Genomic DNA, 71,415 nt, shown 5'->3' on the forward strand with positions numbered 1-71,415 from the left:
CCTTATCCCTTTACACATTTTTTTCTCTCCTGGTGATTTTTTTTTTCACTAATTAACCACTACTGTTCTACCATAACGCAGTAACGAGCATAGCAAAAAGTTGTGCCAAGGACAGTCCTGTACACAACTTCACAGATCCTCACCCAGAACATCGTCACTGCTGCAGCTGAACACTTTAATGTTAGTAAACTGTCAAAGAGATATCTGTAAGTTGGGGAGGGCAGCATCTCTAGAAAACAGTATTAAATTTCATACCATCATTCTGTCACTTTCAGGAATCCTTTTTCATTAGACAAAATACTAACATCTCCCCTGGTCCTCTGGGGAAGGCAGCTGACTCTTCGCTACCAGCTCATTGGGGGGAGCCTCAAACAAAGTGAAGCATAGGAAGTTCTGTCTGAACATGAGGAAGAACTTCTTCCCTCTGAGGGTGACAGAGCACTGGAACAGGCTGCCCAGGGAGGCTGTGGAGTCTCCTTCTCTGGAGATATTCAAGACCCGCCTGGACAAGGTCCTGTGCAATCTGCTGTAGGAGACCCTGCTTCAGCAGGGGGGTTGGACTAGATGACCCACAGAGGGCCCTTCCAACCCCAAACATTCTGCGATGCTGTTAAAGTGCGAGACAGGATCTCACTTTTAAGCATTTGTCCCTTACCACAGACCCTTAAAAATAAGAGGGTGGACGTGTGCACTAAAAGGGTGTGTGTAAAGCCCCAGCAACCAGCAGCTCTGCCTACCGCAGCCTGCCTCAGGCTTTGAGCTGAGCGCCTCCGGCCTGGCACCTGGCACCAGGCCTGCCCGAACGCCTCAGCCCCAAGCTGAGCCCTCCACAGCGGGACAAGTGACCTCACCCCGCCAGCCGGGGGAAAACACAGCCCCTGGGGCACGGCACAGAGAGCAGGCGGCACCCCGGGAGCGGCAGGGCAGGGACGCGACGAGGGATAAGGGCTGAAAGGAGCACGGCGGAAGCCGGCGGCAAGGCGGGAACGCTCGCCCCGCCCCCTCCCCAGCCCCGCCCCCTTCGGCCGTTCCCTTAGCAACGCCTAGGGCGGTGCCCGCCCCCGCCCCGTTTCGCTGCGCGGGCTGGGACGGGGGGGAAGGGGCGGGACTTCCGGGCCGGCTCTCCCTGCCTCGGAAATGACATCAGAGTGTCAACATGCAAGATGGCGGCGCATCATCGGCAGAACACGGCGGGGCGGCGGAAAGTGCAGGTGAGGGGGAGGCAGGGCCCGGGGGGGCGGCGCGGCGGGTCCCTGGCGCGGCTCGGCCCGGCAGCAGCCGCAGGAGGGGGAGGACGGGTCTCGGCGGCGAGGCGGAGCGCGGCCCGGCAGAGGGGCGGTGGCGGGGGTGGGGTCAGCGGGCGGGGAGCGGCGGGAGGGCGCTGGGCCAGGGACGCTGCCCCCCGGCCCTGAGGGGCTGTGGGAGCGGCTGCTGCCGGCTGGGGGAGGGCCAGGGATGGGGGGTTTCTGTGGCAGCGCAGTCCGGCCCTTCCCTTTCCCAGCATCGCTGAGGTGAAGGGGAGACGCCCCTCGCATCCCCCCCACACCCACCAGCGGCCGTGGAGGGGGCGAGGGGCTGCCCGCCCCTGTTTTCCGAGGGGAAAGAGGTGGTGCTGGAGTCAGGTTCCCCGGCCCGGAGGAGGCCGAGCTGAGCCGCCACGCCCGCCTTCCCCTTTCCAGCTCCGGTCAGTGTTTCCTGACGGAAAACCTTGGCCGGGGCAGTCTGGGGGGGTGTAAAAGTTCTTAGCTCACCCGAGAGGCGATCAGACCTCGTGGTGTGGGTGCCTATGTAGCTGTGAGTACGCTGTTGTAGCCTTGGTGGGGAGCGGAATGACCAAAATGTGCGTAAAAAGTCAAGGTACTTTAACAGTAAAAGTCAGGAAAATGACTTTATTATGGTCCTCAACTTTTTTGTTTTCAGTTATGATACTACCAGCACTTTAAACATTTTTACAGCTTTCACTACAGAAAAGATGTAATGCTTTATCAATGTGCAAAGCTGCCTACCTCTAGTGGCAAGTGTAAGTTTCGGCTGTATCTGTCCACTGTGATCAAAAGAAATATTGATTAAGCCTGAAATAGCATTAGGATCCTTCCAAACAGAGGTGGGTTCTTTTTTTGAACACGTCTTTTGTGTTTTATCATACAGAGGAAATGTGCACTTCTTTACAGCCTTTAGTGGTTTTCGTGGTTAAGGTAAGCACTCAACCAAGATTGTAGAAAGAATTCCCGTGCCCTACCAAAAAACCCCTCTGACATTCTTTAAAACACAAAGAATCCAAAATATAACATCCCTTTACCAACTATGTTGCCTATGCTATAAACAAGTTTTTTCAGATTGCTCTCCTAAAGGAAGGGGATTTTATGATAAATAGGTACTTCTTTGATGTAGTCCTATTTCTTTATGAAGTATTATTTCCCTGACAGCAAAATGCATCAAAGAGTACATTGTTTCATTTTTAGCTGCTACATTCCTTTTCCAAACATTGCTTAGCTCAAAAGCTTGTATTTACAGCTGGGTTTGTGCTGGTTTATGATGTGTTCTTTTCAGCTTTCATTGTGTTATGTGATTTTTTTTTTTTTTCCACTTCATGTACTACTAGAGATCTGTGTCTCAGCCAGTACATTGTAAGTCTAGATGTGCAGAGAATAACTTTGATTATGTTATAAGCATATATAAAGCCTTGAGGAGAAACTAGTGCACCCCACCACCTAACTCCAAGAAACTCAGTATCGGTTTTGTATATTTTGTTTTATTTATCTTAATATTTTAATGTTATTAGTGAGACTTTTTATATTCTATTTGTAAGTCTCTCTCCCTTTTCCTCCTTTTTCCCTTCCTCTGATGGGAGGATGGGGGTTAACAGAGATCATCTGTCGCTCAGTTGTTGCCGGCCTGCTCAAAACTGCAACAGATTTATTTCTTGCACTCTTATTGTTTTACCTGCTTGGTTAGAGTCAGGATTTTGTTCATATAATGGAATTCTAAGTGGCTGTTGTATCGATCAGCCACTGATGGAAAGTTAAAACCACTAATGATCCATTTTGCTTCACAGTGGCTGAGCATTTAGGGCGCTGCTACATCAAGCTTTTGAGAGTGAGAGAGGTGGAGAAATTTCTCCCAAACTTGTGAGTCTAGGGGAAGAAGCTTTTTTAAAAAATGCCTCTTGGGCGTGGAGGAACTTGATTCCTTACATGGCAGGAGAGCTGGTGGGGATTTATGGAAATCGGAACTATTATTATCTTGGATGCACCTGTTTTACTGGTAAGCAGAACCGTCCAAAATAGTCAGTTTGGGGAGCTACTACATATAATTGTGTGTTTATGAGGGTTTGATCAGAATAGATGTTTTAGGCCTCACAATAAATTCCATGTTTAAAAAAAGGTAAGAAGTTTAATTATTTAAATGTGAGTCACGCATTTGAAATACCCAGCAGCACTGGTGTTTCTTAAGCTTAGCTATGCGTGTCTTGAAGGCTGTGGTAGTCAGGGTGTCCCCTGAGATGTGGGAAGGGAATGGGGACGCAGAGGTGTGTCAGACACTGCTGTGTGATGAGAAATGGTTGGCCATGTGCTGTACCTTTCAGATATGTTATCGTGAATTAAGTCAAGATGAAGCCACTTTTCAGCAGGTAGCTTAAAGCAGCTGACTGTGAGGGGCTGCACTGTAACTGCTCTCCCAGACTTGCTGCCTGGCCGGAATAAATTTGCCCCACCCCTCAAAACCTATTGACAGATTGTGTGAATTTTGCTGCAAGTGATTTGGATCAGCATCTTTCTCATAAAATTATCAAAAGGATTTTAAGTCCTTTTTGTCTTTAAGTCTCGTACAGAATAAGAAGATCTGTCTGCACTGACTGTCATATTTATGCACTAATACTGCAGTGTGACACCAAGTAGAAAGCAGTGAAACAAAACCGCTTTACATTTAGAAAATATTTCATCTACTGATTTTGTTAATAGTACCATTTATTAGAAGCCCACTGGATTTTGTATGCTGTAACTTATTAGATTTTATGTTTATATTATTTTTATGTTTTATATATAATACATATATAAATTAAAAATTTTATTCATTTCATATATTTAAGCAAATGAATAGCAAATAAGTTGATTCAGTTGTAAAAGGATTAAATGAACTTCTTAATGCCTTCCATTACTTTTATTCTAGGGCCTGGAGCACCTGATAAAAATTCAACTATCAATATGTTCTTCATTTAAAAAATTATTTTAAGGGATACATCTGCCCTACCAAGATACTAAGGCAATTAATTCCCCCCCCACCGTGGCTGACTGCTGTTTCTCCAATTTTTTGATGCAATTCATGTCAGATCTCATGGAATCAATCCAGTGATTTTGAGAAATACCTTTTTTTTAATTGCTCACAATAGCATTTGTGTCTTTGAAATTTTTCTCTACTTACAAACAAGGAATAAGTGCCATCAGAGCTCGGCTGTTTGCTGTTCCCCCACCATGGTGGTGTGGTGGTATTTTTAAAAGCAGATTCTACGCATCTGTTAAGACAAAGTCTGTTATAAGACATGTAATGTAACAAGGGTGATATGATTTCAGATCAGCTGATACATTCATCCATGAAGGAAACACATCGTAGATCCTGTAAGAAATTCACTTGGCTTTGTGTGCTGAAACAGATCTGTTGACAGTAGCTTTATCTGTGGAGCTCTTAGATAGTCATTAAAATGATTAGTCCTGATCCATTTAGGGTACTGAATCCCACAAATTCTTTGTAATGAAGGTCCATCTCCTTGTAATGCCTGTGCACTGCTGCAGTGAAAGATTGTTATTCGTTGTGGGAGTTTATAAAAGCTACAGCAGTTTAAATGTAAAAGGCTTTGATGGTTATTAAAGTATTTCACATCCCACAAATCTTGCCCCTCCCAGACCACCATGGCAATAAACCAACTATGATCTATATCATAGTCATTATTATCGTAGTGGTTTGCAACCAACTTTGTGAATCAACACAATGAACAAAGTAATAATGCGCGCTGGGTCTGCCCTGTTTGAAGTGAATGCCTGTTGGTGCTTAGAATCGCAACTTCTGGTGACCTTCAAAGTCCTCTCTAGGCAGAATACGATACCTTATCTGGAGCGATAAAGATGTGTGTGCCGCAGGTCAGAGTTGAATTTTATCACAGCAATTTCTTCTCAGCCAAAAGCCGGTTGCTTTTACATTGTTTAGATATGTGTGTGTATGCACATAGTCGAATATATGCTTTATATGTTTGTATTTGTTTGTATAGTTACTGTATTTACTAATAGTTCCTATATTTCTATATGCAGTGACACTCAAATCTAAAGAAGCAACCAAACAAAAAAACGCTCTCTGACTTTTTTCCTAGAAATAAGAATATAATGGAGAACCATATGTGGATTATCATCAGTCTTCCTCTACTCATCTTAGTGAACTTGTGGGTTTAGTGAGTTTGCCTGCTGCCACCACTCTTACACAAGTGTCAGGTCCTCTAAATCAGGTTGCTGTTGCTTTTATTGATTCATTTTAAGGAACAGTAAGAAATAAGATTTTAAGCATTTTTGATTCGGTTGTTACAGCAGAGTTACTTTTTCAAGTTTCTCACAGGAAGGAAGAAGGATGATGTTACATTTAATGCTGAACTGGTACTGAGATCTAGCATTCGCTCTTAGATCTACCACAGACTTATTAAGCCTGAAACAATATAAATCCTCTCTTTGTCTCAGTTCTCTTAAAATATAAACAATGCTTGCTAAGAGATGTTTGACTAAAGTCGTATATGGAAGTTATTAAAAGGAATAAAGGGCAAATTAAATTTGACCTTTATTTGAGTATTTCAGTACTGGTAGTGGGAAATGGTTGTCAGTCTTCCCTGGTGGTGTCTTTGAATGATGGAAGAACAGTGCCCAGCTGAGCCGACAGCCACAGTTTCAGGGTCTGCTAGATGGGAATTGAATAGTTATGCAAATTACATTATAGAAGGAAGTTAAAATTATTTTACTACATCTAATCTCTATGAACTTTTTTCCACTGCTAGTTTCTGTGTTAAGAACAATGTTTAGTTCTTTATTTTAGCAAGAAAATATTTTATCCATTGCATTTTAAGAAATTATGAAATTACTTTAGTTCTGTCCAGATTAAAATAGAAACATGACTTTCCATTTCCACAGTCCCGTGAAAGTATCAATCATATGTGAAAAATACTTTATTTACTACAGTAACCCACCTTTTGCTTTTTTGCATTTTTAAAATAGTTGTTTATGCCTCTTCTTTGCTTGAACTACTAAATTAAAAAAGTAACAGTATGATGAGCAAAGAGCTCATTAAAATGCTTAGGTGACTAAGATAGTTTGACAGTCTTATTTGAGAGGAATGAAGAGATAGCTCTATATTATACTTGAAAATATAACAAATATGTGGGGTGAATGACAGAAGAGGAACAAATTGAAAAATTGAGTATTTGTCAAAAAATGCCCCGCTAACAGTTTGGAGAAGCAAGAGCTGAAGAGCCCCTGCTAATCTTCAGTCTGACGCTATATTTCAGGAAGAGATTGTTCTCCCTAGTAACTAACATCTGAATTGATCTATTGACTGTTAGGTTTTGAATTCTTTTAGTTTGTGTCTTATCTGCTCATATGTGGTGTTTTTAACTGAATATTTTCGTTGGCTTTATTCGAAGAGTTTGAAAGCAGCGTGAATTTGATGGCCATCCCTTTGCCTTGTGTTGTGTATCATGTTAGACCTTGACTTTGTAATACTGTTTTACTCAAGTAGTCTGTGCAGGTTGTCTGGCAATGTAGACATGATATGATCAAGTCCAGGTGAGGAGTTGCTCATGCATCTTGCTCTCTGCATCACAAAAAAAAAATACTTCAAGTATCTGAAGTGTTTTAATGTAACACTATTCTGCATGGTTGGTGGTGGTTTCTCTCAGTAATGTCTCTGAAGCTGTGTTTGCGGAGACTTGAGCATGGGTAGCAAGAATATTGTGGATGAATCTGGAATGGGTGAGAGAAGCTGAGAACCTTGGAAATTAGGACGTAAGCGGAAATTGGGAGGAAGAGCTGTGACTCTACAAGGACTGTGTGTGGCTAACAAAGACTGTGAGCAAGAAGACCTTTAAGAGCTTTGGGACATAACATAAATGTAGTGAAGGGACTTGTGGAATGGTAGTGAAGAGTATTCGGGCAGAAGGATTCAGGAGGCTCTTAACTTTGGTCCTCCAGTGTTGGTCTATAGAGCTGTTCCAGCTGTTTCTGAAACAGAATAGGACTGGATGCATGCTTTCTATAAGCATCAGTTTGCTTACTATGCTGCACTGGGACAGGATAATTCAGTTGAGGTGTTGCCCACATTCGTTAAATGGACCTGTCAGTTCTTGTGGTATAGAATCTGAAATGCTGTAAAACGTTTCTTCAGTGATAAGGACCACTGAACATTTTGTTTAATTTCTTGGTTTTATGTTGTGTAACTGAGATCTGATCTGGAAAACATTTTCTTTATGCTGCTATAATGCAGTTATTGGAGTGAAGAATTGCTTTCAGATCTCTAGCCCAAGACTATGCCTTGAAAGCATTTGTAAAACACTGGTACTTATGTATCCAAATGATTCCTGCTGTGGGCAGATTGGATTATACCAAGCCTAAAATTTTACCTTGTTCTGATTATATTTTACAGGATCGGGGAAGAGGCATAGCTGGCAGCTTCTCCTCCTTTTCCCTATGTATGAGGGCTTTCCTCATAGTAAGGCATAAATTCTGAGTAAACTCTGCAATCGGGAGAGATACAGCACAGTGTGAATGGGGTAGCTCTGAAGAAACTGCAGTGTCTTATAATTGTGTTTACTGAACAGTAATAATGGAGAGTGCTGTAGCCTTCGCAATACGTCTCCTTAAATCTCCCTTTAGTGTTTCTGAACAAAACAATGACATAACCTATACACACAGTACTGTCAAATATAGGAGAGAAACTGAGTAATTTATCTGTCTGAGAGAGCAATAAATGTTTGTCCTTCTTATTATATTAAAAAGTAGGTAGTTTTAAAAGCATTGGTTTCAAAATAATAGCGACAGCTGAAATAGATGTCTAGAATTTGTATCTGCAGTCTTTAACTGCTTTGTAATCCTCAGTGACCCTATCCTCTCCCTTGTGAGTCTGGGAAATACTGTCATCGCAGCTGTAGAAACTAAGAACTGAGACACAAACTCAGCGTGTTGTCTGGGATCACCCAGAATATCTGCGCAGAGTAGGGTACTGAACTAAGGATTCTCTGGGTCTAAGCTTGACTTGTAATGATTAAATAATGCTTTGGGCTCCAGTTCTAGCACTGCTGATATCTTCTCTATGATTCTTCCCCCTTTTTTGGGGGGAAGTGGGGGGAATGACTGAGGTGGTGTTGGTAACTCAAACTGACAGACCTATTTAATGCTTGTAAAGCTCTTAATATTTTTCTATCTCAGAACCTCACAAAGATGAAATTGATGTTAGCATTTTATGGCCAAGTCAGCATCTTAATACCATAACTGAATTTGTGTAAATGTATTTTAGGTTTCCTATGTGATTAGAGATGAAGTGGAGAAGTATAATCGAAATGGGGTAAATGCACTTCAGCTGGATCCAGCATTAAACAGACTCTTCACAGCAGGCCGAGACTCCATTATAAGGATATGGAGTGTCAATCAGCACAAGGTAAGTCAGGAGATGATTCCTCAGTCTAAACCCACTTTTTTCCACGTTGTCATGCTAGTAAGCTGTCTACAGCTATACATCCAATACTGTGTTTTAACAGCTGCCGATTATTATAATAGGAAAATCATTTTGGTATTGTTCATATCGTAACAAAATATTTGGGACTTTACAAACTTACATTTGGGCTTATCCTCCAAAGAACTAGTCACAGCTGAGAGAAAAAAAGTTAAATATTGAGTGATGTCATTTCCAGTGATAAAGGAGACATAACTACAGTTACTAGGACTGTGTATATTCTGTTAGTTATTAGAAGAGTATGTTGTGTTGAAGACAGAGAACTAAATTATTAGTCACAGAATCACAGAATGGTTGAGGTTGGAAGGGACCTCTGGTGCAGCCCCCCTGCTCAAGCAGGGCCACTGAGAGAACCATGTCCAGACAGCTTTTGAATATCTCCGAGGATGGAGACTCCAAAACCTCCCTGGGCAACCTCACCCTCACCGTAAAGTGTTTTCTGATGTTCAGAGGGAACCTCCTGTATTTCGGTTTGTGCCTGTGGCCTCTGGTCCTGCCACTTGCTACCACTAAAAAGAGTCTGGCTCTCCCGTTTTCACACTCTCCTTTCAGCTATTTATGTACATTGGTGAGATCGTCCCTGAGCCTTCTCTTCTCCAGGCTGAACAGTCCCAGATCTCTCAACCTTTCCTTATGGGAGAGGTGTTCCACTCCCTTGATGATCTTTGTGGCCCTTTGCTGGACTCTCTCCAGTATGCCCGTGTCTCTCTTGTACTGGGGAGCCCAGAACTGGACGCAGTGTTCCAGATGTGGCCCCACCAGTGCTGAGCAGAGGGGAAGGATCACTTCTGCTGACCCGCTGGCCATGCTTTGCCTAATGCAGTCCAGGATACCATTTTCCTTCTTTGTGGCAAGGGCGTGTTGCTGGCTCATGTTCATCTTGGTGTCCACCAGAACCCCAGGTCCTTTTCTGCCAAGCTCCTTTCAGCTGGGTGGCCCCAGCTTATACTGGCGTATGGGTTCCACTGAACAAAAGGCCGGTGTTAGGAACTTGAGCAGATGACTGGAAACCAGGACTTCCATGTAAAAGGTGCAGAGTATAAAACTTCGTGAAGTTCATGACTTGGAGAAATCCTGAGAGATCTTTGTATTGTGTTTTGATTGTTCTGTTCCTCTCTGCAGCAGAACAAGTCCAATCCCATAAATGAAAACTTAATATTAGTTTGACGGTCACTGTTGCTTTGGTTAGAAGTATTTCTGTGATACAAAACCAAACACTTTAAGGTGAAATTGTAGAGGGAATGAAATTGTGAGTTTAAAATGTATAGGAATTACACTAAAAACTAATTTGTGCTATCTTACATAGCTGTATAGTTCTTTCACATGATAATTCTGGAATAGTGACTTCAAGCAACTCTACATTAGGCAACGTTTGATGCATTTGAAGGTTGAAAAGATGTCACAACAGGATCTGATAGTCACAATGTTTTCCATTCGTGAAGAGATCTTACAGACTTTTTTCCTTATTTTACAGCAAGACCCTTATATAGCATCTATGGAACATCACACAGATTGGGTAAATGATATTGTGCTCTGCTGCAGTGGTAAAACATGTAAGTACTTAAATGTTTGAAAATGACAATATTCAGAAATTATGTATAAAAGTATATTATCTACTGCTTTAATTATTTTCCGTCTTCTTAGCTCGTAAAATTAATTTGTGTAATGTGTATTTTAAGTTTGGTAAGTAGTGTAAGGAGGTGTTTTACTGACAATTTAAATGTGTTTAGATATGCTTCTTTTAATCTTTTTGAAAAGGAAATTAGAGCAGTACAAATATGCTCTAAAGTAATATGTAAGCCACTAAAGCTTACTCTTTATTCTTTCCAATTTAGTGATATCTGCTTCTTCAGATACTACTGTTAAAGTGTGGAATGCACATAAGGGATTTTGCATGTCAACGCTAAGGACACATAAGGTGAAAAACATTATCTGTAAATACTGTGTGTTTTCATTGACAGTCTTTTAAACATTAACATGTAGACCTCAAATGGATAATATTGTTGATTTGTGTTGTTATATTTACTTTATTGTAGGATTATGTGAAAGCCTTAGCGTATGCAAAAGATAAAGAACTGGTAGCATCTGCTGGACTGGACAGACAGATATTCCTCTGGGATGTGAATACTCTAACAGCACTGACTGCCTCAAATAACACCGTAACAAGTAGGTACCCTAGGGAGGGGAGGCAAATGCAATGCATTTTATTGAGTAGCGTAATCTGTGAGATCAATTTAAGACTGTAGATACCAGTTTCTGTGCGTACATGGAAAATGTGCAAGAAATTTCAAGGTGGTTTTAGTGTGTACTCAGTCCATTTGTTGCATTATATAATAGCTGAAAATCTAGATCAGCCAACAGTTGTGGAATTTAGAATAGGGACAGGTTTCTTTGAACATTTTCTCCTGCAATGTAATGTGCTGGTGTTCTCTGAACAAGTATAGCCTTGTGCTGGCAGGTCTGTGTAGCCTTCAGAAGAGAGATTGCTTCTAGTGAGTTCTGTTGGACTGCAGGATAGTGTTGGGATGGCACGTGACTGCATGTAACCGAGTAGATTTACCTTCTATTTCTCAGACATCTTCTTTCACTGAAAATATAATTATTTTATCACCAAACTTTACTGATAACTGTAAGTTATGCTATCTTCTGGTTGAACAGGGTGTTTTTTGAAGGAAGAATTTATTTGCTGGCTCACAGGAAAATTCAGTTATGGGAGGGGAAAAAAAAAAGGATTTCTTGAACACCATGGAAGTGGTATAGAACCTAAGTGATTCAAGTGAGTCATAATTGGAAGATGGGGAGTAATGAGGAACTGATGCTTGTTTTGAGCTCAAGATCAAACAGAAGCGGAGGCATTACCTCTGAGATGATAGAAATAAATTTGCATTTCTGGAGGTAGAACAGTAATGCTTCATAAGGGGGAGGAAGGGGAAGCGGGGGAGTTGTTTTTCTTTCTTTCTTGTGCTCCCAACTAACAGTGTTTCTGTTGGGAAGAACACGGTATGTGTCCTTAAAGCATCTGGTTTTCCTCAGTCCTTTCTAACAATATTGCTTTTTCAGAGTGCAAATGATTTTTTTTTTTTTTTTTGGTGCATTAATTTCTGATGTGATTACAGGAAGCAATGTACGCAAGCATTAAAAAGGACGTCTGTTTTTAAGGAGTCTCTCAGCCAGCATAGCCATAAGTTAAGTTAGGTAGAAAGATTTTGCTTTTGAGAGGTAGTCCCTTCCAGAAGAGGGTGAAGTTGAGCTTTGCTTTTGTTCTGGCATAAATTTTGCTTCTGTACACTTCAGAGTCTCTCTTCCATTCCTGGCGTCCAGCTTGTGATAGCTGTACCTTATCCTTTCACCAGTTATTATGGTTGTTTGACAGTGTGCTGACCTTGAGGAGTTTTCAGTCCTTTTCACCTTCAAGCATTCTGTGGGGACAGTGGAAGACTATCGCTTTATTTTGTCTACAAATAATAGATTTCATTTGAAAGTTTACATTTGGGTAGCCATGGCTAGTGGTTAGGAGGACCCTGAAGTAAAGCTGCATAATTCTTCCACTGTGACAAAATGCTTATGATACTGGGTTGCAAATGCTGTGTTAGAAACTTATATCCGTATTGTACGTAAATCGTTAGGTAGTTTCCTGTTTTTGCGAGCGAGACAGTTTGTTGCTATTCTCAGCCTTTTTGGTGTACATTAAATGCCTCATGGTGCTCTCTAAATAGACGATTCTCCTTCGCTGTGTCTGTGCTTTTCCCCGTTGAGGGACTGGTACTTTAATCTGTCCAAAAGTAGATCAGGCTAGATGGTGCAGAATTCCTCAACTCTGATGGTAGTTGTGATGCTAAGGAGTTGCCATATGGTCTTCCCAAACACAGAGGTAGCATCCGTTCCCAAGTAACACATTTCAGCACTGCAGTGTAGCTTCAGTAATGCATCTCTGCTGAGTTAAGAGGAAAGCCTTTAATATATAATGTAGAATTTTACTGCTACTTGGCTTGGAAAAAAATCTCTGTAAATCCAAATGCTGCGTATAAGATCACATAGAAGTGTTGTTCGCTAATAAAGTGGTTTTGAAGAGCAAGACCACCTTGATGGTCATGGCTGTGAGTTGTGGTGCCAAAAGAGCACCAGGATTCTGAAGACCTTAAGTTTTATGCAGCAGTAGATTAAGAATTGGGATGGGGTTTTCCTAGCAATATGCTGTCTATAGTCTTTCTTTTTTTTAAAGCAACTCTATATGTGGGGTAGAGTGGTACTACTTTCATGGATCAGAGGGTATTAAAGTATCCAAAAATACCATTTTTGAGTGAATAAGTATGTTTTTCAGATGACAGTGTTAAAATTGAAAATGTAATTCTTGTTTTCAAATAGCTTCTTCCCTGAGTGGGAACAAAGATTCTATCTACAGCCTCGCAATGAATCAAATGGGAACAGTTATTGTATCGGGGTCCACTGAAAAGGTAAGCAAAAATCTGGTAAGGCTTATTTCATGTTTCACTTCAGTTCAAAGTTTAGTGTAAAGAGAGAATTTTGTTAATTTTCAATGTCATGTCTGTAGCAGCTTTTGTGTTTTTAATAGTGAGGGTAGACACTGTTGTGTGTTGTTTTTTTTTTAAGCGGGTGTGTAAGTGTAGAATACAAATACCAGCCTCACTCCGAAGATGTGTATATATCCATATAGCGGTAACAGACAGAAGAGACAAACAGACCATCTTGTGTGACCCTCTCTATATTAGACATCATTACGTTTCACCCCAAGGGCTCTGATTTTGCGGGGCACATTACTCAGATGATTATAAAAGCTGAAGCAGTTGCCACAGACAAGAAAGAAGTGATGCCAGCAATTTGTAAGACCCCTGCAGGAGGTGGGAAATGAAGTGAGCTAATGAAATACAAGTGTTCCCAAGAGATAGTTCATGTTCCTTGTTGTAAAGGAAGCTGAAACACCCAGAAGTCCACTGCAGGTTGTTTTTTCTAACATTGCAAAAATTTTATTTCCAAGTCAATGTAAAAATAAAAATAGGATACACCAGCTAAGCATCTGAGAGGATTCTCAGAATCTTTTTTTTTACCCACATAACTCTATCGTGTTTCCAGCCACTTCTATTCTTTAATTTCTTAAGAAGACAGAAAAAGCCAGAACAAATGCAATTAAAATCAAGCGAGAAAATCACATCTGATTATTAGAGGTGCATAAGATCTAGTTATGTCTATCTTTTTCTAATGAAGTATGTTTTTGGTGATGCATGTATGCATGTTCAGAATACGGGTCAGTTTATTCTGAAAAGCTTATTTTTCTGTAGAGAAAATGCATTGGTGGGAAGGATGGTGTTAATGCCAGTTACCCAATGTCTACTTCCATAGGTTCTAAGGGTGTGGGATCCGAGAACTTGTGCAAAACTAATGAAACTCAAAGGGCACACGGACAATGTAAAAGCTTTGTTGTTGAACAGAGATGGCACCCAGGTATGTGCTTTAACTTGAGACAAAGGCATTTTACAGAACACAGAAATGTCTTTAGTTTTTTTCAATAGGATAACTGTTTTATGTCATAGATTGCAGAAGGTAGCTTAACAAGTATTTGACAGATATTTAGTGGTTAAGGGAAGGATGCTGGTGGGCGAAAGCTCTATTTTATTACAGGTGCACGTAGGTATGGGGGGCTGGTTTACATAAGGTATCTGGAAATTCTGACTGGAGCTGTTAAGTGCCAGTATTCATTTAGCCCCATCTTGATGGAAAAATTTAACCATAAGAATTATGAAAGCTCTTTATGGAAAAAATTATTTTAAAAAATTGAAATACCTGCTTGATTTAAGTATGATGGTTGTTGCTCAGTGTCTTTCAGGCAGCTCTGATGGGACTATCCGCCTGTGGTCCCTTGGGCAGCAGAGATGTATAGCCACATACCGAGTCCATGATGAAGGTGTTTGGGCTCTGCAGGTCAATGAAGCCTTCACTCATGTTTACTCAGGAGGAAGAGACAGGAAGATTTATTGTACAGATTTACGAAATCCTGATATCCGTGTGCTTATCTGTGAAGAAAAGGCACCAGTTCTTAAGGTAATTGATTTTAATTCTGAGAATCACGTAATGGTTGAGGTGAGAAGAGATCTCTGGGGGTCATCTGGTCCAATATCCCTGGTCAAGGGGGTACACCTAGAGCTGATTGCCCAGGACCGTGTCCAGATGGCTTTTGAATATCTCCAAAGATGGCAACTTCACAACCTCTCTGGGCAACCTGTGCCACTGCTCAGTCACCCTCACAGTAAAAATGTAATTGTGTTGCGTGCTGTCTAACGAAATAGTGGCTGGAGGTATAAGTAGGTAAAAGAATGTGTATTGGGTAACAAGTGTTTACTACACCGCATCTTCAGTATATTGGCTTTGTCTTCTAAATTACATCTGAAACTTATTTGTTTGACAAAGATAAATGCCTGGCAGCTTCCTAAAATATGCAAATTGAGATATTACTGAAAATGAATGTGCTTCAAACATGAAAAGTGGTTTTTACCTGACTCTAGTACGGTTTTAGGAAACTAAGCTGGCATTGACAAGGCTTTAGACAAAAATGGATGTTTCTTCACAGCAATACATATGCACAGGACTGTGTTAGAATATGTTGCATACCCGTGGAAACCAGGAGTAAAATTTGTTGTGGATTTTTTTGAACACCTGAACATGATGTTTTCTGAACTGGAGGAAACTGCATGCACAAGTCTGAGTCTTTTGAAGAGACTGCTGTGTGGATTTTTTTTTTTTTTTTGCTGTCTGTAACTTTAGATGCCATGACCTTGAAACATGTGGGGGTGTGAGGAGTGTGCGATTGAAACAGATACCAGTATATAAGCAATCTGGCTTTCATTGTGAGTGAACTCTGTTGGCTTAGTATGTTCAGATAAAATCCTGGATATGTTAATGTAGTTTTGAAAAAGTCAGAATCTGAGAAATTTCGTTCAAAATGGAAAACGAAGGCTATGGTCACCTGTACAAAGAAGGGGTCTCTAGTGTCTTAGCTACAGTGATTCGTTATTTTCCAAGAAACGTAACAGCAGAGCCAAACGTATAAAGTTCTGCTGGTGCAGAACTTCTTACATTCTCTTTTTAACCATGTGAAATATTGGAATGCAAAGTAATTCAGAAAATATTGCACTTGTCAAACTGTCCACTGGACAAGATTGCATCATGCTAGAAACAACTTTAAATACTGGTTGTTTAGACATGTTGCATCTACTGCTGTCCGTGCCCAGAACTTATGTGTTGAATATATGAAACAATTTCTCTGGAGTTTCAAAAAATGCAGCTTAGTTATTTTTCATTTAAACTTTGTATTTCTTTAGTTAACTGCAAGTAATGCTGTTTCTGAGATACACTGAAGTATGGTAGCAGGTCCACACAAAACAAATATTAATTGAACAAAGGAAAATTAAGTTAAGCATGCCTAACAATATCTGTGGTTTCATTATGTAGATGGAACTTGATAGATCAGCTGATCCTCCTCCAGCACTTTGGGTTGCAACAACTAAATCCTCTGTCAATAAATGGGTAAGTGATATATTTTACACTCCCTGAGTTCAGTTAAGTAGTCATGGGATTTGCAGTCTTGGTTTAGGAACTGTTGGACTGTTTCTTGCTATGATCTGTAAGCTTTCTTTAAAAAAAAGATAAAATACTGATATTGAAATAGATCAAAAGAGACTAAGCTTTGAATTACTTCCTTTGCTATCTATTTATGTTGCTTTTAAAAATAAATTATCTTACTCAGAACTGGACGGTTAACGTCTAAATGGCAGCATGAAGTGGCTGTTGTTACTCACAGATAAAAACCAAGCTTATAGGCTGTTGTGAATGTGTCATTATTTTGTTTCTTCAGACTTTGAAGGGAATTCATAATTTTAGAGCATCTGGAGATTATGATAATGATTGTACCAATCCTATACCACCCCTGTGCACACAGCCTGACCAAGTTATAAAAGGTAAACAGCTGTTTTCTAGAGTATGTTATAAAATCTGTTGTCATTAGCAGAAATGGTGGATCTTTAAGACTGGCTCAAGTTTTTAGGTAGTTGATACTATGATTTTAACTGAAACAAGACTGTGGTTATCATCTGCCTAGTATTCAAATAGTGTTTAAACCTTGGTGATATCGAAGCCTTACAGAAAATAGTGAAACCAAAGAATAATCACACATGTCATGTTATACAGTTGAATTTAATGTATTATTAGGAAAAAAAATCACTGTAGTGACTTTAATTCTTGTTTGCTTGCTAGGGGGTGCTAGTATTATTCAGTGCCACATTCTTAATGACAAGAGACACATATTAACCAAAGACACAAATAATAACGTGGCATACTGGGATGTCTTGAAGGTAAGTATATAATTTCAGGTTAAGCATCTACTGTTGGATGATTAATTATTTTGTACCTTTTTTATATATTTTTTTAGCCCATGAGATTCCTGTTATAGAAAGTAAGTCATCTTTCTGTCCCAAGATGTAATGCAAATACTGCTTTTGAAAGGGGAGGGGACATTTCTGAGCTTTTCTGTGTCTTTGCCGGACATGAGGCTGACCTGCTCATTCACCTGGATTCAATGAAGTATTGACATCTTCATTCACCTGAAATTCAGACCCTTGAATTCTCTCCTGAAAATAGTAATGTTTTTTTTGATTGGGTTTTGTTTCACAGAAGGCTCGTAGACGCCCATGGGCATGTCTGCCCAGTGCAGTATGGAATAGCATGAGAAAGCTTAGCCTGCAAAAGGGAAACCTGTGCTTCAGGTCCTGCTACAAACCCACTGATCCCAAGCAAATGTGCTGACTAGTAGTCTGTGGATTATTCTGGCAGTGTGAAATCACCACCTCCTTCCTTAGCTGGCAAGACAGCAGGCAGGAAGGCAGGACTGGAAGGAGAGTTAGCAGAAGGAAGTGTGGCTCCCACCAGGTGTTACTTGCTCCTGTGAGAAGAGACAGACTTGGTGTGGCATTTCTTGACTTGCTTTATCCAGTGATTGGTCAGAGGAGAGGGAAAGGACTGGAATCCCAGATCAGTGAGATGGTCAGCAATTTCTTCTCTTCCAAAATCCTGTTTGAAATTCTAAGTCTTTTTTTTCATCTTGAACTATGTAGCGCTTCAGCCAAGATTCAGTACTGAACTAAAGCATGCTCAGTTAACTCACCGAGTAGCTGACTGAAGTGAGAAAGAAGGGAATTAAGTTGGAGAATGTAGATTTCTACTAAAAATTATCTAGATGACTTTTCTGGAAAATCGAATAGTTTTTTTTTTCTTTCCATTTACAGTTGGTATGCATTTAAGTACAGCATTAGATCTCAGGACCAAAGTCAAATGCTATTGTACTTTCATTCAATTCTCCTTCTCTTTTTTCAGTAAGGGTTTCAGAAGCATCTCTTAGATATGTTTAAATACATACCCGCTTTAGAGACAGGGTTACTTACCAGGCCAAAGTGTCATCTTATGTGTAGGATCACTGCACTCTAAAGCTGAGACTCTTTACTGAGGATGCTGGAAGAGAGGAGGTTTTCTTACCCTAGCTACACCCTTCAATCTTTGCTTCCTGTAACTTTTCCTGGATTTTGAGGAAATAAGTCCTTAGAGTTTGCTTAAAGTACGTTTCGGGACTCTGCAAGTGGATGACAAGAATTTGGCTGTTAACAGACTCACTTGAGGAACTTTAAAAGTATAAAATAAAACAGATAGGTAAACTAATACAGGAAAAAAGAATTTGCACACAAATTCAGTCACTGCTGTTCCCATTGCAGTAGTTCAGCTGAATTTGTTGCTCGATTTGCAACAAATATTTGTGTTTGGTGGAGAGTTGTACTGAAATATTGATAATGATGGGGAAAAGAATAACAGAGGATGCTAGAAGACACCTATCTGCACAGTGATAGGGAAAATTTGTTTTATTAATATGAAGTAATACTTCTATACCGCTCCACAGGCTTGATGCCGCTAACTCGGAAATAAATACTAAATAAAAAATAAAAATTACTTACCACATCAACTATTGTTCAATTTTTTTTTTTTGAAACATTTGAACCTGTAACTTGTGTGTTTCTGGACTATAGTACTCATGAAAAAATCATAAGTCGTAATCATTCAAAGTGTATACAGAAGTCAAGTAAAAGATTTGGGGTGTTGATATAACTGAATTCTTGGAATTTAAAACCTTGTGTATTTCTTTTGGTGTACAGGCATGTAAAGTTGAAGATCTTGGGAAAGTAGATTTTGAAGAAGAAATTAAGAAGAGATTTAAAATGGTGTATGTGCCAAACTGGTTCTCAGTAGACTTGAAAACTGGGGTGAGATACAACTATATCTGTTGTTTTAATCTCATATTTCATGTGTTTTCATATACTGTTTGTTCACAAAGTTTTTAGTGTGTCATAAGTTTAAAGAACGATCATCATTTATCTGATGGGTTAGGTTTATTTTGAAGCAAACCAGCAAATTTTACCTCTGTTCTTAATAATCTGAATAACAGATTTTTTTTTCCTCATGTTATGGTCAGTTTAAATCCACTTGTACCAATTATGAATTAATACAGTATGGTAAACAAAATGTGCTATCATGCATTTAGAAATTCTTTGTTTTGTATTCCCAGCTAAGTATGAATGAATTTATAGACTTGTTTAATACAAAACAGCTATTGCATTCCTCTTCCTGGTGGTCTTTTTCCAACAGATGTTGACAATTACTCTGGATGAAAGTGACTGCTTTGCAGCGTGGGTTTCAGCAAAGGATGCTGGATTTAGCAGTCCAGATGGTTCTGATCCAAAATGTAAGTTTTAACTAATATTGGTGTTTTACTGAAACAAACCAGTATGTATGTTTCAAAGTATTCCAGTGCCACATATATCAGCAATTGATTGGATTTTAAGGCTTGTTTTCTTGAGACTAAATTCTGCAGAGAATTCTCAGGTGATAGTGTTTGCTTTTTTCAGAAACATTTTGGTAATGTTCAGGTTTTCTATTTAACTTGGTTTTAAACCTTCAAGAAGCAAAACAGAAAAAGTAATATTGCTAACCTTGGATCTATTCCCTAATGTAAAGAATGTTACAGCATGTGAGTGATCCAGCAGTAGTGATTCTAAAACCAGCTTTTTCTGAAAGATTGTAACGTGCAGCTCTGTGATAAACAGATTCCTGTGCCTATAAATAGTTTGTTTTGCGAACAGAACTGCTCAAACTTTTGGGAAAGTTTTCAGCTGTGGATCAGATGTTAGAATATTGTGATGCCAAGGGTTTGGCGTAACGGAAGTTCTACCTTGCTATGTCTTGACAGTAAACCTGGGAGGGCTTCTGCTACAAGCACTTCTGGAGTATTGGCCTAGAACACATATCAATCCAATGGATGAAGAAGAAAATGAAATAAATCATGGTTAGTATTTTAATATTTTCCTTTTTTAGGGTTTGTTCATACATTCTGTTTGTTTATATTTTTGTTTCTTTAACAGATACAACTTGATTTGCTGTCTTGTCTCTGTCTCTGTAATGCATTATAGACTAATGTTTTTTAATGCTTTTGAATTTGCTTCACAGTAAAATTTGCTGAGTAGCTTTCTTCTTCTGAAAGTGTCAGCAAATATCTTAAGAACTCTAGTCTGTAAAAAAAGTAGGCGAATAGATTATTCTGAAGTTACAGAAACATGCCTTGATGAAAAACAATTACTGGCAAAACTAAGGCTTGACATGGAAAAGAAACAGCCTAGATAATGACAGCAAAGAGCAATCGTTCAGTTAGGCAACATTAGCCAGTATTCTCTTGATATAATTCCAATTTGCTTCTAGGTATTATGAGCAATATAAAAGAAAGATTTATCAGGAAAAAAATGTTCAATGGATATTAGAATAATACATGAGTAGGTTTATACAAAACCACCTTAGAGTGGTGTTTTAAGGTGATAATGGTAAGTCTAATCAGGCATGAGATAACAAGCGCAGCTATCTAAAATGTGACATAGTGGCTGAATTTCACAGAAGAAGCGACTGTGTAACTCTTTAAGTTTGTGGATTATTTTGAAATTAATTCAACCCAGATCAGAGTTGACTGAAAAGTTTCGTCTTTGGCATTTAAGAAATTGCTTTCTACAGATAATGCAATTAAGAAAACTGGATGTTCATCAAGATATTCCATTTTGTGACAAAGATTGTGCCAAGAGTTAGCTTCTTTCTTCTTTCAAAAATGACCTGCGTAGAGGGTTAAAGCACTTGGCAGGCTTTTCTGGATAAAGTTGCTGATTCCCTTGTGTATTGGCAGTCTACAGCTTGAAAGTCAGACAGTATATGAGAAGTGTAACCAAGGCTTTTGTATTGTTGGAACACGGATGCTGCACTACTTCTTTTGTGAATAGCTGTGGGTTAGTGGAATGTTTAGGATATTCAGAATTGGTCTTCATTTTTCTGTTTGAAAATAACAGTTAAGAAACTGACACTGAACAGCTACTGAAGAAGATAAAGTGCACCTGTTTGACACTGCAATTCAAGCAAGGAGACAAGAACTTAAATGTATATATGTTTATGTGCAGTATTGTTCCTCTCATTAACAGAACTGTTACAAAGAAATCTTTCAAATGTAGGATTTTTCACTTTAATTTCAGTAGCATTCATTCCTTCTATTAGAGAATAGGTTTTCTTTTTTTGGTTTCTTTGCTTGATGTGGTTTTTGACCTTTCTTTCACTACATATGTTGCTGGTCAGAAAGCTGAGGAATTAGTTATCTCATGAGACTATGCCATTTAAATTTCTTGTGTTGCTTGAATTCAACATCGCATTCAAATTCAGTAATTAGATGCTGCAGTGTAATCAAGATGATCTTTCTCAGGTGAAAGAAAGCCAGCTAAGTACTTCTATGCAATGTTTCAAGATAACTGAATGACTAGAAGCTGTGCTCTTCAAGAGGTGCATAAATAGTGTTGATTTTTCGTTAATTGTATCCTGAATATCTGATGTGAAATCAGGTTTTTCAGTGTTTGAAGACCATACTATATATGGTCTTATAACTAGCTAAAAATAAATTGAGTTTAGAATGCAGTAACTTCAAGGCAATGTGAGTCTGAGCTTTACTAGTAAACTGCTTTGACATCTGGCAAATCCAGGTAGAAGAGCAAAGGTAACACCCTGCAGAGTTCTATACTGTCAGTGTAGGGGTGGGGGAATAGTCTCGTCTCAGCAGAATCTCTTTAGTTGGTTTCTAATATTAGTGTTGTGCAGTTTGACAAATCCTCAGAATTCTGTTAAGGAACCAGAGAAAACTAATAATCAGGTTTTGGCTCATGAGCTCTGTTGCTCTTTTCTTAAAGGCTTTTGAAACAGGCCTTCTACAAACCTGTGTTGATCCTGTTACTCTCTAGTGTTCCTTTCGATATACTTGCGATGTGTTGGAAATGGGGATTTTCTTGTTTTTCGTGAAGCTTATGATTTTGTTAATTTATGAAATACGTTAGCTATTAGGTGGAGAAGACGCTTTTTGGTCTATTTATACTCAGTTTTAAGGCCTAGTGCAGTCTCACTGTTGTGTATATTTTTTTCCTACAGTGAATGGTGAACAGGAGAACAGAGTCCAGAAAGGAAATGGATACTTCCAAGTGCCACCACATACACCAGTTATTTTTGGTGAGGCTGGAGGACGCACTTTGTTCAGGTATAAAAACTCAAGAGTGTAAATTCAGTGGCTAAACAATCACTTCCTTTGTGCAAGCAAAAGTGTTCTCAAAATGTAATACTTGCATCCGTTTTGTACTGTACATTCAAGACATGCCCTTAACAGGCAAAGTAGGCAGCTGGCAATGGTAATTTTGCGTTGTCCAACAGAGTATGAGGTTTGAACCTCAACAAAGTGTGGGCTTTTACAATGGTAAGAGTTGGATATTGTTCTTGGTTGTATGTTATAGCTTTGAGATCTCTTTGAGTGCCCTCTTCCTGCAAATTGATTAACTATATTTTGTTTTAGAATGCATTCGTGCTACTTTAGATTCCTGTAGAACTTCTCTTACAGATCTGTTGTGCTGGTCTTTGAGCATTAATGACTCAGACTGGAGATCCTACTCAAGAGTTGGTTTCAGCTCCCAAAATTATAGTTTATGAGCCATTAGAAGGTCCTGAGCTCTGGCAGGCAGGAGCACAGGTTCCGTATTGTAATGTGTATATACTGATTTATTTCTTTTTGTTGTACATTGAAAAGCCTAACTGTGATACATGAAACGTCAAGATACAGTTTAATAGTGCTGCCAAACAAATGCCAACTGTGAAGCGTTTCGTATTTACGGACGTGGTGGATTTTAGGGGTGGTGGATGTTTGATTCATTGTTTTTATTTCCCAGGCTGAATAGACCCAAAAACTATGTAACTTTCAGTCTATGAATTGTTCAGTAAAACAGGGTGACCTTTTTCAGCTTTGAAAAGTGATTTTTTTTTTTTTTCTGCAGTGTCAATGTGTTTACATTGTAGCTGGGGCTTAACATTTGCATCCATTCTCTACTGGTGGATTTTACATCTTATATAGTTTGTTCTGAAGAGAACACTGAAAAGACACCACTGAAGGGAGCAAGCCATGCTTATTGGACCTAAAAGGTGGCTTGCAGGACTCTCTTGACAAAGCACTTAACTGGAATTTATTACATTATGCGTGGCTTTGTTTCACCATTGTATGTGAGCATTTCTTAAAGTTGGTTTTATTCTTTCCATTTGGTGAGGGCTTACCAGACGCTTCACATACAAAGCTCACTTTTCCCAAGCAGAAGAGAATTGCTTTATGCCAGGTGCCTTTCCCCTTCTCCTGACAGCTCCGTATTTCAGCACACGAACATATGCAATCCACGAGCAAAACAGTTTTTTCAATTTCTCTCTGCCGTAGCCTACAATGTCCTGAGATACTTCTCCCTGTTTCTGCTCTAGGGATCCGTCATCTTCCTGCAGCTACATTTTCTGGTCTTTACCAAAAATACATGATCACTTCCCCAATAAGTTTGATAATGTGAAGGGCCGGCTAACCAAGTTCAAGCTCCCTGCCTGTTAAAAGGACAGGTCCTTTCCTGAAAGCTTTTTAATGCATATTACAATAATTGTTTTCATTCACAGAGGTTATTTCTGTATGTCTTAGGTTATTATGTCGGGATTCAGGTGGTGAAACAGAATCTATGCTTCTTAATGAAACTGTGCCACAATGGGTAATTGACATCACTGTGGATGTAAGTAGCACATATATAGACTTTGCTTTTTTTGTTGTATTTTTTTAAGGTGAACTACAGTTTGTTTTTTTAACTGTACAGGATCTGAAATGACATTTTAAATTTTTGCTCTGTTTAAAGTAAGTGGACTTGAGGTCTGTATTCAAGACCCCTTGAGATTCATTATTTTTGATATATCTAGATATGGTATTTTTGCTCACTTTCTTTTGACAGAAAGTCCTAGAAAAAGAACTCAAAGCACTGTGCATAATTGGTATCCTTTTCAAGTGTGGAGCTTAGGAACAGAGAATACTCTTCATATTGCTTGGTCTTTTAGTACTACCTAATTTCCTTTGAAATACATGATAATTTATATTCAAAACGAGATATAATATGTGTATCATCTAAATTGAAGCATCTCAGGAGTATGAGTAATTTGGAAGTTGGCTGTGGTGGTTATGTTGATTAAGAATCTCTTGAGTTTTGGTAATTAGTAGCTGAATATACTTAACATACCAGCTGGTGGAAATAGGAGTTGGTAACAATTCGTCCTAAATTAACACTTTTCAAATTGGTTTCCTTCTAGAAAAATATGCCCAAATTCAATAAGATTCCCTTCTACCTCCAACCTCATTCATCATCAGGGGCAAAAACTCTAAAAAAGTAAGTAATGCATATTTGACTCTGAAAACTGTAGAAACAGAAAGGCAACCTTAAAAAAAAAGGGGGGAGGGGCAAAAAACAGTTTGCCAGAGAATCATATTGTGCTTGATGAATTTGTACGAGTTTCTAGTCACTTAAGCAGCATCACTCTGAAGCACTGAATTATATCAAAATACTTAAAAGAACTGTAGGTTTCTTTTGGGTTCAGTGGGTGGTTGCTTAACTTCACGCTAAGAAACGTCCAAGAACTAACTACTGAAATTAGACTTTCTGCCTTTTGTGGTATTTAATCAGAAAACAGAGGAACATGTAGATTGTTACGCTGTTTGGAACCACAGTTTTACATTATGTTTCCCATTTCTAACAGCGGTGAGTAATCACTTTTTAAAAGGAAAAGATACAGAACCTGACAGTAGGGAGTGCAAGAAAGTCTGCCCATCACGTTAGCTGTAACTGGGAGCTGTACAGGTTAGAAAGCAACGCAGGTCCTCAGATACCAAGTCAATGCCATAGACAATAAGCCTGCCATTTGTATGCGGCAATTTTTGGTGTTTTCCACAAATATCTAGTTCCTCTTGAAGTCTTGTTGAATTCTTCACATCAGAGACAATTTGTGAAAGAGGAGTTTCATAGACTTTTTGTGTACTTTGTGGAAAAACTGCTGCTGCTTATTACTTTAGAATGCCATTTTGTTAATATGTTAGGGTGAACAGCATATTCTGGCTTATCTCTTTCATTTTTCCACATCCTTTGTCCTTCTCTTACTAATCCCTTTTCTATTGAGAGAATGAGACTTGTGTACAATACTTTTCATCTAATGTTTGATTTTAATTTGATCTTTTGAATAACTTACCACTTCTGAGTCTCTTTTGCTATGTGAATCTTTGGATAAATAGCTGTTACTATCATGGTATTCTGGATGATCCTGATAATTTACTGTTAAACTTAGAATGTAAAGAGCTTCTCTGTGTAGTTGTGTAGTTTGCTACAGATTAGGGCATTCTGAAGATAAGCAATACAGTTTCTCAGGTTTTTTTCCTCCCAAACTTTGCTTACCTTATATAGAGACCGACTGTCAGCGAGTGATATGCTTCAGGTGAGGAAAGTGATGGAACATGTGTATGAGAAAATCATAAACTTGGATAATGAGTCTCAGACAACTAGCTCTTCCAATAATGAAAAAGCAGGAGAACAAGAAAAAGAGGAGGACATTGCTGTGCTAGCAGAGGAGAAGATTGAACTTCTGTGCCAGGACCAGGTAAGTTAGTCAGGCTTTTTAGCCTGTGGACAAAACCAATGTCTAACAGTGTATCAGTTGTGAATTTCTGAGCACTGAGCTTGAAATATGCTGTAGATTATCTGTTACCTTTAAAACAAAGTAAGTGTTTTGACGTCACGTTAACTGACTGCTGACACAAGTTCAGACAGTTTCAGACAGCTAGATCAAAGAATATATATAGTACGCCTGTTTTGATTTGGTCTGGTAGTAGCCTTTGTAGGATTACTTACTCATACTCAACAAATGGACTTAAAACACTTCCAGAGAGTTCCATTTCTAGTATTTTTGGAATGGTTTTGATTATACATTTCTATCAGAGTTTAAAATTTGTCCAAAATCATGAATTGTCTAGTAAGTGTAACAAGTGCATGAGGATTAAATATTGAGGAGGTGATTGTAATACAAAGTTATGTGGTACATCGGTAAAATCTTTCAGTGATGCCACAGGTTTACTTGCTAGTTGAAAAATCTGAGCCTTTGCATGGTTCATCTTTGGTGCCAGTTCACCCATAGGATTGTTTTGCCCAACCAGACCATTTTGTCTTTGAATATCTGACAATCTAACAGATTTGTGGCATAAAAGATGAATTTTTACTGTTTAGGTTTTAGATCCGAATATGGACCTTCGAACTGTAAAGCACTTCATTTGGAAGAGTGGTGGTGATCTGACACTTCATTATCGCCAGAAGTCAACGTGAAGGGAGTGGTGGACCCCCATGGTTACTTATTTACTTGACCATACTGTACTGGTTCCAGGAGTAGTACTATAGAAGCCCACTGAACCCCTAAGGTAGATGAGACTTCTAATGACTCAGTATGGACGGAAAGTATACATTTAATTGAAGTGACTAATAGATCTGTAATATAGAGGAAAAAATCTATATGATTTAAACTAAAGTCTGTCCTAGTCTCAGCCAAATGAGATGGGAAGTCCCTGAGTGGTTCGTGTTGTGTGAGATGTACAGAAAATGGATGATTATCCAGTGCAGACTTTTGCTTCCTTCTTTTTGCTTTTGTTTTTACAGAACGTAATATCCTCATCTGCTCATGCTCGATACGAAATTGTTTTGGCCATATTAGTCGCTGTGCTCACAATATAATTCAGAGCCGCACACAAGGTATTTTTAGTACATTCCATTCATGAAGTTCCTACAGTGATTTCTCAGAGGTTACTCAAACATTTCTACCAGCTAAAGAAATTTGGAAAAGAAAACCAACAGAAAATAGTTATTGCATACTTCAAAGAATCGGCCCATTTAATTGCAAATGAAGGGTTAACATGAGACTTGTTTTACTACTGCAACTCAATTGTTGCTTTAGAGAGCTGTTGACGTGCAGAATAAGAACACTAGATAAATATTGTAGCAGGGTCAGTCCAATGATGCTGTGCATCATAATAGAGTGAACATGCTTTCCAGCAACTTAGAGTTGGGTTTTTATTAATATATGTAACTACTTCCTGCACTGTGTCCTAGGTGTTCTAAAGACACACTAGTCTAATTTTTGGTAACTGTGCTCCAAAACTATGTGACATTTTGTTGAAACTTCAGACCATTCTGAAAATAACTTCATATGTTTCATGTTAAACTTTAGAAACTTCTCAGCAGAATTCATATTCATGATATAAAATTACTTATTCTTCTTTTCTGAAATTTTATATGCAGTTGTTCTTTTGTTAGATTTATGCAGATCTTCTTTTCACTGTTATTTCTAAAAATCTGTGACTGTCATAGACTCATAGTAGTCTTTTATAGAATTTAACTTATTGGGGGGAGGGGGTAAAGGCATTTCAGCTTTTTGTGAGAAAATGTGGGGCTGTCTCAGCAAACCATTTGTAGCCAGAACAAATTACAAATCCTCATAAAGAAATTGTGTAAAAATTACTCTTGTCTGAGGCAGAAGCACAAGTGCCTTCAAAGGGCAGTATATTATTTGAGTTTCTTCAGGAGACATATGCTCTTGCCCTTCCTGTATCTTGCTATCAAGGTTTAGGTCGAGGCCTAAAGAAAGTCCCAATATTACTGGGATTGTATTGGTCAAGCAAAAAGTAAAATATTTTTCATCGTATTTTGTTTGGAAAAACAGTTAAATCATTACCTTCTGCACTCTTAACCTTGCTAAACAAATTCGTTGCTTAAGCAAAAAATATGGTTCAGAACTAAGCTAGCATGTCTTTTTTCCCTGTCTTTTGAGTTTCAGTTTTTAATCCCATTTCTGTGTATGCTCAGTTTGGCACAATTGTGCTATAATTGCCCATTTTTAGTGATATTTGTGAATTAAATGGCTAAACAGAACTGTAACTTTTATTGATAAATTGTCCTGATTTGTATTTATTAATAGCAAGGGTCTACGTTTGTTAGAGTAGGCACTGTTTGGGTTTTTGTTTTTTTCTGGTTGTCTTGCTGCCCCTTTGTATGCATTGGAATTGCTCCCAGTAATTTTGTTTGAAATCAGCCAAGGCTGTAATTTTCCTTCTTTTTTTCTTTCTAACCATCCCGAAACACAGTTTCAGGAAAGATTGACAGAAGAGTCTGCAATGCCAGAAGGGTAAATGATGTTTCACAGTTGTATAGAATAAAAGGCTTTAGTTAAAATATTTTCAGATTGTTTTGTGTATTGGATCGATTGTGCAATTTTAGAGCTTGGACCGTTTCCATTTAATGGTTGTATTACAAAGGGCTTCAAAGTCCTTTGAAGCCTGAAGTGATGGGAAAGGCTGAAGAAATGGCAGTGCCTTAACAAAATCCCTTAAAGTTGATCTTGTGATATGGTTGGATCTAAGACCTTAGCAGGCACGTGAGCCTTCAAATGCGAGCTCCGAGATCCCGTGGAGGTGGAGAATGTGCTCCAGTATTGCTGTTTGCGTGGGCAGTACGTGCTTTTGTATTATGAAAATATTTTGTGCTAACACCAAGGTAATAGCTAAGAAAAGACAGCCCTGCTACAAATGACTCGTGCCGATTGGCACAGAGTTTTCTGGATGTGGAAAGGTTACAGCCCTGTGAGGGACACACGGGAAGCCAAGACTGGGTTTCCTGATGCTGGCAATGTGGTACAGAAAGCTCAAAGCATTTGCTGTGGGGGCTGTCAGCTGGGCTGCTCTTGGAGAGGACACGGTGATTCAGTGAGCAAACATGTTCCCAGAGACTCCCAGCATCCATCTTAGATGGAGTGCAAAGCGAGAGGGGTCTTTTTTACTTATGCCCTTTCAATTTCTGTCACCTTTTCTGGAGTTGTGCAGTCTGTAAGAGCCCTGAAGGCAAGAACAGGAGAGGCCCCTGCGCAGTGTTCAGGAATTAACGCGAGGGTCACAGCTCACTGGGGCATTGTGAGCAGAGGTAGAGTTCCAGTTTGCCAGAATCATAGAAAGTGCTGCAGATGTGTAGAAGTTTCTTTAATATCCAGGTTCATAACAGAAAGGAGTTGTAAATCTAGTATTTAGTAATCTCTCTCCCAGAAAAAACTTTTAATTTGCCTATGACAGGCATTTTTTTTTCTCTTCAGGTGAGGTAGTGCGGAGAACAGGAGAGCGAGGCTCAGTAGATGCAGCTGAAGTGCAAGTATCATTTTAAGAAGACAGGAACTACTTGAAGGGTTTAGCTTTAACTTTCAGAAACACTAAAAAGATACTCGCAATAAGCCCTAGGCAGGAGATAATAATGCAGTTCTACCTCATTGCTGGAAGTGGTGGGAAAATAAGGGACTTGGGATCTATTAGTTTCATTGCCCATGTTCCGTGGGAGAGGGGCAACCAGGGACAGACCGTGCGCTCCTCAGTCAGCCTTGAGCAGAGCTGCGCGGAGGGCAGCTGCCCCATGGCTCACATCGTGCAGGCTAAAATGTCAGCCTCTGAGTTGTGGACTCAGGGGAGGTGGGGAAGTTGCAGAGGTCGCTTTGCTGAGGAGAATTAGTGCAGAGGTGCCAGGGAAGGGGAGAGAATGCGTTTGCCGAAGGTGGAGGCACAGAGTGACTGTTAACGGCATAAATCCAGTTACAGCACTCCAAATTTTGGCCAGTATATTGCACCAAGGCATTACTTTTTCTTTCACAGAGGTCCCATTTGAATCAAACTTCATCCCTAGAAATTTCTTGAACATGACATTTAGCATCAATCTTTAAAGCCCGTGATCTTCCACTTGTAGATGTGCTGATGGCTCCCAAGCAGAGCCAGGGGGAGTTACCACCCAGCTAGAGAACACCACTGGTAAAAGCACATGCGCACCTAAATATCAAGAAAGTGATTGACTGAAATAGCTCCCTGTACTGTGTGGTGGAGGTTTTTCTGTAAGCAGCTGTACAAACATCATGCAGGCCAGAGCTACTGATTAGAGACTGGGTGGGACATGCCCAGTCTCTCTCTGAGGGTATTGTGACACCGTTCTAGCCATCTTTTTCGTGGGACTGTGAATGCTTAATTACTTTCTGTAGCTTAGAAATGTAGCTTAAACCAAGCAATTGTGATTAAATTGCCGTTGCAGCAGAACCAATGAAAATTAGTGTTTGGTTAAGGCAAAGCAAAGAGGGAGAATGTGTGGACATTAGTGGCAATGCCCAGGAAGTAAGATTAGCGTGATCAAATAAAATGTAATGAGTAACCTGTAGCTGCTTTCCCTTAACAGCCAGAGGCAGTGGTGCCTAGTTCTTTCAGAATTGCTTGGAGGTGAAAATATTTGCCCAATTATGGGGGAGGATGGAGAATGGTAAGGGTATTGAGGGGAATTCCGAATTAAAGGCTTCTCTCTGGGATGCTGCCTCTGCTACTTTCCATTTCTGCTAAATTCATGGTGCAGCAGCACAGGGGTGCTGGGATAGCTGAAGTCTCCTGCTTCCTCAGGTAGTCTTGTAATCCCTAGTGCTAGGTGAGATTAAATTCTGAAACCCCATCCAGCTGGAAATGCATAATTCAAGCCCATCAGTACGCATGTAAGTGGTGTGATCTCTGCTCAGTGTTGCAGTCTGGTAGTCACTTATGGCTCTCCTGCTGTTTCTGCTTGCAGCAGCAGCGGGAACACAGGGCAAGAGGCCTGTGACTCCAGAACTGGATTCTCTCTGGATCCAGGTGCTCTCAGGAGCTTCTAAGGCAGGTCCTGCTTGACCAACCTGATCTCCTTCTGTAACCAGGTGACCTTCCTAGTGGATGAGGGAAAGGCTGTGCATGTCATCTGCCTGGACTTTAGCAACGTCTTTGACCCTGTTCCCCACAGCATCCTCCTGGAGAAATTAGCTGCCCAGGGTTTGGATGGGTTTACTCTCTGCTGCATAAAGACCTGGCTGGGTGGCCGAGCCCAGAGAGTGGTGGTGAATGGAGTTAAATCCAGCTGGCAGCCGGTCACGAGTGGTGTTCCCCAGGGCTCACTTTTGGGGCCGGTCTTGTTTAAAATCTTCATCAATGATCTGGATGAGGGGATTGAGTGCTCCCTCAGTAAGTTTGCAGATGACACCCAGCTGGGCAGGAGTGTCGATCTGCTTGAGGGTGGGAAGGCTCTGCAGAGGGATCTGGACAGACTGGATCGATGGGACAAGGCCAACTGTGTGAGGTTCAACAAGGCCAAATGCTGGGTCCTGCCCTTGGGTCACAACAACCCCAAGCAATGCTACAGGCTTGGGGAGGAGTGGCTGGAAAACTGCTTGGAGGAAAAGGACCTTGGGGTGTTGGTAGACAGCCACCTGAACGTGAGCCAGCAGTGTGCCCAGGTGGCAAAGGCCAACGGCATCCTGGCTTGGATCAGGAATAGTGTGGCCAGTGGGAGTAGGGAGGGGATTGTGCCCCTGTACTCGGCACTGGTGAGGCCACACCTGGAGCAGTGTGTTCAGTTTTGGGCCCCTCACTACAAGAAGGACATTGAGTTGCTGGAGTGTGTCCAGAGAAGGGCAGCGAGGCTGGTGAAGGGTCTGGAGCAAAAGTCCTGTGTGGAGCGGCTGAGGGAGCTGGGGCTGTTTAGCCTGGAGAAAAGGAGGCTGAGGGGGGACCTTATTGCTCTACAGCTACCTGAGAGGAGGTTGTAGTGAGGCAGGAGTTGGTCTCTTCTCCCAGGTAACTAGCAATAGGACGAGAGGCAACGGCAGAATTAGGAAACATTTCTTTCCTGCAAGAGTGTTCAGGCATTGGAACAGGCTGCCCAGGGAGGCAGTGGAGTCACCATCCCTGCAGGTGTTCAAAAAACGTGTAGATGTGGCACTTTGGGATATGGTTTAGTAGGCATGGTGGTGTTGGGTTGATGATCTTAGAGATCTTTTGCAACCTATGATTCTATGATTATTTTGAAACAAATAAATTCTAATCTGCTTTCTCACCTCTGCACCCACAAGCAAAAGAGTAGTTTCTGCTCCTTGTTTCAGCAGGGAGGTAGCTTCAGGCATCTCAAAATGTAGGCTCCAAATTGTCAAGAGAAAAGGAATTTGATGAGGTTAAACTCTTCACCTCATTTAGCATTTAAATGATAAGAGTTATAGGGTAGGACAACACAATATACTACTGCTAGAGGTTTAACTCCCATTGGGTTTTCTAAATGGGTACCTGGGGCCATTGTTCCTTTGGACGTTACAAATAAAGAATCAAGCCTTCATAAATAGAAACCACGTCCCCCCCTCCCCTTCCACAAGGCAGCTGACATGAAGTGGGCTGGACACAGACTGCCGCAAGTGTTGAGCCATTTATTACTGTGACAGCGGAAACTTAGTAAGAGTTCTGACGTTCCCTGCTCTTAAATTTCTAAAGGGTGCTTATGGTACAGCAGCACTTAAACGAGCTACTGCCAGCTTAAAATCAGTTTTGACGAAGGTCTAAGACTGGACATGGTCCTAAATAAACAACAAGAAAACAAATAGATCACCTCGTTATCTTCTTCAGACATCAGGTTCTGAGACCAAATAAACTTACCGATAGCTTAAATTAACATTTATTTTTAGTGTTTGGCTGTTCACCATTGTAGCAGTCAGTTGAGGGAAGAAAAGAGGAAATTTATTTTAAGAATATAGGAAAAAAAATCACTGTTAACAGACCATTTAGCAGATGATTTCAAATCTCTTAATTTGACTGCAGTTAGGGCTTGATGCATTCTTCTTTAAAGCAAAAGGTATCTGACCATCCTGTTCAGTGCTGCTGCATTTTTTGTGAAAACAGTGTTCAAGATGAGCAGCAGAGCCAAAGGAACAGAAAGGACAGATTTTATGTAAGGGTGTACTCTGAAGTCCCCTCTCGTGTTGCACCTTCACCTGCACCCGTGTGCTGAAGCTGAGCTCTCGCCGGCAAATCCATGTGATCCCAACTCCCCACCCCGCAGTGTTCCTGCATTTCAGCCCCGTTGCTCATTTCCCTTACTGAGCTCCACAGGGCACAAGGCAGAAGCAGATCAGGAGACAGGGCAGCGAGAAGGCAGTTGGACAATATTATGCCAAATAGGTAGACTCAGTTTACAGCTTAAATCTGCATCTAACCTCGTACCCCATTCTCTTAATTTTGAAGGCTTTTTGCCACACTAACTGGACCAGCTGTAGTGAAGTTATTCCCAGTCAGCAGCTTTAAAATTCCATGATAAATCACTGCCCTGAGGGGTATGAAAACACCGGGCATTTCTTTCATTGTTCACTACATATTTGCTTTCACATTCAGAAGCTATTTCAAGACAAGTGCAAGCAAAACAAAACAGCTACAAAAAGCAATAGATGTTGCTGCACTAACATGTTCCATCCCCCTGTCTTAACGATTTGTATAAAAATAGAAATGGGTAAATAGAAAAGCACTACTAAAGAAAAGCTATTTCTCTGTCACTACAGAAACCAAGACCTACTCAACTGCACTGAAAAGGTTTATCACCCTGAAAACACACGGCCCTGACTTAAAACCGTCTTTGACTTCAGGTTGTTTCGAACAACCATCATCATTTCTACCCTCCTGCCCCCACCCTTTTTTTTTAATTATGAGACCACCACCTGATCCGCTGAAGAGCCGAGGTGAGTGACAGGACCCACCAACGCAGTTTTCTCCTATCCATATGCTACAACTTCAAACCATACGGTACTTCCTTCCCTGCAAAAGTAGCGTTAGAGAAAAGACCCTAAAAAAAAAAAAATAACAGTTTGCGGAGCTGTAAGTAGGAATAAAGATATCTTGGAATAGGAAAGGCCTTGAAAGTCCCAAGAACTGTCTAGTTCAGGTGTACCATTAGAAAAGCTTTCTAGCAAGTCAAAACCATAATTTGTTTTTTTTAATGCCATCAGTCATACCAAGAAAATCATCATTAAGTGTCACTGTTCTGGCAGGGTCCCTTCACAAATACATTCAGGAGCATTTGTAGGCAAATGTGAATTCAGGAACTTGATGTTTTGCCAGTCTCCAACTTTTTTCTGCATTAATTTCTCCATTAATTTGGTGATTTTTGGGCAGCATTTGAAGTTAGAACACAGATCAATCCATTAAACAATGATTGGAAAAGACAATAGGATATCTAATTCATACAATTTCTTTTATAATATTGTCTACACTAACAAAATAGAATAACCGTAATTCTTTCAAGATCAGCAAAATACTCCAAGCTGTAGCATTACAGCATGTGGCAGTCTGTAAACCAAAGCAGCATCCATTTCACTCATGATCTTGTGCAGCTTCTTCCTCTTTCTGTTCACACGCTGCTTCATCGTCTGGTTTCACCGGAGTAGTGGTTAACGAGCTCTCATTACTGTTTAAGGTCAGCTTTGTTCCTTGGTTATTGGGATCAGTTCCTAGTGTTGTTTTTGAAGAAATCTCATTAGGAAGAGCAAAAGAAGGTAAAGATGGAATTGAAGGCAGCAGGTCGTCCAACTCGGGCTGCTTGACTGAGCCTTCAGAAGACATGGCGACACCTGCAGGGTCCAAAGCTGTAGCATTCTCTGGGAAATGAAAATAGTTTGTAAAAAAAAAAAAAACAAAGAAAAAACAAAATAAAACCCCACAAAACCTGTCAGGCTAACAGACAGTGCCTCTGGTTACCACGCGTCTAGAACAATCAGCCTGGATGAGATGCCTGGATGAGATACCTCGTACAGGTGCATAACCAGATTCACAACTGTCAAATACGTGGGCTGTGTCTACACAGTTCTCCCCAAATCCAGAGAACGTGATGATGCAAGCAGGTCTTGAGGAGACCACGAACCATTTGGTCTGCTGTGTTCTTATGCTACAGATGTTTTATTCTGTGTTACAACTCTTAGTCACCCTGTTTAAAAGGCAAATGCATCCATAATGTGAAGATACCTTTTTTTAAAATACAAAAGTCACTGTTAAGACTGTAATTTTGTTTTCACTTTACAACTGTGAAGAAAAGCCTGTGATACAAAAATACATTTCCACTGATTTTAGAAATACCTACTTTTAACATCAATTTGGCTCCTCAACATTACAATTTAAAGACAAGCATTCCATCGTCTTGTAAAAAAGCCTGTGAGTTTTTGTCCACTTCTACACCTGATTTCTGCTACTTTTTCCATCTCATTTTAGCCAATCCCCTTTCTGATTTTTCTTGAAATCGGCTTATTTCCAAAAAGCATGATGCTGTTCAGCAGGCATGAGTTGGTGCCATTCCAGAAATCAGGTCAGAGGCCTAAAGGAAACCTTGAATACACTTACCAAAATAAGCAGAAGCGTCATTGTTCGACGTTAACTTTTCAGTGCCTACTAAGGCATCCACTGCTGGCATGTTGAAGGAGGCAGATGAAGACACGTTGGACTCTTTTGTTAAGGTAGTGAGATCAGGAAATGCAATACCAGACATATCTAGAAATCCTGAAGGAGAAAGCAAATATTACGGTACTGTTTTAGATATAACACAAAATTCTAGATTCAAAAAGACATGTTATATCAGGACTGAAATCAGCAAAGTCCCCTCCCCGCTAAATGCAAATAAATTTAACCTAAATGTTAGCAGATATCAGTGGAAAGAGTTCTGCAGAATGTTAACCTCAGCCAGGCTCCCAGTACCCAAATTCTACAGCTCTGAAATCCACCAAAGTCAAAAACTTTTAAGGAGAACCACCACCAATGCTCATAGTTCTGCTTATAAGTCTCAAACTTGTGTAAGACTTTATTAGTTTACTTAGATGTCCTCATAAAGAATTGCTGAAAAAAGCACCTAAGAAGATATACCTGGATCCATAACTCTCTGGAGGGGGGGAGGAGGAGAAAGCGAGCTTTCTGGTGAATAGCCACTCATTTCTTGGTCTGTGGAATGATCCAAGCTCATCACTATCTCGGAGCTGTCGCTCTGAGAAGCAGGTGCCAGTAATGGAGTCTGGAATAACACAGGAAGAAGGAAAAGCATCTTTTTATATTGAAAGCTTCACCTTTCTATTGAAAGGTTCACCTGAGGAAGACAGCCTTCCTCTGAAAGGATTCTGCCTCGGTCTCCAAGTACAGCAATCCAGAGAGAAGCTATGATGCCAGAACTGACAGTCAAGCCACTGATCAGGACAGGTTCTAATGTAGCCTTTTAAAGCCAATATGTTCTTAGAAGAATGGTCTATATCTAATTCTTGTAGGTGTATTTTATTTCCTAGTGAGCAGGGTATTCTTCTGATGTGACTCTCAATAACTGATACAGTTGTAACATGCAAGTCTTCAAAACAGGAAGGAAATAACTGGCAGAAATTTTCATCAGCCACCAGTGGTGATCTGCCATCTGCTCAGCATCATCAGCTCTCACCTTCCCTTCACCTAACTCCATTGCATTCAAGCAAAACTGTACACTGTACTCAAATATACTGTACTACGAATGCTCCAACAAGCAGAAAATTTTGAAACTCCAGAGAACATGCCAGAGATACGAACTGATTTCGTACACACACACCTCTGTGTAACCATTAGTAGACGATACAGGAGTTCCAGCCTCTGGTAAGGGCGAAGGTGGTTTGCTTTGTGGCTTTTTCTTCGATGCTATAGACTGCGTTGGAATTCTGTGCAAATAGCCATATCCAATACCACATCCTAAACTGTACAAGAAAAGGAAAACAAGACTTAAAAAAAATGTTCTTAACAAAGCTACTAAGTGTTTTAAATTTTGACTGTTTAAAACAAGAAGAGTTCGAGTCTTTAAACTCTGGCAAGAAATACCTACCTGCAAGAATCCCTTCACTTAGAGTACTCAAGGAGCACTCTGCAACTGACACTTCAGACACACACAGCTTAGCTTTCAGTTGATTATGTCTTTACAAAATACACAATCTCACCTGATGTGGATTTTGTTCTTGCTTTAACTGAATGTTTGACTATGAGAACGTAGCTAGTGAATCTGCTAGCAGGGAAGTCAACACAGGTTTTGCCACTGGTTTCAACTCAAACAGGGTTAGATCAGAACATGCCTAATTCCTAGTTCTAAGCCAGTTTTTTTTATGGAAAAATGAGCAGTTTTGTGTGACAAATGTAAGGAAACAAGGCTTAACTTGAAAACAACAACCTGGAATCAATAGTAGTAATAATAACAATAATACTCTTAAGAGGAGCTCGTTTACAGTGAGTATATAACCTGCCATCAGGCAATGACTGTCCGGAGATCAGTACCTTCCTTCTCCACCCCAAGCTCCATTGGGAGTCACAACTACCTCTCGGATGGAATCTGCTTCAGTGTTATAAACCATCAGCTTCAGCGGCTTCCCCTCATGGGATTCAATCAGTGAAAAGAAATCCTCTGACTAAGAAAAAAAGAAAGTAGCAGTTACTAAACTCAAATGTGGAAGACAAGGAGCTGGAAGCAAGTTAGCATTTTATGTAGCTATTTACTTCAATGTGAGATATTAAAAACTGAGAGACAATCTCACTAGTGTAGTTTGAGCTTTAGGGGCAAGGTTGTTTTTTTTATTGTCACATTAAAAAAAGATAATGTTTACCTCAACCATAAAGCATCTGGCATAATCATCAACCTCCCAAAATCCAAAAAAACCTATCCCCATACATTTGGTGTACACACATTAGATTTATAAATCTAATTAATTATAAAAAAAACCCAAAACAGCCCCTACAACATACACACACTTGTCAGGCATGAAGACAATCGCTACTTGAAGGGACACGCTCCCTACCTCCTGAAGAATCTGATCAGATCCAACAATGTAGTCCATGTATGGCTGGAGACCAGCTAGAGCTGCAGGAGATGCAGGTTCAACATCCTGTGAAAGAACGACACGTGTCATCTGCACTCGCAGCAGGACAAACCATCCCAAGATAAGAAAGGAAATCTAACTCCAAAAGCAACAGGAGGAAAGAACATTTTATTTATGAGACGAAATAGAAGTCCTTCTACATCTATGTGTGACATTTTGTAAAACATGCTGAATAAGAAAGACCAAGATACTACCAATTCCAAACTAGATACTCTGAAGATGTTGAAAAGTTGCATGTATTTAAACAATCAGAAACACTTTCCCATTCTGTTCTACTCTTTCAGCTCTCCCTATTAATTCTAAAATAATTTTTTGCTGCTTTTTATAACATCAGTATTCCTTTGATAAAGTTCAGCCAACACAGAGACACCTATTGAGCCAGAATCTTTTTTGCTTTTGCCATTGATTCTTCAAATAAGACAAAAAAAAATTTTCTCCCCATCACAAACTATTTGGTCTGGTTGGGATGGAGTGATTTTTCTTCACCATGACACGCAACACTAACAGTCACCCACTGCCTATCCCTATTCAAATAGCTCAGACAAACTTTCAAGACTGTGTTCCCTTCTTCTGTGTGATTTCAGCATTGTACTGCTACATACAAGTTACTTCTAAACAGCACACTTTACAACAAGGTGGTACAAATGCTAACGAGCCACCAAAGAATTCTGTCTCACCAAAACATGCCACACGTGTTCACTGGCTCCCTGGAAACTGCAGAACCTCACACTGGCTCCGAGAAGACCTTGTCCTCCCCACATGTTACTGGGGATCACCTCCACCTCTCTTATTTTCATTGTTTTGATGTTATACACCTCCAGCTTCACTGCTTTTTCAGCATTTGCCTTCAGCAGATCTTTCAACATACTGTTTTCTTTATTCTGTAGAGCACAGAGAAAGATATATGATTAACATTATTTCTAGTTGCACCTGTAACAGTCATCACACCTGAGGCAGAATTTGAATAAAAAGAACCAAAACTGTCAGTTTAGGCTCTGTGTTTCATGATGAGTCCCAGCCCTTCAATTTTCTTTTATTAGAAAGAAGTAATTACTATTACTCCGCTTCATCACTTACATTCCTGTTCTTCATAACTGTTATGGAATAACAGCAGCAATATTAGATCTCAGCTATTTAGTCTAACAGTAAGCAATAACATTTTACATCATACCTCCCCATCCTTACTCAATAACCCTTCACAGTCATTGCAAACTGACTGTGAAAGGACAGACTATCTGGGAACAGCTTAGAGAACTATCATTGTTTCGGTCATGGTAAAAGATTGCCTGTGGTCTTCCACCATTGTAAGGATCATTTCCACAAAGACACCTCCACTAACAAAAGCAAGACAAGTTGCATGGAGCTGGGATGAAGCATACAGCCAAAGCTGCCAGCCTTTTAAACCAAAAAACCACCAAACCAAAACTCAACTCTTCTTTCATAACTCACCATACAGGAACTGTGTTCCCAGTATAAAGTATAAGCAAACAGGCCGTGATTCTTTTTCATGTTTTATCAAATGTTGAATTAAGTTTGTTTATACAAATGTTGAGCTCTTACCATTGACTCACCAGTTCAATATTCACCTCGGGGCAGAAAATATGCATGAATGAGTAATATCATAAACATTGTGTTACTCTGTTAAGAACTTAAGGTGACTAAAGGCCTAAATAAGTCTTTCCTCAAATTTGGATCCAGGCAGAGAGGAGACTTTTAATACCACCAAGTTTTGTTTTACTTTATTAATGCTACATACAATGTCCAACATGAAAAGCTTCCCTTACTGTGACAGCTTCGGCTTCTACCTGTCATCATTACAATACCCGCATTTCATGCAGGGACACAAAAAACCCCAGTGAAATCATTTGCAGCTTACAAGTCTCGTGTGTCCTATGGCAATGATGAAATCAAAGAAAGGTTCCAGTCCTCCTTGTTGAGCTGGGGAGTTTTCTTGAACCTGCAAAACATACATTTTATTTTTATTACACATTGATCTCTAGTTACACTACAGGACAGTGTTAATCTTTACACTTGAGTCAATATTTACTTTTGAGTTGAACCGGCGATGAGATACCAAATGACGGACCTCGGGAAGCAGTCCACAACTGTGAACTTATTTTCACAGAACTACGAACAACTGGTGTCTAAATTAAGCTACAAAAACCAGATTTCGAACCCCATGCAAGACACAAGTGTTGCGATGCAAAGTGCAATGCAAAGTGCACCGCATGGCATTGTTAAACATTGAGGACTTTGGCGAAGGGCTTCATTTTCAAAGCACTGCTTCAGGATTTTCTTCCATGCTGCTAACAGCCTGAGCACACTGAGAGCCCTCAGTTACACCACAGCCATTTTTTACACAAACACAATTTGCAGTTAGGTTCCCGCAATTTACAGCGCATCAGAATAGGAATACTTAGGAGAGTATGCTACAAACGTGTGGCTAACCACAAGTACTGGTCAAGAAGATTGCTACCGCTTACAAAACATTCATAAGAAATAAGAGTTGCAACATCTCAAATGACCAAGTTATTGTAAAACAGATGTAATGAAGAAATACAGAGAATACCTACTACAATGCATTCACACCAGGATAAAACCCACCAAAAATTACACAGAACTTGATATATGCAGAGCCTATGAGAATAAACCCACTTCAAAGTCTGCTAACAAGGAAAGATGCTATAAAGGGAACAACTGCAAACACGCGAACAGTTCACGCTGCTTGTAATTTTACTTTTTATGAGCTCAGCAGTACAGCTGTTCAGCCTGGAGAAGAGAAGGCTCCGGGGAGACCTTAGAGCAGCTTTCCAGTAGCTGAAGGGGCCTGCAAGAAAGCTGGAGAGGGACTTCCGACACGGGCATGGAGTGGTAGGACAAGGGGTAATGGCTTCAAGCTGAAAGAGGGTAGGTTTAGACTGGATATAAGGAAGAAAGTCTTTACTCTGAGGGTGGTGAGGCCCTGGCCCAGGTTGCCCAGAGAAGCTGTGGCTGCCCCCTCCCTGGCAGTGTTCAAGGCCAGGTTGGACGGAGCTCTGAGCAACCTGGTCTGGTGCAAGGTGTCCCTGCTTATGGCATGGGGGTTGGATCTAGGTGGCCATTCTATGATTCTATGAAAGTTTTGACTCCTGAAAGCCACCCCACAATTTAAGTGCTAAGTTAAAACCCACACATCATCTAAACTAAGAAGTTAATTGCTAGCAAAGTTAAAACTGCTACATCTTATATTTGGTCTTGTGTTACCAAACTACTACTTTTTTTTGTTTTTAAACAGATAAAATTGCATCAGTATTGGGGCTTTTGCTGGCATAACTGTCTATGCAAGTTATAAAATATACGTAACAGCATAGTTACTTCAGCAAAAGCTTTTAAAGCGAAAAAAAAAAATCATGCTTTATTATTAAACAGTCAAGACTGACCACTGTAACCACAACTGGAGTAGGAAGGCTTAGCTTTCATCATAACCCTGAACTGCAGCAAAAGCAAACAGTCAGCTTACACTGAACTAACCTGAAGGTTAATAAAAGTTTACCCTACATCCAAATTCTAAATAATGTGCAAAACAGCCTTACAATGAAACTATCATATAACACAATGTCAAGGATGAAAATGTACACAGGAAGGAGCACATGGAAGTTACTGAGGAGCTCATGACATTGTTGTTCAGACGTGTAAAAGGCATATGGAATCCCACACGAAACTGCAAGTTGTAAAAAAGCCTGCAGTATTTGGTTTTCAAAATGACACCATATGAAAAATGGCATGAATTCCCTGGAGAAAAACAAACAAACGAACTACTTTGCCTCCTGCATATCGCAGGTCACGAAAATCATCCTCCAGCACAGAGAGCTGAGCAGTATCCAGCACTTCACGTACACGGAGGAGGCACTGCCTGACCAGTGGTCCTTTCTGACGGAGTTAACCCTGCTCGGGAGACTGACAAAAGCGGATCTCATCACAACGCCGGTTCCCTAAACACATCTTGGGATGCCGAGAAACACAAACTGGTGATGAAGTGGAAGGCAGCAGGCGGCAACAGCATTCCCACTCTCACTCCAGGGAGGAAGTCCACCAACTAAAGGAGATGACAGCTTGTAACTTCTCAGCAACACCTCTGCCTACCTTTAAGCTCCCAGATCTGCATTTCAACCCGCGCAGGGGCAGACAGTTTGCCGGAGAGAGAAGTTACAACGGATTTGCACCCGGCTCCAGCGCTGTGAGACGCAGCCCCTCAGGAAAACACCGCCTGGCGCCGGGGTGAGCCCCCAGCCGAGGCCCTCCGAAGATCCGCAGAGAAACGACCCCAATCTCCCGGCCGAGGGACCCCGCCGGGCCGCCCCCGCCCTGCCGCCGTGGCAGCTCCCTGGAAGCAGCCGGCAGGTTGGGGCCGGGGACCCCGCCGGGCCGCCCCCCCCGCCCGGCCCTCCTCCCGTGCCGGGCCCGGGGCTCGGCCTCCCGGCCCAACCGCGGGCGGGAGCGGGGACCCCGCGCCCCACCGGACGCCGCCTCAGCGCCCGCCGCCCCTCACGGCCCCCACACCGCCCCCGCGGGCCCGGCGGCGGCCGCCTCACCCCGTGTACGTGGAAACCCTCGGCGCCGCCGTCGGGGACCTCGGAGCTGGAGCCCAGCCCCATGCCCAACGCCGCGGGGCCGGGCCGGGCCGGACGGGACCGGACGCTCAGGCGGCGGCGGCGGCGGCAGCGAGCATCGCCCCCCCCCGACGCTCCCTCAGCTGAGGGCCTCGCAGGCCTGACCAAGCGAGCGCCGAGCGCGGCGCCCCAGGCGGGAAGCGGTCGAGCGGCGGCGGGAGCGCTGAGGAGAGGCAGAGGCGGAGGCGGGCGGGGGGGACGCCGATCCTTGCCGGGGCTTGGCCGGGCCGCAGCGGGTCCGTCACGGCCCTCAGGCGGGCTCCGGGCCCCCGGGCCGCCCGGGGGGAGGCAGAGAGCCGGGGGCCGCTGCCGGGGAGGGGAGGCGGGCAGGCGGGTTGGCCCGCGGCCTGCCCTCGGCCTAGCCGCTCTCTCCCGAGCTGCTCAAAGTCGGCCTGGGGATGCTCCGTGCCGAGCCCGGGCAGCCCCTCCGGCAGCCGGCCTGCAGCGGGTGGCGGATCGGCTCGCGGAGCTTTTTCTTCTTTGGCAGGAACAGACTTTCACTTAAAAATCACTTTACATGTATATTCTTAGAAATATCTGTAAAAACAGTTGAATCCTGTTCTCATTCTAACAGCCGTTTAAAAATTATGCTCCTGTCAGCGTAACGTCTTTGTCAGCGACGTGGACAGCGGGATCGAGTGCACCCTCAGCACGTTTGCCAGTGACACCAGGCTGCGTGGTGCGGTCGACATGCTGGAGGGAAGCGACGTCATCCAGAGGGAGCTGGACAGGCTGGAGAGATGAGTCTGGGCGAACCTCATGAGGTTCAACAAGGCCAAGTGGAAGGTCCTGCCCATAGGTCGGGGCAATCCCAAAGCACAAATACAGGCTTAGGGGATGAAGGGATTCAGACCAGCCCTGAGGAGAAGGATTTGAGGGTGCTGGGTGATGAGAAACTCAGCAGGACCCAGCAGTGTGTGCTGGCAGCCCAGACGGCCAACCGTACCCTGGGCTGCATCCCCAGCAGCATGGGCACAGGGCGAGGGAGGGGATTCTGCCCCTCTGCCCCGCTCTGGTGAGACCCCTCCGGGAGTCCTGCGTCCAGCTCCGGAGTCCTCAGCACAGGACAGACCTGGAGCTGTTGGAGTGGGGCCAGAGGAGGCCACAGCAATGATCCGAGGGTTGGAACCTCTCTGCTGTGAGGAAAGGCTGGGAGAGCTGGGGCTGTTCAGCCTGGAGAAGAGAAGGCTGTGAGGAGACCTAACAGCAGCCTGACAGTGCCTGAAGGGGCCTGTGAGAGAGCTAGAGAGGGACTTTCTGTAATGGCCTCTAGTGATAGGACAAGGGGTAATGGCTTTAAACTGAAAGAGGGGAGATTTAGATTAGATATAAGGAAGAAAGTCTTTACTCTGAGGGTGGTGGGACCCTAGCACAGGTTGCCCAGAGAAGCTGTGGCTGCCCCCTCCCTGGCAGTGTTCAAGGCCAGGTTGGACGGGGCTTTGAGCACCCTGGTCTGGTGGAAGATGTCCCTGCCCATGGCAGGGGGGTTGGAACCAGATGATCTATAAGGTCCCTTCCAACCCAAACCATTCTGTGACTATGACAATCAAGAAAGATTATAATTTTTTACCAAGCACACTTCAAAAGTGAAAGTGTTTCTGTTGTGTTCCTCCCTCTAAGCATATGCTTTCTGTTGCACTCATGAAAAGTATTTCCGCCAGCTGAGACAATTTGCAGCCTCAGAGCTGAAGATGCAAATCAACGGTCCAGTGTTGATGTTTTTCGAGACATGGGGAGCCTTGTGTTCAGGTAATTAGTAAGAAATTGTGATATTTCCGTTCCCCTGAGGTTTCGTATTTGCTCCACTCTTTTACTTAGAATGAATTCTGATTCTGCCTTTAACTCATTAATGAGAAAGTTCTGAAAGTTTTTAGAGTAATAGTAATAATTTGAAGCATAATTATTTTAGTATAGTTAAAGTGCCCGTTACATTTCTGTGTGAGTACTTTCATTACAATATAAAAGCAACCATTTTAGTAAAACTCCTTAGTAGTTAACTGCTCTCATCTCCAAGATGTCATTTTTGCCAGAATATCCATCCACCTAATTTCTGTGGATTAAGTGCGATGCATAAGTCCAGAAGAGAAAAAAAGCTGCTTACTCCATCCTCTGCCTTTGCTTCCAAGTGAAACTCTGAAATTCCCTGTCACTTCAATAGCTGTTTATGCTTGAAAGCCGTACAAACTGGCTTATGTTTTCTCCAAATAAAGACCAAGATATTCTCAGAAGTCTTTTTAAGTGACTTTTTTTTTTTCAGTGTTATCTCTAAGCTGTGATTGCAGATCCATGCGTCACAGCCATGGAGCATATGGTAGAGGTGCACAGAAGTATCCAGAAAAAATAAAGTTGTGTCAAAAATTGTTTTGTTTTCTGCTGCACATTTGGGAACCTTATCACAAAATTGTATTTTTTCTTAAATTCCTTTTCTTCAGAACGTCTTTTATAATAGGTGTGCCAATGAAGAACTGAAGTGTTGGCCATGTAATTGTATTTCTACATGTAACAGAAATAAGAAATTGTTCTTCAAACGTACGGAAAGTAGATGCCAGATAAAAGTCTGATCTCAGTGTAAAATGAGTACCTAGGAAATAGCAAAAAAAAGTCTACAGGGATTGTTTGCATTTATGTTTACCATGGAAGGTAGTGAGGAGGTTCCCATCCCTAAACCTTTCTTTGTAAGGGACTCATCAGAGCATCTGTTTTAAATTAAGGTGAAGGTCCAAGAGGCTGTGGAACAGACAAATTGAACAGTGAGAGGGTGCAGGGACAGGTGGTCAATCTCTTCAAAGGGCCTCAGAAATGAGAAAGCACACCTACTGACGGTTGTGTTGAACTTGATTAAAAGTAGGCTGGGTGGAGGGGACTGGAAAGTAGCAAACACCCTGTTTTTTAAAAAGGATTCTAGTAGAGATCTAAAGGGGAGGCCTGTAAGCCTCTGTCAACAAACCATAAAAAATAACAGTGGGTACCTGAGTATTATATTCTTGGGAAGAGTCAACGTGGCTGTGATCAACAGATGTCCTGTCTCACACAGCTATTGGAGTTCCTGAAGGTGTTAACAAACATATGGAAAGGAGTGATCTGGCTGTTTAGATTTCAAAAAGTCCCTTATCACAGCTTTATCAAGGGCTTATCAAGGAAACTAAGCAGTGATACTGTAAGATGTTTTTATTTAGATGAGTGGTTAAAAGCTAAGAAGTAGATGTTAGGAGTGAATGATCGCTGCTGGGAAAGATCATCCAAAGAGTTATCCAAAAAACTGGTTAGACCTTGCTTTTCTTATTACTCTAAAAGTACTGGAAAATGAGAGAAGCAGTGAGATGACAAAATGTGCTGATGTCATGGAATTATTCAGAATAACAAAACTAAAGAGCAATCGCAGAACTGCAGAAGGACCTTAGAAGATTAGATGGGCCAGAAAACCACAGGTATAATGAAGTGTAGATAAACATAAAATGATATGTGTGGTGAAAAACCCTGACTAGTTCCACATGTGAAATGGCGAGCTCTGAGCTGCTCAGCGGCAGTCTGAAGTGAGGTCTAGAGCTTACAGAGTGTCGTTTCAGAATTCTGAAATGGCCAAAAAGCAAATCCATTATAAAGAACTGTCAGGAAAACAGTGGCAACTAAGAAAGAGGACGTTGCTGAATTAGTGTATAAACTCATAGTTTTCCCACATCTTGTCGTTCCGTTTCTGAAAGATAAAGAGTAGAAATGGGAAATCTTGGAAAAGGGCAGCAGCAATGATTAAAGGTATCACTAGTTACCACATAGGGAATGATTAAGTATTTCATTTGCAAGAGAGACAACTGAAGAGAGAATGTGCTATAAAAGTGTTTGTGGTATGGAGAGGGTAGTCAGGAGCTGAGTGTTTGCTCTCTTTCAATTTAATAACAAGGGAACTGTTGAAACTGTGAGGGCACACTATGAAAGTAAGCAAAAGGAGGTGATATTTCATCTAACAGTTAATGGAGCTCTGCAGCTCTCTACCACAGGAGATCGTGGTGCCTAGTGTTTGTTTGGACCCAAGGAGTACAATAAGTGCACAGAAACCAATACACCAAAAGATATTTTCTGAGCTGAAGCCATCTGAAGGCTGGGAGGCTGTCCGAGGGAAGCAACGTTTACACTGGTCCCAGTCTCAGTCTTTGCTGGGCGCTTCAGAGCTGCTGTTGCAGGTCGAGGGCGGGCTTAGGTGTAGCTTGGTTTGACCCAAGACAGCTGTTCCTCACACTCATAGCTCATCGCTCCTCGCTACTCCACGTAGTTCAGAAGGCTACCATAGAAATACGCATGCGCCGAGAATAGCTGCCTGTGACAGAGCATGGAAATGCAACAAACTGCCTGGTTAGACTGTGGCCCAGAGTTCATTTCGATACATAACTTCAGTGACTGCAAATAACATCTGAATCCACCCTCCATCTGCAGTGTCTCTGCTGGCCAAATGCGAGGTGCTGTCTGACAGGTCGGAGAAGCCAGAAAGAACCATTCTGGTGTGTCACGGTGCCTCTTGGAACTCATTTACGCACACAATAAGTGTAAAAATATAGGTAAGGGGTTTTTTTTCCCCTGTGCTTTTATGTGTTCCTTGTCACAAGTTTCAACAGTCAGCAACTTGGCAATACATCAGTCCGGTGTTTCATCCGCTTCTCCAGGTTAAAGTAGGAGTTGTAGAATGAAAGAAATCTAGGATAAATGTAGCCATGTTTTAAGTAATATTTTGCCTGGTTGGCTAAATAAAATAGTACCAGAAATAGTGCTGCTGTCACTAGAATTACTAAAAAAGTCTAGTCTGCCCTGGACCAGTCTTTTGCAACACATTATTGTGTATTTAGAAAAATAATTTAGCTGGTGTTTATTCAACACTTAAGCAGTGCTTGCATATTCAATTTCTAAACTTATACGAAGCTAAGAGCACTGTATAGCAGAATTCGTAGTGATCACGTTATGGTATTTTGTGAAAAGAAATCAAGTTTTATTTTCGCGTAGCAACCTTGAAGATGATTCTGCGCTACACTAAAGATTTATTTTATATAGTTACATGGCTGTTTCTAGAACGTCAGCACAAGAGTATTTCAGACACTAGAGGAGAGCTCTGACTAGTAGCTATTTCTCCTATTAAAGGTAATAAATTTTAGGAATCTGAAGATTCTGAAAGACACGGAACGCTTGCAGCTCACACGAGAGCGACCCGAGGTTCAGCAGGGTTGGGACTGAGCAGAAGTCCCATACAGCGTAATGGGAGATTTCCATTCCATATCAGTGGAGAATTCTGTACCATTTTTCAGTGTGCTTTTGTGCAGAAATAATGAATTTTTAAAAGATAAAATTCTAAAGGAGAAACGCTTACTGATTTACTTTCCAATCGGGCGAATGCTGAACAATTTTGATTTCAGTAAGACGACCTGAGAAGCTGCCTTCACATGTGTGTCAGGGATTAGGGGACTTGTTTCCTTTGACCTTTTTGTCATTACGCGACCCTTCAGAATTTAACACATTTAGCACATTTTTGGTTTAATATTTGTTTTTAGATAGTGAAGCTGATTTAGAGCTGGGAAAACAAAAGAAACAGGAAAATTGCAGGGACTAATGAGTTATATTGTGCAGGAGTGTTTTTATGGCTAATGGATAAAAATGATGAAGGACTTGACAGAATGCTGGAAATGTCTCCTGGATCTGGAGAGTTCGTGTATAAATGGTATTTCATCTATAACAAGACAGAAGTTCTTACTGTTCAAAAAGTAAAATGAGATCATCAGACTTTTAGCCAAACATAAGAAAATATAAATATGCAAAAACTAATGTATGCTGTACCTAAGATTATAATTATCTACATTACATTTCTTGTTTGCTATAAAATCTGGGGAATTTTTTTTTTAATGGATATTTCTACCTTAATCCAAAATTTTTCTGATGAGGAGGAATGTTTATTATATTTTTCTGCAATGGGAATATAAAATAATGGTTGGGGTAAAACTGTTTCATCAGGTTGACTTACATTTGGTTGCAGTTTTGGAATTACTTTGATGTAATTATATGCCAGAGGCAAGGAGTCTGGAATTAAAAGGCCTTCTGAACAGGTCTTACAGACTGCTCCACTGAGAGGCAAATCCTGACCAACTGAGAAGGAGGTACAAGGAGTTTAAGATGAGTTTCAAGCCTCTTGTTCCTGTATTTCTGTCCATGATTCTTCTTCCCTCATGAATTGTATTGTACAGGAAGCAGTCTTCGTTTAAAAGAGTTTCTGGAAATATTCAGAACACTGTGTGGTCACGTCTGTGAGACTACAAAGGTTACCTGCCTGCACATGGATGTAGCCAAAATTGGCTACTCCTCAGCTGGTGGGTGAAAGTTGTCATCAAGTTTCTTAGTAAATACTTTTTGAAACCTTACTTTTTAAATTTTATTCGGTTAATTGTATATTAGTCAGTGAGAATAAGATTGTATTATTGTTAGTAAATGGGTAAGTATTCTATTTTAGGCATTCTCCAAAATCCCTTGTCAACAGAGGATTTTCCTTTTATAATAAAGTCAGTACATGATAAAAACCAGCTAATTGGTAATGCAAGGTTAAAACCATGACAGTTGCCAGGTCGTTAGAAATATATTCCAATTGTTATAAGGCTTTAAGCCACTAGAAATAAAGCAGTGTTATGTCATCTTGACACAGTGGTGTCTATATGAGGTTTTTGCTTTCACAGATGCTGAATTTTGAAAGAAATGTCATTTATCATTCATGGTAATGGAACTAAAACAATGTAACATGGAACTGACAGGTTCTACAGAGTACTGTAAGCTTTAAATGCTTATTTTTCAAAGCTCTTTGTATGCTCAGCAATTACAGCTTGCTTGGAATATCAGTCTTTTCTAAGGGTTCCTATGTAAATGAAAGTTGATATGTGAAATGTGTGCTGACTGTTCTAAAAAACATTTAGATATGTAGATACAGTATAAAAAGCTACAGTTGAGTTAGTCGTAGGTTCCTTTTTTCCAGTCAGTAGAGGAAATACAGGCACTTCTTGGCTGTAGCTCTTATAACTAAGGATTTCCCATCCCCACTGTACAAGTAATTGTTCAGTGTGGCAGTAGAAATGTGTAGTGTGAATAGAGATCTTTGGCGTCTATCAGAACAGTTTTCTGTAGCACTCATCAGAAATTATAAAGGAGTAAACATTCAGAATTTCAGAGGAGTAAATATTTTGAATTATTAACTGCCTGAACTCAGTGAGCTTCAGAAGCAAGCTTGCAATACAGAGGAAATTCTGTGAGTGAGTTTAATTAGTTCAAAAAATTAAGAATGATGGAAGATGTGATTGGAAGGTTAGTTCTTTGCTCATTATCAATACAAAATATTTGTATAGTGTGCCTATAATAAATTTTAAGATGATCAAAGAAATTGACCCTTAACAAGGAGTGATGTTTTGGTCAAAATGATTGGGAATAGGAACTAAGAATTACTGAGGACAGATTACAGAAATTCATTATTGAAAAATAAGAGGAAGAGCATCTAGAAGTCAAACCTGATTAAACTGCATTGTCTTAAGATTAATTTCATCTCAAACTTGTGCAGATGATTCACAGGACCTTTATTGCTCTGAAAACCTGTTTTTGTCCATCTCTTAAAGATGCTAAACTTACTTCAAAATGTTTTATTGCTTGATCTGTTTTGAAAAAAAAAGTGAACTGGATGTTGAGTTGGAATCTACTTGATGGCAGTACTATTGTCCTTGGTGGAATAGTGTTTATTAGGGTGGTGGTCAGTTCAACATTAAGTTGTCTACACAGAAGCATTAAGGTTGGAAAAAACCTCTAAGATTATCAAGTCCAACCGTCAACCCAGCACCACAATGCCTGCTAAACCATGTCCTGAAGTGCCACATCTACGTGTTTTTTTGAACACCTCCAGGGATGATGACTCCACCACCTCACTGGGCAGCCTGTTCCTATGTCTGACCACTCTTTCAGTAAAGAATTTTTTCCTAATATCCAGTCTAAACCTCCCCTGACACAGCTTGAGGCCATTGGCTCTTGGTCTATCACTAGTTACTTGGGAGAAGAGACAAACACCCACTTCACTACAACCTCCTTTCAGGTAGTTGTAGAGAGCAGTAATGCCTACGGTCCTAATGCATTTGCTTAAACACACGTTTTCAGTGCCACGCTGAGATGCCTTAAGGTGTTTGAGAAATCTGAACATGAATGTTAGTTGTAACACATGAATAATAGGATGCTAGTGCCTTTCTGGGACGGTATCTGAAAGCAAGGTGAGATACTGCATGTCATCTCAGATGGTACAAGACAGCTACGTGCAGGGAAATGGCTGGAGCCGTAGGTGTCGAGTGTCCCATTAGAGCCGGTGGAGGTCTAGAATGTGGAGAATTGCCTAGCTCACCTGAAGGAGATGCCTACGTTAAGTCAGATCAACAGCACTGTAGACTCCATGGACCATACTGGCCAGAGGTTGGTTCACCTGTTGCAGTTCGCGGCAGCCTTGTGTGCTGGACGTCCACAGGGTGTTAGGGCTGGAGCGCTTTCCTCCTCTAGCTGGCTAAGCCAGTGCGTCCGGACCAGGGCCACAACCCGAGGGTGGGCACACGCTGCTGCGGTGTGGCACAGGCTGGGGCTGGTGGTAAAGCCTTATATTAAAAGCAGCTCCCAAGGGAAGGGGGAGGCAAGCCCGCACTTCAGATATGTTGGGGGATCTCCAAGGATGCTAGATGTCTGTGTGAGCAGTTGAATTTAGTCCTGCGTGATTATGTGTCCAACAAGATTATCCACGTCACTGGCAAATATTAATAAATCTGTCAAGATCTCCAGTCATATTTGTTTATACCTCCTTGAAGACATGCACAGGATGCTCATGAACAGGAATTCTGGAAGCAGTTGTCTCCATAACAATGGTAAAACATCATTTTCGTATGTACATCATACACTAAAAATTTAAGTGATCATCACCTTGTCAACAGTATCAACTCTACAGAGCTTGTAAAGAAGAGAATCTTGCAACACTGGAGAAGCATAAATAACGGTATTTCTACCCATAAAAGTTGCCAGACAGAGGCAAGTGTTCAGCTGTATCCAGTTTTGTTGATTTTGGTGAACTGTTTTAGTGTGTTTCAAGCTCCTTCTTATATTCACAAGAGTGAATTCCCATTTAATGTCAATAACATCTTGATGTTCACTGGTAAAGAAAGTTCTGGTGTTTCCAAAGCTCTAGGGTGCAACTGAGTTTGGTATGGCAGTATAGCATAACACGTTTAATAGTCTTATTTTTCTTATTACGGAGACTTGCAGAGACTAAGCAATTTATTCTTTTGTCTTTGTTACTGCACCAGTGCTATCAGAACTGCTGGGCTTGGTGGGTATTTCCTGTGCAAACAGAGCTCCTGGAAGTGTTCCAGTATTTGAGCTGTGCTGCTTGGTGAGGGAGCAGGCTGACTGCGTCAGTAGCAGTCAAGCAGCAATGCAGTCATCAGCGCATTGATATATCCTGAAGAGTGTGTGGATTAAGTTACCTCAAAGCTTCCAAAGTGAATGGGTCTCCCATAGAATCACAGAAGGGCTGAGGTTAAGGGACCTGGAGGTCATCTTGTCCATCCGCAGTGCTCAACCAGCGCTGCCTAGAGCCAGTTGCCTGGGACCATGGCTAGACACAGGCCCTATGTCAGACTGCCAGCCCAGTGAGGATGTGTCAGAGGTTCTGCGGTGCTTGAAATGGGTTTATAAGCCTATGTTTAAACGACTGAATCACTCCCAAGGGCGTCTAAAGACGTGTTCTGCTGATGAAGTATAGGTTTGTGCTACAGGGCAAGCTGATTAACTCTCCAGGCTCCAGCCCCCTTGTCATCTTGGTAGCCCTTTTCTGGACTTGTTCCAGTATGTGAATGTTTTTCTTGCACTGGGGAGCACAGAACTGGGCACGCTGCTCCAGGGATGCAGTCTAACGGCTGCTGCATAGAGGGGCAGAATTACTTCCCTTGACCTGCTGTCTACACTCTAGCTAGTTCAACCCAACACGTCGTAGGCTTTATTTGCTGCAAGGGCTCACGGCCGACTCGTGTGCAATTTGTTGGTCACCGGGAGTCCTAGATCCTTTTCTGCAGAGCTGCTTTCCAGCCGGTCATCCCCCAGCCTGCGCAGCTGCGAGTGGCTATTCCATCCCAGCAGCAGGACTTTGCAATTGCCTATGCTGAACTTCGGGAGGTTTCTACCAGCCCATTTCCAGCCTGTCTCTGTCTCTCTGAAGAGCATATCAATCGCTCCTCCTGGTAGGGAAATACCTGCAAATATAGAGGGAATGCACTCTATCCCATCATCGAGATCATTAATAAAGATACTGAACAGTATTGACCTGAGGCATGCCACTAGTCATTGGCCACAATTGACCTGACAATCCACCTGTCCACCTTACTATCTAGTCTTCCAGTCCGTGTGTCACAGAATCACAGAATCACAGAATGTTCGGGGTTGGAAGGGACCTCTGTGGGTCATCTAGTCAAACCCCAATGCCGAAGCAGGGTCACCTACAGCAGGCTGCACAGGACCTTATCCAGGCGGGTCTTGAATATCTCCAGAGAAGGAGACTCCACAACCTCCCTGGGCAGCCTGTTCCAGTGCTCCATCACCCTCAGAGTGAAGAAGTTCCTCCTCATGTCCATCAATCCATCAAAGACAGAGCAGGAATTTCAATGTAAATATAGTTCTTTTAATACAGTTCACCTGCCTGCAGAGGCAGCACCATCACAGACACCACTTGAAGTCCACACTGACTTTGCCGTGACATACTGAAAACTGGTAAATTTTATATATTGAGAATTGTCGCTTGATAAATTCGGTGCTAAAATCAGGATACAGTCACTGCAGGGGTGGAATTCATAGCTGCATTTACACCCATGAGTCTCTCCATATGCTGCGTTAGAAGAGTTAAGCATTTTAAGGAAGAATTTCATTGAGGTGAACTTAAGAGAGGAAAGGGCTGAGCCAGGAGGTGGGGAGAACCATCCACCTGCTAGAAAAAGGCATGCTATCTCAATGGATGGTTAATTATTGAACGGTATTCTCAGACACGCACACTTACATATGAAACCTGCTTGGATGAAAAAAATGTTGGCATTCTAGTCCAATGGCCATGCCCTCCCCACGGGCACAGATCAGGTTGCACAAGTCTAGTTAATAAGTTATTTATACAAAATGGAAGAGCTTCAATGGGCAGGGACTGAAAGAGATATATCTTTTAATACCAGTCTGGCATTTAGGACACAAATCTGGCAGTAGGAGAGCTGAATGAAGTTCTCTGTTCTGGACCAAGAAAAGGCGATTTAAAGGCAGATATCTGCTCTGCAGGTGGATGGCCAAACAATACAGACATGAAAGAAACTGCTCTGAGAAACTGTCAGAAATTGCTGCAATTCTTATTTCATTTTCATGAATCTCTCTTACACCATTCGTCATTGCGATGGGCTTTTGAAATACGATGGAGAACACGGAAACTTGTCCCTTCGGGGCAGCCAGGATCAATTTCTTCTCAGAAGAAGATGGCAGCACTGATTAATGCCCAGCCCTACCTGAGTCAGAAGGGCTATGCACAAACTGCTGAAAGCTGTAAAAATGCATTAACATGTACTCCAACAGGTAACAAAGCAAGTATTTTTTAAAATCTCAGTCAACATCTCATTCATAGTATCTGTATGCAAGGTGAGAGAAATTGTTCTGTTAGTGTCGTGTCCTCAAAAAGAGGAAAAGGAAAGATCTAGTGATTTTTCCAAGCACTAGAAATACCATGGGTGATTTCTTAAATCATATTTCTGACATTTGAATGGAACAAGAGCGAAAAAGGAACAGAAACACAAAAAGGAAATACAGCCATGTTAGCCATTTTTATGCTTATGCATCCATTCAATAAAAAGTATCAAATTGAAAAATATTTTAAAATCCGTGTGTAATATGGTAAATCATCAGAAGAGAGTGTCATATTACAAATGTAGAAATCAGGTCACACACAGCAAAGCAAATTGCTCAGGTATGGTTTTCTATTCTCAGTAAAAGCTAGTCCTTAAAGCCCATAAAATATAGTTTTGGAAAAACTCCCATTTGCATTTATGAATGCTTGATTCTCAGGGCCATTAACTGGCAGAAAATAGCGTTGAGTTAGATATTAATTCCATCTACGCTTTAACTAAGAACTAATGATATGCAACATATTACAGGCTTTAATATCTAGCAAGCACATGCTGCTTCATTTAAATGGAATGGCTATTAATATTTCCAGGAATACGCTGATTTTCAAGGAGTGGCCATCTTATTATGATCTGTATTAGACTTCCTCCATGCTTCTTCTAGTTGTTTATTCATAATAGGAATAATGCTAGCGCTGTCACTTCAGATGATTAATGATGCACAAGAAAAATCAGTAAAGAATATCCTTTGCTGATTATTCATAATTACTCAGTTACTGCAATAGTTGTGCTAATGTGGAAATCTATCTTTGATTTAATTACACAAGTGGATTGAAACTGTGTTGGAAAAAATTGATCTACTCTGTTTCTGTCTTCTATGATAGAACTCAGTAGTGAGAAAACAAGAGGCTCTTGATACTTATTAAATTGTTATCTAAATACTTCATTTTTAATTGCTGCTTATTTTCTCAGAGAATACTGAAGTTGGCTTATTTTCATTTGGATGATTGATTGTGAAGATCCAATAGCTGTTTTCCCAGTCTACACACCAGCACTCTATTTTTACATGAAAGTACTAATAATGAAATTGCTGGCATGATAGGTTGGCATCACTAATTTTTTTCCAGAAAAAGTCATAGAGAAGGCGTGAAGTAACAGAATGATGAAAATCAGAGATCTGTATCCACCAAATATAGTCTTAGTAGGACAGAAAAAATATTCAGTCTATACACACGTATGAAAATAGAAGAAATGTTGGCTTTTGGAGGGTAATTGTATGCAAAAGCGGTGACATTGATCCATCTGTTACAGCGTGACACCAAGCAATGTGTTTGGACCTCCCTCTTCCTGAAAACTGGAAATGTCCCGCATGCCTTTTGTTATGGTAATTAGTAGTTCTTTTATTAAGTATTCTGATAATATTTTAAAAAACAAAATTTGGAATATTGTTTAATGCCTGTTCATTTGAAGGGCTTTTCTTGTGTGTATCTTCTGTTATTTTTACAAGTTCTTGTCTTTTAGGTGGTAGAGCCCATGTTCAGGAAACAGAAGTATGATCAGGGAATAAACTTTGTCAGAATGCTGTGTTAAAATCACCAGGTGTATGACAGTAAACAAGCTTGAAGACTGTGGGTTTGTTCAGATTTCTGCTCGAAGTTTTCAAAAACTAACTCATGAAAATGTGAAAACTCTGTCTTCTTAATTTCACTTGCAAAATTTTCCCCTACTGAGTAAAATCCAGAATTTTTCGGGACTTGTGTAGTGTCACATGTAGAATGTGAATAGATCTGAAGTTTTCTGGAAGAGCTTTCTACCTCAAGAAGCTGGAAATGTTATCAGTGTCTTGATGCTTTTTGGTGCTGTGGCTCTGCCATTTTTTTCTTTTAAAAACCTTACCCTCTTCCCAAGAGATAAGCAGTATCTCTGTGTCTTATTAATTACAGTCCCCGAAACAAAACAACAAAAAATCTGCACTATTTAAGCCAAATATTTGCCAGATTTGAAAGCATCTGAGTTATTGTAAGGTAAAGATAAAATGTAATTTATTGCTTTATAATTTTTAGGCAATCGTTTAGCCTTGGAAATATTTGTTGATTTGCTGAGAAGTGGTAACCTTGATAAAATTACATACATTTTTCTTTGAAATGGAGAAGAAACAGGATTATTTTTAGAACCTGGATATAACCGCTACAAAGGACTCTACTGCTGGTAAGGCGTGCAAAGGAATATTTTTGTGGATTTTGGATTTGCAGAGCAGCGCTGCAGAACCCCTGTGCAGTTCATATGAATGCTTTAAGACTCAGTATGCTAAATATTATTTCTTCACATGCACAGAAATGAAACAAATATTTTAAGATTTGGTTATAAGTTAGAGCTGGTAAAAATACAAACTTCTTAATAAGTCAAGATTTCTTTTGGATAGTGCTGGAGCATGAAGATGAGGAAAGCTTTATGTTTAGTGAGGTGGGGTACTTCAAATAGAAGAGAATTGTCATGATTTGAATATAGCAACTGCAGATACTTAACACAAGAGTTCTGCAAGTAGTCCTTCATCTACAAATATCAGGAGATAAATCCTGGCTTCAGTTATTTCAGTGAGCTGGGATTCTGCCCAAGATGTTTTTCTATGATGTAGTCAGTAAGAGAATTCAAGGAAGTGTAACATTCTGTAAAAGGCACCTGATTGTTTTGGGGACCTCAAAATATTTCTACACATTTGTCTGATACACATGGCCTTTATATTCCACAAATGTCGGGTTTTACCCATTTTCCAGTTGTATATATGAGTCCAGGTAGTTCTTAGTCTACTTTTTGGCTTTAGATCTTTTTGGCATTTGGCTTTAAAATGAAAGATTGTAATTATAAGGTTTCACATCTAATATGTATCTATAAATGATTTACCAAAATACAATTAAACAAAGCTAATTTGGACTATATAATCAGTCTGATAGTGAGAAGTTTCCTATTCCTTTTACTGCATGATGCAGAATGCACGAGCCCAAAATGTTTGTAACTGGAATCGGTGTAACTTAGGTCTTTAGTGATTTCTTTATTGCTCAGGGTAGGCCTCTACAGGCATAAACGACCAGGATGCGTTAAATATGTGAAGACACAGTGGAGAGTGTCTGGCACAGATCTTTCAGCCTGCACTGGGCTGTCTTTGCAGCGCTGAATGAAAAACTTAATAAAATGCTCATTACGTAGATGTGCAATTTTTTTTTTAATTCTGAACATTGATGTCTAACTACATGATGCAAATTCAAGGCCCTTAAGAGCTTGCTGTGCTGGAATGGGAAGGTCCTGCTCTTCCTCCTGCCTTGCTTCTTGGCACATGGTCTCAGTGGCTGCTTTGCACAGGCTCTGAAAATCATCCAGTTCTGTACCTGCCTGATTCAGCTTTCTGAAATGACAGAGAAATAACCAGCAAAAATATGCGTATATTTTCCCTGGGTTAGTGAATCAAATCATTTTACCATGTGAGAGGAAAAGTTCCAGAGCTCCAGGCAAGTGGGGACCTTGTCACCATGAACAGAGTGATAACAAGTCACTTTTTTTTGTAGCAACAAGCTGTTAGAGCAGCTAAACCGTACCTGTGACAGTGCCCTTGGCGCAGCCGATGGAGCTTGCCCAGTCATCAGTTCTGAGCTCTGTAAGCACCCGTGACTGAAGAGCACATGAGCCAACACCCTAATGCTGTATGCTGCTCTAATTATAAATCACCTTTGCTGGTTGCTCGAAGGGGTTCCTCCCAGACTGCAGTTGTTAAAGGAAATGTTGTTCTTTATTAGTAATACTCTTTTTTCTGTTTTATTTGTCGCCATCACTATAGTGCAGGTGTAGCATTCTGAACTGAGTTTAACAACATGGTTAACATCTGGCACGACCCATCTGTTCTGTTGCTCACAGTGTTACAAAGGGAGCACGGTGCATTTAGTAGAGCTCGTGGTTTTGCTAGGATTTCAGGGTGAGAGTAAGAGCATCAGCTTTGACGTTTAAGGTGGAAGTCTGGAGAAACGTAAGCATCTGTGTGGCAGAGAGGGATCTGGATTGGCAGGTTTCCAGCAGCGCGTACCACGGACAAAGCTTAAATTCATTCAGTACCTAAACAAAAGTGCTTCATTGACCGCAGAAGCACTCTTTGTCGAAGCACATGAGTAGAAGCTAGGTACTTCAGCAGTCATGGTTCAATGTGAGACTTGTGGTAGTTGGGGAAAAGTGAACAAGCTCATTCTCTTCCAGGGCTACCTTCCTCCTTCGTTAGCAGAGTTGACGTGGTTGGTGCCTGATTTGTCTCGTGATTTTGCACTGATGTGTGCGTCAGAACTGGCAAGCACATGATCTGTAAAACTATAAGAACTGTGGAAGTATAAGAGAAAGGATGTCACCGGTATGAGAAAACCTGTACATCCATCAATATGTTATAAAATAAATGAAACATCTGAAGAAATTCATACACTTATCATTTATACGTTTGTATACAGAGGTATGCTTACTGCAAATATTTCAGAATTCTTTTTCTAAAGAAGACTTCTGTTTTACACACTGCTTTATATAGGTAAATATGGAAACTTCATACTGAGAAGATTGATTTCTCTCTACTCTTTTCAAACAGGCATATGGGGCGATCTAATCAAGCTCTGAGGTACTTTAACAAAGCCAGAAAGAGCAGTGTCTGGGGCCGGAGAGCTATCAACAATATGATTTGTCTAAATGCTCTTGGACTTCAGCTCTTCATGTGCCTCATGAACGACAATTTTTCTGGCAGACTTTTTATAACTTATGGAAGTGATTTTTCTGCTCTGGTAAACTTAGCCATTCCTTCCATTGTTTGGGTTAAGACTACATTGCTAAGCAATGCTTAGTCTCTACCAAGACTTCTACCCGTATGGATGTCTGTAAGTTAGGCTGGCTGCTGTCTTGAGGTTTTCATGTGTATTCTCATTTAATTGTCAAGTACAGCACCCTTTTGTAGAGTCATTTTCAATGCCTAAACCAAGTTCTTGCACTCTGCAAAAGACTAATTTGATTCACCACTTGCAATGAGTTATCCCGTTTGCCAAGGAGAGAACAATGTACGGCTGTTGTCTCAGGTCCTTTAAAGCTCACAATGTTCTTGTACCTTCAGTCACCTCAAGCTCTTCAAGAACAGTGTGAGCCTATTAGAAGCTGGCAGTACTGACAGCAGCACTGTGCTTTGTGCTTGAGGACTTTGGCATAGCCTTTAGCACCAAACCAAGCATTTTGAGTGTCTGTTCAAGATGTGAAAGCCATCTTCTCTTTCCTTTCCATTCCCATCTTTCTGCATCAGCACATGTGAAAAGCTGTCAGGTCTGTTCCTACAGACAAGTGGGTACTCAACATCATATCCTGAAGTTGCACAATTCAGTTTGAGCCTCTGTTCTCCTGCAGTCCTTTTCCTTGAATTTCTCTGGGCAGGAAGGAGATTCTAATTAGAACTGGCTTCTGCTGTAGGTGAACATCTGTCTTACCTGGGAATATCAAAACCCATCTAAAAATAGTTCAAGGGCAAGGTTCCTAACAGCTATTTGCCAGTATTAAAGAACAGGGGAAGCTGGGAAACCACTGAAAATTTAAGGAACTTCAACATTGTTCTTCAGTAACTGTTATTAAAGTCTGCCATTGGTAATCCTCAGTAGGAAGACCGGCTTACTGTCCTCTTCTCTCAGTCAGGTTGACTTATATTTGTCTGTCATTGGTCAGAACCACATCCAGTAGTGAGCTCTATAGCTCAATTGCTTTGCAGCATCCAGACTTTTGAAAAAGGTATATTGCTCGTCACATACTTGAGGATGAAAAGAATAATTGCTTCACCTTGCGTCAGCAGCAGGCTTACAAAGAAAGCGTCTGAACAGAGTTTCAGATGACAAAAAAATTCATTCTGGGTCTATTAGTAAGTCAGATAGTTGGGACCCATTCTTTGTTCCTGAGTCCAACCGGCAAGACATGGCTCGCATCCAAGTGATTAAACTCTTTTGTCTCTAAACCACAGTGTATGCATCCCAGTTGCCTATGGGAATTGTTCCTGGCCCACACTATGCACCAAAATTTGGCCAAGAATTCTCTGAGACTGTGGTGTTTGACATGGGGCAAAACCACACCAGGAACTGTGCAAACAGTTTCACAATGTAGACAGCAGAAGGAAATGCCAAGCTCTTAGCTCTGATGCAGTTTAGTTCTTGGTGCAGAAGGAATTCTGGGTCTGAAGAAAAATGTAGAAAAGCTCTCTTTGAGCTAACTAAACCTCTGGAGTTCTGACTTTGACTTGGGCTGGGTGACGTTGAAGATGCAGAGCATGGAGCTGGTCAGTGTACCAACTTTCCTGATCACTTCGTCAGTTGATCAGCATGAATATGTCACTTCTATAGAAAGCCCGGGATTTTCTTTATCAATGGCAAAGGTGGAGAAGGGATGTATGAGAATGCCTTTCAAATTATCTTTGCTACCCTAGTTAAAAGTCACGGTTGCCTCCTTTCTCTGTTGGAAGGTTCATCCCAGTTATCTGAAAGCTCAGTTTGCCATGCTTGGGAATATCCCAAAGCTCTATAAGATGAAGATCCATCAACCGCAGATAATAACAGGCAATATCACTGCTATAATATCAATAAATAAGGTACTGCAAGGTTCCCATCTTCTTTACCAGAAAACGGCATTTAGCATCAAGTTGAGCAGTGAGTGACTTGCTGGCCACATACTAATGAGAGTGCTAATCTATTTAAAGCCGATGACCATGAAATGGGAGGAAGTGAAGAAAGGATGGGCAATTGTGTCCTAAGCATCATAGCTCAAGCAAGGATAAAGACCAAGGGCCTGAGCAGCTGGCCCAATGGATATGGCCCCAGATGAGGCTTCGCAGTTATTGTTTCTTCCTCATTCAGCATTTTCTCACAACATAGAAGTTTCCACAGAAGTCTGATCCAAGGTCACAGCTCCACTATATCAGAGCTGACCCTGAACACAGGCAGCTGAGCACCCAGGAGACATGGGGACAGGGTTGCAGCACCTGCTGGTGCACTCAGGAACCTTGCCAAGAGGGCTTTGCGAGTAGAGTTTCAGTGATCCTAGTCTGGCCAAGGACCTGCCTCTGGTTTGAGTGCATCCATTGAGTCCAAGAGCTTAGTTACCTGGGAAAAGAGACCAACACCCGCCTCACTACAACCTCCTCACAGGTAGTTGTAGAGAGCAATAAGGTCTCCCCTCAGCCTCCTCTTCTCCACACTAAACAGTCCCAGCTCCCTCAGCCGCTCCTCATAAGACTTGTTCTCCAGACCCTTCACCAGCCTCGCTGCCCTTTTCTGGACATGCTCCAGCACCTCAACGTCCTTCTTGTAGCGAGGGGCCCAAAACTGAACACACTGCTCCAGGTGCGGCCTCACCAGTGCTGAGTACAGGGGCACGATCCCCTCCCTACTCCTGCTGGCCACACTATTCCTGATCCAAGCCAGGATGCCATTGGCCTTCTTGGCCACCTGGGCACACTGCTGGCTTATGTTCAGGTGGCTGTTGACCAACACCCTAAGGTCCTTTTCCACCAGGCATCTCTCCAGCCACTCCTCCCCAAGCCTGTAGCGTTGCATGGGGCTGTTGCGACCCAAGTGGAGGACCCGGCACTTGGCCTTGTTGAACCTCACACAGTTGGCCTTGGCCCATCGATCCAGTCTGTCCAGATCCCTCTGCAGAGCCTTCCTACCCTCAAGCAGATCGACACTCCCACCCATCTTGGTGTCATCTGCAAACTTGCTGAGGGAACACTCAATGCCCTCATCCAGATCTTTGATAAAGAGGTTAAACAAGACCGGACCCAAAAGTGAGGCCTGGGGAACACCACTCGTGACCAGCCACCAACTGGATTGTTTACAACAAAACCACAAATGTGCATATCGATAACACACCTAGAAATAGAATATTAATATCTAACCATTCTTTTAAAATGTCTTTTAATTTTAAAAGTAAAGGAGAATGTAGGACTTATGAAAATTTCCATGCATGAAAGACCTGGAGTAAGATGTAATTAGCTATAGAGCAGTTATGCAAATAATAGCAGTTTCAGGTGATTCATTTCTAGTCTGGGAAACAGTGTGATTTATCAGTATTTAGAAAAACAAATATGTAACCACTCTGTTTACATATGGGCTAGTTAGAATTTATAGACAGAGATGCATGTTGCTGTACATTAGTCACTATTTGATAAACGAGGAAATGCCATATAGAATTTAAAGTTACAGTAATTTTGATGAGAAGAAGGAAGCTGCATGACAGAGTGTAAGAACAGCAGAAAAATTATTAAAATAGTTTTGTCCTTGGTTGCCAAAATCAGCCAAAGATCTTACAGAACTACTGTGTAATGGCTACTACAGGCATACACAATGTAGAAAAAGCTCTCCATGTTTTTGTAGAAATGGCAAAAAATGGGGTAAGAATTCTGAAGATATTGTCATACACACTGCTTCCAGCTATAAATTGCTAATAGACTCCTGCTTTGCTTTGTTACCTGTTTTTTCTCCACAATGAATAGCATTTTCTTCTTCACTTTAAACTAATAGCTTTAAAATTAAATTCATAAACATATTAAAATACTAATATGTGAATGTGTTTACTGCTTTCTTCCACGTTGACTAAGGGCTAAGAGAGACTGAATGTAGGGCATTTAGCTGGTACTTTTTCCTCTCTGCATAAGGTCATAGAATCACAGAATGTTCGGGGTTGGAAGGGACCTCTGTGGGTCATCTAGTCCAACCCTCCTGCCGAAGCAGGGTCGCCTACAGTAGGCTGTAGAGGACCTTGTCCAGGCGGGTCTTGAATATCTCCAGAGAAGGAGAATCCACAACCTCCCTGGGCAGCCTGTTCCAGGGCTCCGTCACCCTCAGAGTGAAGAAGTTCTTCCTCATGTTCAGACGGAACTTCCTGTGCTTCAGTTTGTGCCCATTGCCCCTTGTCCTGTCGCTGGGCACTACTGAAAAGAGCTTGGCCCCATCCTCCTGACACCCACCCTTCAGATATTTGTAAGTATATATTAGGTCCCCTTGCAGCCTTCTCTTCTTCAGGCTGAACAAGCCCAGCTCCCTCAGTTTCTCCTCGTAGGGGAGATGTTCCAGTCCCCTCACCATCCTCGTAGCCCTATGCTGGACTCTCTCCAGTAGCTCCTCATCTTTCTTGAACTGGGGAGCCCAGAACTGGACAGCGTACTCCAGATGAGGCCTCACTAGGGCAGTGTAGAGGGGAAGGAGAACCTCTCTCAACCTGCTGGCCACACACCTCCTAATGCACCCCAGAATGCCATTGGCCTTCTTGGTAGCCAGGGCACACTGCTGGCTCATGGTTAACCTCTCGTCCACCAGGACACCGAGATCCCTCTCCACAGAGCTGCATAGCTCAAAGTGAAGTTTTCCAGTAAACACACTGGGTGAGATTCTGATGTTATTAATACTAGACTTTTCCATTTATTTCAGTGCTTTTTAAAGCTTCATAGACGATTTTTTTCTAAAGCGTACAGCTTATTTCCGTGTAGAAAATCACACCCATAACTCTCAAGAGTTATGAAAACTGTGGATTTCAGTGAACTGCTTACTAGCACAGCACTTACTTAAATAAGCTGAAACAAGAGATTGAATTATGTACTGAATTTTCTGCAGAATCTGGAGGCAAGATCAGGCTACTCTGCTGTTAAAAGTAAATAAACAGGACATTGTTTCTCAAGACTTATTCTTTCAGTCCCGTGATGTGCATAAATAGTTTGGATTATTGACATTTTGCTCCTTTCCCAAGGTATTCAGTATGGTCAAATCAATATTGGGAAACAGCAGTGTGAAACTACAACTAGCTGAATGCCCTGGTCCTGAACCAGCGAAATATTTAATTGCATACTTCCCCTGCATAAATATGTATACTTAATGACTTTAATAAAGCTATGTGAATGCTCAAAAAGAATCATCCATCATTAAACATACTAAAGCTGGTAACACGTTTTGCACTTTAAAGGAGCCCTTTGACCTTGATTTAATTAGTGGTGTTTTGAATAATTAAGAGTTGAGTCATCCAAATTCTTCATACTGCAGTGAGGAAACTTGTCCCATTGACAGCACCCGGTTGTAAAAGGTTATTCATGGAAGCGATATCTTTGCCTGTAACACAGGAGATGGTTTTCCTTTAGGATCTTCTGTGCTCAATGTTTAGACAAGATGAAAAACTTTTATGGGTGTTTTAATTATAAGAACTTTTAATCCATATTTCCAGCACAGAACAGACATGGACCTGTTGGAGCAGGTCCAGGGGAGGCCACAAAAATGATCTGAGGTCTGGAGCACCTCTGTAGTGAGGAAAGGCTGTTCAGCCTGGAGAAGAGAAGGCTCCAGGGAGACCTTACAGCAGCCTGCCAGTACCTGAAGGGGGCTTATGAGAAAGATAGGGACAAGCGTTTTAGCAGGAACTGTTGTGATAGGACAAGGGGTAATGGTTTTAAACTTCAAAAGGGTAGATTTAGACTGGATATGAGGAAGAAATTTTTTACAATGAGGGTGATGAAACACTGGCACAGGTTGCCCAGAGAGGTGGTAGAAGCCCCATGCCAGGAAACATTCAAGGTCAGGCTGGACGGGATGTGTAGATGCGGAGTTCAGCGCTGGAAGTGACAGTGTTAGGTTTATGGTTGGACTCGATGATCTTGAATGTCTTCTCCAACCTAATCAATTCTATGTTTCTATATTCTATATATTTTGTCAATAATGAGTAGCCCTAATATAAAGATTTCACATATAAATTGCTCTATATTGTGAGATCCTAAAAATCTGTCTGTAGGAATTCAGATGCAAGAGAAAAAGATAAAAGTGCAGGTACATGTTCAGTAGTTTTTTATGCTGTATTGGGTGTTTGCTACAATGGCAATACTGAGGTTTACTTCACAAGCTGTTAACAACCTGTTTGGTTTTGCACTAGCCTTTTGTACTATGACAGTGCAAGATGTGATATGGTCACTAACATATGAAGGGAGATTGCTGTAATTCGTGTGATTTGTATTTTCTTAGAAGGAAAGCGTGCAAATTATTTTGGCAATGGCCCAACCCCTTATGATACTTAACACAGACTGCCAAGGCCAGAATTCAACCAAGCCAATTAGCAAAACTAAACTAGACGTTGTCAGATGCCAAAAAGCTAGAAAAAAGTGGGATATCAGCTGGTGGTAGTTGATGTAATCTCCCAGTTCGTTGATCTTTATGTACTGGTTTACTCTCCAAATACAACATGCAGTACCCTGGAGTCCCTGGGAGCGGGGTCAGCATCTGGGCTCTGAAAGCACAGCAACAGGACAGGTTCCTTTCCTGTGAGTGGAACGGCTGCAAGCGTCATAACCCTCATTTCCCAGCCCTGGGCAGTGGGATCCCACCCAGTGCTCGGCACCTTGCTTGCAAACTGGGTAAGGATCCAAGGTGCATAAGGCCTTATTACCTAGCAAAATTTTTTCCTTGAAGCTCTCTTTTTGGGGGTTTCTTAACATAACATACACATTTATCCAATTAAAATGTCCAGACAGAAAAAAAATTGTACCACAGGTCACATGTTCATTATCTTAATGTTTTCTGGGATGTCCTATTTTAACTCAAAATCTGTTGTGTTATCAGCTCCGAAGTGCTGTTTTAGTCTCAGATTAATCTCAACAAGCTATACAGTTGGTAAACAACTATTTTTTTCTGCATCTCTTGAAGGTTTCAAACTTGCTTTCAGTTACCTAAAGGATAAGAGTTTTGTGGAGGTGATAGAAATTTGTCATAATGCAAGTCATTCACAGAAAGTTGAATTACATCATCAGAAAAATGGTGTTTATTTTATTATTGTCTTTTTTTTAACTAGGTTTTAACACTCTCTCCAGGTTGTCCAAAGATTTGCAAAGATTTTGTAAAAGACACAAGCAGCAATCAAACCCTAAAAATAAGATTTTAATAATAATATTTAGCTATTAGAGATGTCAGTAAACACTAGAAATACAAAAAAAATGAGTAAACATGTATTTTAGACTTTCTAATTAATGTAAAATTAAAGTTTTCATTTTTTAGAAGAGTCACATGGAAAGACAACTGTTTAAGAAAAGAATAAGATGATTCAGACATGAACAATAAAGTCTGTGTGTGTTCAGCAAGGGAGAGCTTTAGGTTCACCAACAAGGGACATTGCATTTATCATAGCTGTATTATAAAAATGATTCAATTTATAAGACAGTGAATATCAGACCCGCTCTCTTGCAGCCACTTATTTACTCAAAGAAACCTAGAGTGGCAGTAAATTGGATTTATCAGTTTTAAACATCCTTTAACTGCCCAGATGGTGCAGAAAGGTTTTAAATAAAACCAGTAAGACCGTCATATACAGTATTATATGTGTGTTAAGGACATTGTAAGACCTGCCTTCTCTGTCAGCCTTCGGGACCCAGGGTTTCTCCTGCCCAGCAGCTGGAGCCCAGTCTGGTGGACCCTCAGTGGGAATGCTGGGCCCTCATACCCACTATATGATCTCCTACTTGGCAGCTAGTCCAGCTTGCTTGTCTTGCGCAGCCCCCTCAAATACCCCAAATCCTCAAGTTCATCTTCTTTTTCCCTTCTTGTCACTTGCATCATCCAGGTTAGCTCTCTCCAAAGCTGTGCCTGTAGTTCCATAGTGGCCCATCAGCTACCATCTGGAGACTTCTGGTCCTCATTATCACCTTAGTTACCTCTTGTCTACCAGGTTTGTGTCTCTGTTCTTTCGCTTTACTTGTTGTCCCCTCTGAACTGAAAAGGTCTTTGATCTTACATCTTCAGTGAAGCAGATGCTCTCACGTTCCACGTACCCTCAACAGTCTGTATATCAAACTTCAGTTTCAGAGTAGAGTTTATGGTGTGCATTATAACTCGCTTGCAGCTCAGATGCCTGATAAATTTGTCAGGTAGTGTTTTTCACTTAACCGTACATCGCAGTGCATAATAACTAGTGTCACTCAGGCACTTGCCCTTTCCATCAAACAACGTCATGTGAAACATCAGTAAATATGGGTTAAGTGTGTGCATTTCGTGAGACTGACCTTAAATTTAATAAACATTTTTATCGTTAAAGTGAACATGCAGATATTACCTCATGTTGTTTTAGGATTTCCAGTGTTGAAATGTGAGGTTTTCTCAGTTACTGATTTTGTAGTTCCTTCTTGCTAAGAATTTCTTTTGAGGCGGACGTATTTTAGATGAACCTTCAAAGATATGCTTCTGTGTACAGAGATAAATGGTGTGGTCTGACAGATTAGCCATTTCATATCATGCATCCGTTTTTACAGGATGAGAAGAAATGGCCTCAAGTTGCATCAGGGGAAGTTTAGATTGGATATTAGGAAACATTTCTTCACTGAAAGAGTGGCCAGGCATTGGACAGGCTGCCCAGGGAGGTGGTGGAGTCACCATCCCTGGAGGTGTTCAAAAAACGCGTAGATGTGGCACTTTGGGCCATGGTTTAGCAGGCATGGTGGTGTTGGGTTGATGGTTGGACTTGATGATCTTAGAGGTCTTTTCCAACCCTAATGATTCTATGATTCTGTGATTCTACAGCTCAGTAGTACTCATACTGAAATAAAGGCTTCATCCTGTAGCAATAAAAAGAGGAGGAAAAAGTCATTTTTCCCTTTATCCTCATTTAGTGATGATTAAGGCCACTGCCGTATATTTATTAAGAACTGTGCATTAGATCAAGTTTTTGTCAGTCTTCAGGATAGTCTATCCATAGAATTTTTTACTTAAGCAATAAAAGGGTTTCCTCTCACATTGTCCTAACTTGTTGCCAAATGATGATAAGCTAGGAATATTTATGGGTTTATTAGTGTGCTGATCAACCCAAATTCAGTTATGGAATAGAAAGAATATAGATCAAAAAATAATGAGAAATTAAATACTCTGTGTGCATTGGAAGGAGTCTTCTCTGGTCCTCAATACATTTAAAACCATCTCTGTTGAGAAGAGGAGCATGTGCTTTACATTAGCACATACTTAAGTTAACAATGTACTTAATACTATCCTGAATAGAGATGTTATGCTGAATTGCTGCTATAAAGAACAAAAGAAAACCTGGCGTTTGGAGCGCCAAAATAAATCTGAGGCTTTCGTTTCTGGAAACATAGTCAATAAATAAAGATACATGTAGGGCTGAACTGTGTCATGCCAAAGATCCATCTAGCCAATATCCTAGTGACAGTGGGTGATAGCAGATGCTTAGAAAAAGTACGTAAGAGCAGAGTGAACATAAAGCTGCACAATAAACATGCACAATAAACCCTCTCAATGCCAGGAATTCAGTTTGTGCTTTAGGACCTCACTGAAAGATGACTATACCCTCAACTTCATGCTCAGCAGCTCCTAATGGATCTCATCAAGACCACCTAAATCTCCTTACGTGCTTGTACAGTTCTGGAATCTTTCCCCACCATCCATCCTATCCCTTACAATCTCCCTTATCCTTCCCATCACTCCTAAAATAATCTACTCACCCAGAAAATACTGCTGTCATCACAATATTTAATTCTGATGCTCTAGGAACAAGGACAAAAAGGCTGTATAGTAATCAACTAAGCAGTGCTAGATCACTAATTAACTAAACAATGCTAGAGCACCAATTAACTAAACAGTGCTAGAGCACCAACTCAGACATTGTCCTGCTTCTTCTGTACAGTTAAATGCCAGCACAGTCTAGCGTAACACTGGGTTGCACCAGCCCATGCTCCCCATAGCGACTCTTACACCTGGTTTGGAAAGTTGGTATGGACGAGAGACTGTGTTCCACAGGCAGCATGGATGAGACCTCTCTGTTTTAGAGTATAAAAGAGTTCTGCCATGTGGACACCAACAGGGCCATTCGAGTTAGCTTTGTGGTGTGAAAGATGTTCGATTTTGTTTACTGGTAAAGACCTGGAGCACAGAAGTTCATTTTTGCCTGCATTTGTGAGAAACTCTGAGACAGCTCTGCCTTGAGATGGTGTGTCAGAGAGGGAGAGTCCTGGACTCCAATTCCAGGATTCCAGGAGTGTTCATGTTCTGAAACAAATTTAATAGCCGCTGGAGGGTTATGGGCCTCTGAGGTTTAGCAGTAGCTGAGATGTTTTGTTTCGGATAGCAGCTCTAGACTTCAGCATCTCAAGCCAAGCTTAGCAACTGGAGTTCCGTGATAATGCTGTGACACCAAAAACTAATCAGCCTTCTTATTGCCATTACCGCCAATCTCCATGTTTTTTCATTTCCTTCCCTAACAGTTAAAGTCCTAACTCATAAATTCAAGTTTTTTCACCCTGGCAAGGGCTTGTACATAGAACAGCTTCCCACTCCCAAAGCTCAAACTCCTGTCTCTCCATTCCCATAATGTCTTGGAGGTTCACCTCTTCCACAAACCACGTATTCAGAGCCCAGAGCAAAACACAGACAGTCCCTCAAGAGCTCTACACTAAAACAATGCCTTAAGTGGAGGAATTCTGAAAACAGCTGTAATTCATCATCCTCAGTGCAATTTATTTCTCCTTTGGGCATTACAACACAGCCCAACAGAAAAGCCACTCAGCTGCAAAATGAGTATGATACCAGTACGTTGCTGTAGAGTGCAGATTACGGGCAAAGAGTTACTCAAGCTAAATGGCATGATGTCCAAAAGGAGAATGAACAAACAACATTCTTCATCAAAACTGTATGCAAGGAACACATAATGTCTTTGGAAAAATAAATTAGCAATAGAAAATGAGTGAGTTTGCCAGGTCTAACGAGCATGATGAATGTAGAGAAAGTGAGTGAAGGGACTGTTTGGCTAAGAGGCCACTTTCTGACCTCCTAGCCAAAACTAACTGGAAGCTAAAAATGATCTATGATGTAAGGGGGAAAAAGTGTTCAATGGCTTAAAGAAGGTCTCAGTGCTGAAATATCACACTGAACTTTTTATGGTTTCCAGTAAAATAAAAAGGTTTTGTTAAAGAGAACTGTTGGGATGATGTGGAAAAGGTCCTTGTCCTACCGTATCCATTCCATGGAGAGTGAATCTCATTAGCATACCTGGTTGGATGACCCTTGCTGTCTTCTGCAGTTCATTTCCTTAACTCTTCCTTTTTTACTTCACAACTGGTCTCTGGCTGCAGCTCAAGTTCAAGGTGAGCTTTTCTTCCCACCCGTTGTGTCCCAAGGGGATATCCCCTGATCATGGAAACAAGTTTCTGGGTTTCCACCAGCTACAGGGGTCTCTTCTTTTCTTCCTCACTGGACAAGTAAAGCAGGGCTGTATTTTACATTTAATGGAAGAACCTGTGCATCTGCTATGCTCCTGGATAGATGCCTTAAGCCATTAAAGGGATATAAATCATGATGCTTCACAAGCATAGAATTATTAGGGGACTGCAGTTAATGGGGATGTAAGAAAGCAAAACATACTTCCCGCTAAAAGAAAGTTATCCATTACAAAGGCTTCCACGTTTTCTTCTGAAGTGGCACTGTCAAAGATAGGATGCAGGTCTTGGCAACATTGCCTGGTGCCTCCCCTACCTGCTGCCTGTCCCAAGCTTCTGGGAAGCAGCTTGACAGAAAAGGACCTGGGGATCCTGGTGGACTCCAAGATGAACATAAGCCAGCAACGTGCCCTTGCCACAAAGAAGGCGAATGGTATCCTGGACTGCATCAGGCAAAACATGGCCAGTGGGTTGAGGGAAGTAATCCTTCTCCTCTGCTCAGCACTGGTGGGGCCACATCTGGAACACTGCGTCCAGTTCTGGGCTCCCCAGTACAAGAGAGACACGGGCATACTGGAGAGAGTCCAGTAAGAGGCCACAAAGATGATTAAGGGACTGGAGCCCTCTCCCATGAGGAAAGGTTGAGAGAGCTGGGACTGTTCAGCCTGGAGAAGAGAAGGCTTGGGGACGATCTCACCAATGTACATCAACAGCTGAAAGGAGAGTGTGAAAAAGGGAGAGTCAGACTCTTTTTAGTGGTAGCAAGTGGCAGGACCAGAGGCCATGAGCATGAATTGAAACACAGGAGGTTCCCTCTGAACATCAGGAAACACTTTTCTGCTGTGAGGGTGACCGAGCA

At 41.2% G+C, this 71,415-nt stretch overlaps 2 protein-coding genes across 3 annotated transcripts; one reads left to right on the forward strand and one right to left on the reverse strand.

Moving 5' to 3' along the window:
• Positions 1-1,136: 1,136 nt before the first annotated feature.
• On the forward strand, positions 1,137-28,477 carry WDR48 (WD repeat domain 48). Its single transcript, XM_075419830.1, has 19 exons — positions 1,137-1,211; positions 8,542-8,682; positions 10,232-10,310; positions 10,593-10,675; positions 10,794-10,923; positions 13,123-13,211; positions 14,116-14,217; positions 14,590-14,814; positions 16,222-16,296; positions 16,625-16,727; positions 17,023-17,120; positions 18,966-19,073; positions 19,456-19,552; positions 20,057-20,152; positions 22,309-22,414; positions 23,873-23,960; positions 24,526-24,602; positions 25,668-25,860; positions 26,484-28,477. The coding sequence occupies exons 1-19, from the start codon at positions 1,164-1,166 to the stop codon at positions 26,577-26,579; spliced, it is 2,034 nt and encodes a 677-aa protein (XP_075275945.1). The 5' UTR covers positions 1,137-1,163; the 3' UTR covers positions 26,580-28,477.
• Positions 28,478-32,762: 4,285 nt separating this feature from the next.
• On the reverse strand, positions 32,763-42,748 carry GORASP1 (golgi reassembly stacking protein 1). 2 transcript variants are annotated; one of them, XM_075419833.1, is made up of 9 exons: positions 42,582-42,748; positions 39,887-39,967; positions 38,688-38,891; positions 37,930-38,016; positions 37,412-37,542; positions 36,702-36,843; positions 36,002-36,146; positions 35,486-35,641; positions 32,763-34,749 (listed from the first exon to the last, which is right to left on the reverse strand). In XM_075419833.1, exons 1-9 carry the CDS (start codon positions 42,642-42,644, stop codon positions 34,466-34,468), a joined length of 1,293 nt encoding a protein of 430 aa, XP_075275948.1. In that variant the 5' UTR covers positions 42,645-42,748; the 3' UTR covers positions 32,763-34,465. The 2 variants fall into 2 exon arrangements, with proteins under 2 accessions (XP_075275948.1, XP_075275947.1); XM_075419832.1 differs by lacking the exon at positions 42,582-42,748 and adding an exon at positions 42,133-42,340.
• Positions 42,749-71,415: the final 28,667 nt, after the last annotated feature.

The sequence above is a fragment of the Opisthocomus hoazin genome, chromosome 4, assembly GCF_030867145.1.
Source record: "Opisthocomus hoazin isolate bOpiHoa1 chromosome 4, bOpiHoa1.hap1, whole genome shotgun sequence".
Taxonomy (NCBI): Eukaryota; Metazoa; Chordata; class Aves; order Opisthocomiformes; family Opisthocomidae; genus Opisthocomus; species Opisthocomus hoazin.

Excerpts from the sequence above, each read along its gene's own strand:
- WDR48 (XM_075419830.1), top strand. The coding sequence starts at position 1,164 with ATGGCGGCGCATCATCGGCAGAACACGGCGGGGCGGCGGAAAGTGCAG. Across the intron at positions 10,676-10,793 it reads CAACGCTAAGGACACATAAG|GATTATGTGAAAGCCTTAGC; the intron begins GTGAAAAACATT and ends ACTTTATTGTAG. Across the intron at positions 16,297-16,624 it reads AATCCTCTGTCAATAAATGG|ACTTTGAAGGGAATTCATAA; the intron begins GTAAGTGATATA and ends TTGTTTCTTCAG.
- GORASP1 (XM_075419833.1), bottom strand. The coding sequence starts at position 42,644 with ATGGGGCTGGGCTCCAGCTCCGAGGTCCCCGACGGCGGCGCCGAGGGT. Across the intron at positions 36,147-36,701 it reads CTACTAATGGTTACACAGAG|ACTCCATTACTGGCACCTGC; the intron begins GTGTGTGTGTAC and ends GTGTTATTCCAG. Across the intron at positions 34,750-35,485 it reads TGACGCTTCTGCTTATTTTG|AGAATGCTACAGCTTTGGAC; the intron begins GTAAGTGTATTC and ends TTCATTTCCCAG.